The 55635-nt window shown below is 54.1% G+C and overlaps 4 protein-coding genes across 5 annotated transcripts; 2 read left to right on the top strand and 2 right to left on the bottom strand.

The window, feature by feature from the left end:
- The first annotated feature begins 1030 nt into the window (after positions 1–1030).
- On the top strand, positions 1031–8846 carry LOC144728521 (uncharacterized). Of its 2 annotated transcripts, none has more exons than XM_078608009.1 (5): positions 1031–1272; positions 1944–2043; positions 3921–4052; positions 4379–4411; positions 6553–8846. In XM_078608009.1, exons 1-5 carry the CDS (start codon positions 1246–1248, stop codon positions 6642–6644), a joined length of 384 nt encoding a protein of 127 aa, XP_078464135.1. In that variant the 5' UTR covers positions 1031–1245; the 3' UTR covers positions 6645–8846. The 2 variants fall into 2 exon arrangements, with proteins under 2 accessions (XP_078464135.1, XP_078464136.1); XM_078608010.1 differs by having other exon boundaries at positions 1034–1272; positions 3921–4040.
- Positions 8847–10105: 1259 nt separating this feature from the next.
- On the top strand, positions 10106–23434 carry LOC144728520 (coxsackievirus and adenovirus receptor homolog). The gene is made up of 7 exons (XM_078608008.1): positions 10106–10488; positions 17941–18107; positions 18289–18487; positions 19104–19253; positions 19685–19807; positions 20118–20265; positions 20740–23434. The coding sequence occupies exons 1-7, from the start codon at positions 10425–10427 to the stop codon at positions 21362–21364; spliced, it is 1476 nt and encodes a 491-aa protein (XP_078464134.1). The 5' UTR covers positions 10106–10424; the 3' UTR covers positions 21365–23434.
- Positions 23435–25467: 2033 nt separating this feature from the next.
- Positions 25468–41110, bottom strand: TBRG1 (transforming growth factor beta regulator 1). Its single transcript, XM_078607980.1, is given in 17 exon segments — positions 25468–26577; positions 28252–28391; positions 29495–29605; positions 30108–30205; positions 30737–30883; positions 31764–31906; positions 33298–33563; positions 34703–34773; positions 35255–35713; positions 37027–37089; positions 37510–37546; positions 37705–37787; positions 38539–38596; positions 38769–38860; positions 38862–38954; positions 39503–39688; positions 40945–41110. Coding segments are annotated over 16 exon segments (2046 nt in total). The 5' UTR covers positions 39596–39688; positions 40945–41110; the 3' UTR covers positions 25468–26485.
- Positions 41111–43300: 2190 nt separating this feature from the next.
- Positions 43301–50226, bottom strand: RPUSD4 (RNA pseudouridine synthase D4). Its single transcript, XM_078608007.1, has 6 exons — positions 49716–50226; positions 48305–48567; positions 47709–47834; positions 45603–46056; positions 44981–45227; positions 43301–44685 (listed from the first exon to the last, which is right to left on the bottom strand). The coding sequence occupies exons 1-6, from the start codon at positions 49783–49785 to the stop codon at positions 44478–44480; spliced, it is 1368 nt and encodes a 455-aa protein (XP_078464133.1). The 5' UTR covers positions 49786–50226; the 3' UTR covers positions 43301–44477.
- Between the last annotated feature and the right edge of the window lie 5409 nt (positions 50227–55635).

Here is a 55635-nt window from a genome sequence, read left to right as displayed (position 1 = left end):
ATGATGATGCAACTCAAGTATTGGGCTCAAGTAAACCATCCGGTGCGCAGGAAGGTCAAGGGGGCCGCAGATTGGGCGACCGAAAGTGATTTGTAATCTCCATCCGGCCAATACGCAGATATCAGTCCCCGCTCGACATGCCGACTGATGACGACCAATGTGAACGTCGGTTATACATGTTATATACTCTGTATTTATCTTTACTACAACATATTGTATGGATGTAATTTTAACTTGAAAATGCGTGGAGCGGTGGTACAGTGGTTAGTGCACTGCGCTCTGACCCGACTCCCGGCCACGGCCAGCACAGATTGAGATCAGAACCTGCTCATGCCCCCCCCCACTTCACCGATCCCGACTGACCAGCGTGAAGTATGGTGAAAAAAAACCCATGACCGGCACGGCGTGGAAAGGCCTTCATCCAGCAGCGAACATTATTAGTTATGATAATTAATGGAGCAATGCGGCCAATAGAATGACGAGTTTAATCAGCGCGTCCTGCCTGCTGTAACGCGTGGCTCAGAACACGCGTGGTCCTTCACGGGACATGTGGCGCATAAAAAACCCGCAAAGTGCGCAAAGAAGCGTGGACAGACCCAGGCCGGGATTGCCCGTCGAGAGCGACGCAAGGCGGGAGGGGCACGTGGTGTGGATGAGAGGGGCACGTCGTGGGGATGAGAGGGGCACGTGGTGTGGATGAGAGGGGCACGTCGTGGGGATGAGAGCGCACACGCCGCGGTGTCGAGCGACGCACGGGTTCAGGGCCACAGGGGGGTGGCCGCCCATGGTCACGGGCGGTGGCGGATGGAGGAAGTCGACCGCAGGCCGAGAGGCCGCCTTCACCCACGAGGCGGCCCACGAGGTGGCGCCTGCCGCGCCATGGATGTGTTTGTGGTGGTGCCAGGGGCGGCCACGGCCACCACCACGGGGCCTCGTGACGACCTCGCGCCGCGTGGGGTCGCCCCGCCCTCGCCCCGCCCCCATGACGTCACCGCCAACCGCCCCCGCCCTTCTGCCCACCCGCCCCGCCCCCCCATGACGTCACCGCCAACCGCAATGCTCTCGCGCCGTCAGCTCAGCTGATCGCTCAGCTGACTGACCGGAGCCGCCTTTGTCTTCCCGGCCTGGACTGCCCCCTTCCCCTGCCGCCCCTCCTCTACTCCTTCTGCCCCCCCGCCCCCCCCGGGAGGCCGAGGGAGCGCCCCGTGCCCCCCGCGCAGCGAGAGAGGCGGCCCCGGCGGCTCCATGAACGCGACTCCCCCGACCCCGCAGGTACGGGGCCCCCCACTCACTCTCACTTCCGCGTCCCAGACACGGGGGGGGCGGGGTTGGTGGCATGGGTCACGCGTACACAGCAGCCACATCCGCGTACATCTCCCCGTGTCTCCCCGTCCCCGTGTCTCCCCGTCCCCGTGTCTCCCCGTCCCCGTGTCTCCCCGTCCCCGTGTCTCCCCGTCCCCGTGTCTCCCCGTCCCCGTGTCTCCCCGTCCCCGTGTCTCCCCGTCCCCGTGTCTCCCCGTCCCCGTGTCTCCCCGTCCCCGTGTCTCCCCGTCCCCGTGTCTCCCCGTCCCCGTGTCTCCCTGACGGCAGAGGGGAGTACGAGGGGGGGGGGGGTGTGGCGGAGTCGGTTATATGACAGTTCTGGACCTTCCCCGGGTCGACTCAGCCTTAAATTAGTACCCGGCCCGGTCTATAAACAGCACTGGGCGTACACTGTGCAGTGTGGAGACATCGTCACTGGGAAGACGTCGTCACTGGGGAGACAAATGCGTATCTCCGTGTCTGTGTACGCATTTGAGCGCAACACATGTGCCCATGTATAGTACTCGCATGTGTAGTACCCATGTATAGCACACGCATGTGTACGCATGTGCACATGCGTGTCCTCTACATGACACGTGTTCACGGCTCTGTTGTTTCCCGTGTGTCCCCGTGGGCCCCAGGTCTCCACTTTGAGGGGCCCAACCGTGAGCTCCGGCCCCGACGCTTCTGAGAGCAGCACCCAGCTGGGGACCATCACCGTAGTCCCCTCAAAGGTCACAGGTACGGGGGGGAGGGGGCTGTGTAATCCATTGTTGTACTGAACTTCTATGCTCCCGCGCCTCTGCTCCCCGCCTTCACCAACCCGCACCGAGCCAGCGTGGTGAAGTATGGTCAAACAACCCCGACGACCCGCACAGGCGTGGGGAGAGCCCCATCCAGCAGTGGAGTGACAAAGGGGCGGTGTGGGAGCATCTGACGCTGTGTGTGGAACGGTAGTGCAGGGCTAGCAGTGGCTAGCAATGCACTCCTGCGCCACAAACCCGGTGATCCGAGTTCGATTCCCACTCACGGTCTACATGGGTGATGAGTATCTGAACCTGTCCTAGGTCTCAATTAGGTCGACTCAGTCAGAAATAAGTACCTGGGGTGAGTGTGGAAACATCACCGTGTAGAGAAAGGCGGCCGGGGTGGTTTTCCGACCACACCACTCCCTCGTGCGTCGTGCTGGCCTTAACAGGTGGTCGCTAACAGCATTTACTGTGTGCGCCATCAGTGATGATGACTCCCTGCCTTGATTCAAGAGCTTCCTCTTCTCTGCCTAGGGCTGACTTCCTGTGTCTGCCCAGAGTCTTGAAATGCAGACTTGATCCCCATTTATTTCCTCAGACTCACACAGAGACCCACACACTCACATAGAGACCCACACACTCACATAGAGACCCACAGACTCACACAGAGACCCACACACTAACATAGAGACCCACACACTCACATAGAGACCCACAGACTCACACAGAGACCCACACACTCACACAGAGACCCACACACTCACATAGAGACCCACAGACTGACATAGAGACCCACAGACTCACACAGAGACCCACACACTCACATAGAGACCCACAGACTGACATAGAGACCCACAGACTCACACAGAGACCCACACACTCACATAGAGACCCACACACTCACATAGAGACCCACAGACTCATACAGAGACCCACACACTCACACAGAGACCCACACACTCACATAGAGACCCACAGACTGACATAGAGACCCACAGACTGACATAGAGACCCACAGACTCACACAGAGACCCACACACTCACATAGAGACCCACAGACTGACACAGAGACCCACAGACTGACATAGAGACCCACAGACTCACACAGAGACCCACACACTCACATAGAGACCCACAGACTGACATAGAGACCCACAGACTGACATAGAGACCCACAGACTCACACAGAGACCCACACACTCACATAGAGACCCACAGACTGACATAGAGACCCACAGACTCACACAGAGACCCACACACTCACATAGAGACCCACAGACTGACATAGAGACCCACAGACTCACACAGAGACCCACACACTCACATAGAGACCCACAGACTGACATAGAGACCCACAGACTCACACAGAGACCCACACACTCACATAGAGACCCACACACTCACATAGAGACCCACAGACTCACACAGAGACCCACAGACTCACACAGAGACCCACACACTCACATAGAGATCCACAGACTCACACAGAGACCCACAGACTCACACAGAGACCCACACACTCACATAGAGACACAGACTGACATAGAGACCCACAGACTCACACACAGACCCACAGACTCACACAGAGACCTCTGGCTGTCATTGAAAATGTTTCTGTTTTACATTGAAAATGGTTCTGTACAGAGATGCTTAGACTGTATACGCCTCCTTCCGACTGGCACAACGAGCCCTGCTGAACCAGCCCGGTGTGGGTCAGGAGGCACCTGGAAGTTTGTCCGCTGCAGAAGCCGTGCTGCTGACACCGCACGACCAATGGGAATGAACCTGCCCGTGCGCGTACCCACGCGCGTGCCCGTGTATGTACCTGTGTATGTACCTGTGTATGCACCTGTGTATGCACCTGTGCAGGCATACAGACGTACGAGGTAGCGGTGGGGGTGGTGATCGCGGTGCTGCTCGCGGCCGTCCTGCTCGTCACGGCGCTTCGAGTCTGGCAGCAGCGAGTCCGGTGGAACGCGGCACACGACGGTACCTACCAAAGTAGGCACACTCCACGGCATCATACCACTCGCACGCTTCCACGCACCCCCATCGTACCACTCACACCCCGGCATCGTACCACGAAGACAAAGACACCGCACATCATGACACACACTCACACTCTACATCATAGCACACACACCCCCCTCGTGCTCTGTCTGCTATTGGTGTTAGTGCTATGGCAGGTGTTAGTGTTATTGCCGTGTGGTGTTAGTGTTCGTGCCGTGTGCTGCTAGTGTTAGTATCGTGTACGGTGTTAGTGTTCGTGTGATGTAAGTGCGCGTGTCCCACGTGTATGCGTGTCCTCACCTGTTCGTGTCTTGCAGCCTCGTTCGTGTTGCTGGAGAACAGTGAGGACGGTGAGTGAGGGTGGGAGACCCGGACCGCACACACACGCGCACACACCACACACACACACCATGCACACACACACCGTGCACACACACTGTTGCACACACACGCGCACACACCACACACACACACCGTGCACACACCACACACACACACCGTGCACACACACCGTGCACACACCACACACACACACCACACACACGCACAGTGCACACACCACACACACACACTGTTGCACACACACCGTGCACACACCATACACACACCATACACACACACCGTGCACACACACCGTGCACACACACCGTGCACACACACCGTGCACACACACTGTTGCACACACACTGTTGCACACACACTGTTGCACACACACTGTTGCACACACACTGTTGCACACACACCGCACACACTCCGCACCCTCCGTACACTCAAACTTTGTATTCAAAGTTTGGCTTTTCACGCTCTCCTCCTGTTCTGCACGGGGTTTCTTCTGGCTTCTACGGTTTCCTCCTCCCATAGCTCAACGCTGCAATGTAACCGTTATTGGCCAAACCGCTTCCCATTGCTCAAAAATCACCTGCAGATTATTCAACTGGGATCACACACACAGCAGCAGCAGCAACATCGCTCCTCCAGGGAACATTTGGCAGGACCCTCCTGAGAAAAAGGGTCTTGAGACTCGGTGAGAATTTCCTGGCTAAACGAGAGTACGAAGAAGGGAGTTTATGCACGAGCGCGGTCCGTAAGGAGGGGTCACGGTTGCGAGTGGCCATGAATGAGCCCTTGGTGTGGCGTTGTGCTGCGATCAGCTATCTGCACCGATCCAGCACTCCTGTTGCAATGACCAGCATGGTGAAGTATGGTCAAAACAACCCTCCCCCATGACCGACAACACGGTGTGGGGAGCCCTCCATCCGATTTGTTATCGTTCCCCCGCACCTACGACTAACATGGTTGGCTACGTACGGTGCGAAAGAAGTTCAACATACATATGTAGTGACGCTCGGACAACTTGAACTGTAGAGGTTTACTTATTTATTATTTAAGAAGACGCTCCATACAGGTAACTTGACTTGGACAGGGATAACGCACAAAACGCTTGGGCCAGGGATAACACACACATGACTTGGGCCAGGGATGGCACGCAAGTAGCGGCGACGACGCGAAGACAGCGGCGGCGTGAAGACAGTCGACCCCGATCCCACAGCAGGCCCGAACCTCGCCTCTCACCTCCTTTTATTGCCGGCGTGGCCCTCACTCCGCCCTCGGCCACGCCCCCTTTCTAGAATTCTCTCGCATTTTCCCGAACTTCCCAGATGGTTCCCTTCCCTACTTACCCCTCGTGACCACTAGGCCACACACTGTCCCTGCACCCGCACTGTCCCTACACATACAAAGAGGGCTGTACGTGAATCCGCCCTCGACACATCCGTCAACAAGCCGCGGCCTGAACGGCAGAAAGTATCCAATCGGCCGCGTTATGACGGCGCATGCGCCAACCGTCTTGCTTCGCAGCTTCCGCGTGCAGAGTCATCACCCGCTGTGATTGACATCACCCGCTGTGATTGACATCACCCGCTGTGATTGACATCACCCGCTGTGATTGACATCACCCGCTGTGATTGACATCACCCGCTGTGATTGTCATCACCCGCTGTGATTGACATCACCCGCTGTGATTGTCATCACCCGCTGTGATTGACATCACCCGCTGTGATTGACATCACCCGCTGTGATTGACATCACCCGCTGTGATTGACATCACCCGCTGTGATTGACATCACCCGCTGTGATTGACATCACCCGCTGTGATTGACATCACCCGCTGTGATTGTCATCACCCGCTGTGATTGACATCACCCGCTGTGATTGTCATCACCCGCTGTGATTGACATCACCCGCTGTGATTGACATCACCCGCTGTGATTGACATCACCCGCTGTGATTGACATCACCTGCTACGGTGACGTCGTCGCTAGCTAATTGCTGCCTAATCGACTAATGGCAGCTTTTCTTACGTAATATTTTTAGAGCGCCTTTACTCAAGGCGCTTGACATAGCTTATTAAGCGGTAACGTAAGAGAATGATTTAGATGGCAGGGGCGTGCATGGGCTGAGGAATGAGCTGCTGTCCATCGACTCGTTTCAGTCAATTACCGCTGGAACGACGCGGAGGTCGGAGCGGAGGAGAGGCGGAGCACGGGGGGCGGAGCCTCGGAGCCGGCCAGGCGGAGCCTGTGAGCGGAGTGGGCGGGGCATTCTTCAAAGTGGGCGTCGCCTCGGGTGAAGGGGGCGGGGTTTATGTGAAGTGGGCAGAGCCTGTGAGTGTAGTGGGCGGGGCATTTTTCAAAGTGGGCGTCGCCCTCGGACGAAGGGGCGGGGTTTATGTGAAGTGGGCGGAGCCATGAGCGGAGTGGGCGGGGCCACGTTTACACTGAGTCACCTTGGCACTTCGTGCAATTCCTGGCTGTGGCCGCCCAGGAATGTATTTTACCAAAACGTACTAAAGTGTTCCCTCTGGTGGTAAGTGGACGTTAAAGGCCTTGCCAAGTCTTCATTCGAGTTGCCAATTTTCTCTTTCAGTGTTATAGCCAAATGTCAAGTGAGAAAACAGTGATGACTTTCACCAATTGACTCGATGCCACGAGGTGCCCTTTAGATTGCAAGGTGCATCTCAGTGGTCCTGCACCTGGCTAAATAAAGGACGTCCGTCGCAAGAGGGAATGGATCCCAATTGTCTCTCAACGGGTTAAATAAGGAAAATAATTGGCCTCGTCGTGGAAAATATGAATAACAAAATAGAGAAGTAGGCAATGTCTCCCTCGCGCATCTGTACCCCCACATACATTTTTAAAAGTATTTATCCTCGAATTAAGACCCAATAACATCTCGCAGTTCAGCAGCATTGATTCAAGCGAGCCTGACTGATGAGGCACTGAGTGTTGAAGCCGGTCCGGAGTTTGTTCGAGCCAAGTCAATGCTGCTGACCTTAAGTGCTCCCAGAAGGCCGTGCGACCGAGGGCTTGTGTAAGAAATACTCGTTATGTTTAATGTGGAGGGACCGATATGTGAAGGAGATGTATTGTATGCTTATCTATTTGGTTAAAGAAAGGTCGTAAATCACAAGAGGCAATGCTCTGCAACGCGCCCTCACCTGGTAAAGCACATGGCAGCACTGTGCCGCTGTGGTCTCCGATCTGCCAATCGCCTTGGTGAGAGACCTTGCCCGTGACAACCGCGCCGCGTGCTGATTGGGGATTGTAGTTCGCGCCATACTTGTTATCGGCAGCAGAACGTGCCATGTGCCAGTCACGTGACTTGACGCGCAGCTCGTCATTGGCTGTTTTTTGTGTAGTGGGGGGAGGGGGTGAGGGGGCTATGGGGAATTAATGGGGGATGGGAGGAGGGGCGCTGGGTTGGGTCCAGACTGGGGGAGGGGTACGGAGGGCTTTTGTCGGGATGCATGAGGGGTGAGGGGAGGGGCTGTGGGGGAGGGGCTCTGGGTTGGGCACAGTCGTCTCCTCGCAGCCCCCCCCCCGCTGCGCTTTAGCTCCGTGCACGGTTTGCGCGTAGGCACGACCACGGCCTCCTCGTTCGCGATTGGCTGCCGTGCGCCCTTGCCACGTGGCTTCCCACGTGCGTGCTCTGCACTATGCGAGTCTCTTCGTTTGCAACGATGACCCGGTGAGGGTGTTCGTGATGATTTTATTTAACGAGGTATCAATACGAACGTGAGAGACGGAGGAGGTGTTCTGATGTCGGGTTAATAGAGCGACTGCTGTGAATTCTGATCAAACAAAAATGCGATGCACAACCAAACAACAACCACAACAACAACCACAACAACAACCTGCATCTTGGCCATATATTACGTAACCAGCGCAATAATGAACGACCCAATACCCCGCAACAGCTAATATCAAAATGTATTACAAACACTTACAACTGAACAATATTAAATTAAAACAAGACCAACGCATATCACTAAAATGTATAAACAGTTACCAAAGAAATTACCCAAATCACAATCGAACAGCAAGAACAATCAACTAAATACGTGGCACATGTATGTTGTGTGTTGAACTTCTTTCGCACCACACGTAGCCAACCGTGGTAATCGGAAGTGCGGGGGAAGGACGACAAACATTACCCCACGTGGTGTAATTTAAACATAATTATATGGGGGGCAGGGGGTGCTGACAAACACAATAACAACATTAACGATCACAACAAATACCACAACAATCAACATTAACCATAATCGATAAACAATCACACACACAGCGACAGCGGTGATTACAACCCGTGTGGTGGGCACGACGACACCGCCACGCGTTGCCTGCTGCTCAGTCCGCTGCGGCTGCTGCTGCAGCAGTAGTCGTCATTGTGTTGGTGTGTGTTCGTTTTGATTTACGCGCTGCGCAATAAAATCATCAAATAATACCACGCGTCTCTCTTTACGTGTAACCGTCCCCGTCATACGAACGTGGAATTTCCAACGCCAGCTGAGATGACCCGCCGTTGGCCGTAAGGCGGCAACAGCGACATTTGCCCCGTGGTTGTCACGGTGCAGGGATGGGCCATGCCGCAATGGCGCCAGGATTCTACCTCCGGGCGCGGCAGCTGAAACGATGGTCCAAGTTTCCTAAACGCTCCCCCACCCCCACCCCCGAAACCGCCTCTGTGCGCCGCACAGTAAGAATGGCTGCAGCCTGAACCGGCAAGGGTGGCGGTAGCGTCGATCCCCGGCTCGGGCCCCTCTCTGTGGACTGTGAAGGTTTATCTGTCGGCCCCTGCTCTGGATGGGTTCCTTCGGGTCCTCCGGTTTCATCCTCCCATAGCTACCCCCCCCCACACGCGCCACAGAGGACCCGGTATTGGCTAGACATCTCAATGCCGACATCGCCTGCAAATCACTCGATTGGGATCACACATATAGCAGCAGCACCATGACTTATCTGCTGCGAAACCATGGCAGTACCCTCCTGAAAAGTGTCTTGAGACTCATGCTATATTGGCTAAAACAAGCGGAGTAATCATATTAACCTCATTTTAGTGGACTGCGATTTGAACCCGGCCACCTGTGTTCGATCACCCGGTCACGGCTAACATCACTGGTGAGTCATATCTGAACAGCTCCTGGGCCTTCCCACGTCTTCACCGGCGTGGTGAAGTATGGTCAAAACACGAGGCATCGGGAGGCATTCAGCCATCAATAATACGCGCCACGTGACTGCACCCAGGACAATTGAACCGTGGCAGGAAGTGATGCGGTCCGGGGGGAGGGGGGCGGGGGGCTCAAGGGGGTGCCCCGTCCTTCTAACTCTTAAGCCCCGCCTCTCCAAGGCGACTTGCCACCGATTCCTGGCATTCCCGGTATTGTCCACTCGCTAATCTTGGGGAAATCTGTAAGTCGTCCCGAAGACGTGAAAAGCCGCCCCGGATTCTGTGTCAGTTGCGTAATAATAATAATAATAATGGCGGCTATACACCACTGAAGACGATGCGTTTAGATGCAGCTGTTCCCCTCTTCAGCTACTGTGAGAGATATTCTCACGAAACGCCCTCGAATCGTAGATCTCAAAGGTGGCAACTTTAACTTCAACTCCCTCAAAACGCGCCCCTCCCTCCTCCTCCCTCAAGCCCCGCCCCTCCCCCACCCCCGCCCCTCTCCCCGCCCCTCCCCCCGCCCATATGTTTGGCTTCGCTGAGTGCGCGAGTCACATGCGCTGTTGCCGTGGCCGTCTTCGCCTGCAGCGTCGTCCCGAGCTTCACATCCAGCGACGTCGCCGGCAGGTTCCCGCGACCACCGTCACCAGCAATATCGTCGTCGTCGTCGTCGATTCCCCGAGGAAAGCATCAGCATCGTTATCAAATCCCACCGAACACCATCAACTCAGAGGCTGCATCATCATCAGTTCCACGTGAACTCCATCATCACATCCCCGCCGCCACCACCACCCCGACCATCATTATTGGAGACCCCGTGGTCCGTGGAGAGGAGTGGGCGAGTCGGGGATCATGGACGTGCCAGCTGCCCGCGTCTCCCTCCCCGTCCTCGTGCTCCTCCTCTCCCTCCTGTCGGGTGAGTGCCGCCGTCTCCGTGGAGGGGGTCTCCCCCGGGGTCCCGCTCCACCACTGCCTCCCTGGCGAGGGGCGGGGAAGCGGCAGGGATGAGGGTCTGTAGGGGAGAGTGGGAGATGTGGGGGTATGGATGGCGCTTGGAGTGATGGTGGCGTTATGGGGGTGATCTCTGCAGCCCGATGGAGGCAAAGCGAGCAAGGGGTTCGCCCCACGGACCCCACCTGTTGACCCCCTCCGACCCCTACGTTGGACCCCTCGCCTGAGCTCACCTTCCCTGCAGTCAAAGCCTAGAACCAGGTCCCCCGCACTGACACGACACTTTGTTGAGCTTTTATTTGTGGCCAAGTCGCCTCTGGAAAATAAGTTCATAGCTAGCTCGATGGGCCTTACCTTATTATTAGATAAAACATAGTTCAGTTTTATTTGTGTGTAGAAAAATAAAAATAAAGTGAATAAAAAATAAAAAACCAAAAAACACTAATTATTTCAGTGATTTGTTTACATCTAACCTATACATCTTGACTTAAAGCTTTCGTGACTGCAGAAATTCATATTCTTTGGGTCTTTCGGTAAAGTCACGTAGATAGGTTCAACATTTTTGTTATTTTCTTTGAACCTATCTACGTGACTTTACCGAAAGACTTAAAGAATACCTTTCCTATACTTTGCACTTGTGTCGTGTTTTTGTATTGTTCGTTGTAGAAACGTTCTGACCCCGTGCCCCAACTGGAAATGTGTGAAAATGAGCTTTATAGCTCATCGGATTCCTCGAGTATAAATATTCTCATTGTGTTGACCAACTATCCACGGTGCTGCAAGCTCTAAGCAGGGAGGGAGAGTTGCAACTTATAAACGTTCTAGCGAGATGCCAAAAGATGCAGTAGTGACACGAGAGACCGACAGGACAGAGATATGAGAGAGATGATCATCAACTCGCGTTCTATATTACTCTGGCTCTATGTTGTGCTCTGACTCCAGTTGATTTTTGAATCCGAGATCTCCGTGAGCTTAGTGGGCCCTGACGATTTAGCTTCCAGCCGTGCGCTGCCACTTCCATTCATCACGGTGCGTGAGCGTCCCACTCCACCTCCACCTCGTCCCACTCCTCCTCGTCCCACTACTAGCCCCCCCCCCTCCTCCTCGTCCTGTCTGGGGGTTGAATCCCATGCTCAGCGAGGCTCTCGAAGCCGAGATCGGTTCCCTCTCTCGCCACTGCGGTGTCCCGCAGCTGCGGCGCAGCCAACCCGGAGGCGAAAGGTTGCGAGTTCAACTCCTGTTTGTTTGGGGGCCGTTCACTGTCAGCCCATCCTCACTCCCCCTGTGGCCGATAAAATAGATACTACATTGTGGGGGAAGATCAGAAGTGGGCGTCCTCTATATATAATTCCCACCCTGCCGGCCATATGAATGTGGAGTTCACAGTACTGGCTGAATGAGCATGGTTGTGACCAGGAGATGAGAGCCCGATGCCTCAATGCTGATGTGTGCGGGAGGCTGCAGCTGATGAGTTGGGGGACTGCTCATCTCTCTCTCGGCCTCTCTCGTTCCAGCAGTGCATCCACAGGCGACTCCCTCGGCCAGAATTTCGGCTTTCCGAGCCAAAGAGTTGCCACGCAACATTTGTTTTATGCAGCAAAGCACACGGATGGGGTTTGCCTTCCCGGAGTGTCGGCAGCGCCGAGGCATTGTTAAACCCATGTCCGTGTGGCACGTTGCCTTGGGGAAGGGCCACTGCAGACGCATAACTTGTTAATGTATACGGCTGTCAAATCATCTTGATCTCCTCCACATTGTAATCATCGCTATCATTATTATACTGTATCCCCATAATCATTATCATCATCTCTAACTCCTCCTCGGTCATCAGCTGTAGCTGCTGTAGCTGCTGCAGCTGATGTCTTCCCACGCTATTTCTTACCGGTTTCGTCTTCCCTGAGTCTCATCAGCAGTGCCGGTGTCTGTGTTAAGCGGACGCAGCTGTGCCCTATGGATTTAGTCTCGGTAGACCGCGGTAGAAGGGACCGTATACACACCACGTGGTGTGCATAACCCGTGGTGTGCATGTCACGTGGTGTGCATGTCACGTGGTGTGCATGTCACGTGGTGTGCATGTCACGTGGTGTGTGTGTATACCCCGCGGCGTGATGATGAGTCGTGTGCACAACAACTCCCAGCGAGGTGCCCACGACGATATCGCGCTGTGTGTGAAGATGCAAGTTCAACAACAATAACAGCTGCTGTGTTCTACAGCCCGGCAACCCACGACGCTCATCGAGGGGAGGTTGTTACCACACGTCGTCGTCGTCGTCGTCTCAGTCTTAGAAGGGCTCATGCATGGAGCGGTCTGTAGTAAACATCAACACGGGGAGACAAAGGCGGCCGGGCAGGCGTGGGGTTGGCCTCACACCTACCCCGTCATAGGTGCTGCTCGCTAACAGCACTTGCCCCAAGGGTCTGCCAAATGCTACACGGGCGGTCTTTGTCCATACTTCCCCGCGTTGGTCACTGCGGGTTTAGTGGAGGGGGTAGTTGGTTGCTGGGTGGTCACCATGACACCACCGCCGTGGCAGCTACCCCCGTTTCTCATCTATAAATATTCTATATGCAGTCTATAAATAGACTGCGTATATGACGTGTTTGTATAGAATGTATCGATGATATTACATTCCTCGGTCGCGGTGATTAGCAATGTGCGTCGGTGAGTGCGAGCCGAGGTGTGGAGGCGACGGGCGTGGCGAGGGAGTTTCACCTCCACACTCGGCAATGACTCAGCCACCACCACCATCAACATCAGCAGCATGGAGCCGTCAACATCTCAACATCTCAACATCATCAACATCATCAACATCGTCGTCGTCGCGATGAGACGATGGGCTGAGTGCCCTCACTCCCCGCCAATCGTCCTTTCAAAACGACGTAATTTACCCCGCCAATTATTCGTTTTGCCGCCAAAATATGATCGGTATCTAATAAAGAAACGCACCTCAACTCGACTTGAAAAATCATGGAATAGAGAAGGGAATTCCCATCTCCACGCACACACAAATCCCATAACAATGTTTTAATGAGGAAAATGTTTTGTTCACAGTGGGTTATTTGTACCTCAAAGGTCATCGTCAACAGCGCCATGCCCAACAACTCGGCTTAATGGACATTGTGCTGCGTATTCTTTGGTTCTTTCGGTAGTCACGTAGATAGTAAAAAGAATAATAATAAATTGAAGAACAATTTTTTAAATATTTTTTTCGATTTTCGTGACTAATAAAAAAAATACAAATAAAGTGAAAAACTTTCTTTCTTTTTATTTTTTCTATCTACGTGACTTTACCGAAAGAACCAAAGAATGTGAATTTCTGCAGTCACGAAAGTGTAAAGTGCTGCGTGTTCGTTTTGTTGGACGAGCGAGAATCCCCGTGTCGAGCAGGGAGGGCGTCTCGTCTCTGTCGCGTTATGCATCAGCGTCACAGGCACCCGGGACTCGCTGGCAAATAACGCGGCTCCGTGATTTACAATAACTCCCTTGCCACGGCCATGATCACCACCACCAGCTATTACAAGTCTCTCATCATGACTACATCATTCATTATCACCACCATCATCACCACCTTCACGATCATCATCACCACATCATTCATAATCACCACCACATCATTCATTATCACCACATAATTCATAATCACCACCACAATCCCTTATACCTCCACCATCACTTCCATCACCGCCATTATCATCATCAATCACAGCCACAATCAGCAACATCATCACAACCATCATCCCCACTCATGGCATCATCATCGGCATCATTTATCCGAAGTTAATACAATTAAAACTCGGTACATTCGCCAAAAAGACTGACTGAGAAATAACATAAAATAGGCGACGTTTCGGGCAACGACCCTTGATAGCGCAGAGAGGCCAGATATATCAAGCGAGGTTAGTCTCCGGCTAAATCTCTGGCCTACGAGATATCTGCCGCTTGCATTTCCCTTTAAAGCCACGCAGCGTGGTTGACGAATGCGCGCAGTTGCTAGACCACCACTGCCACCGCACCACCGCGGGTCTTCTGATCAATCATTAAAGTGCAAACCGCGTGCAGCCTGCCGGAGTTGCGCTCAAGATGGACTGACTCCGCCACGGGAATGTGGAATTGTTTCTCCACCCCTTGCTCGGTACCCCCCCCCCCTCGGCCCCCGTTGCCCCTCCCTACCCCCGAGCAGCCCCCCCCCCGCTCCACTAAACCGGTTCCCCAGGATGCCGGCCCCAGACCGGTCCGTGCTGAAGCCCGCGCCGCATGGAGACCCGCGTCGTCGTCTTGCTGCTGCTGTTGTTGTTGTCATTCTTGAGCTGGAATTCTCTCTCTCTCTCTCCTTTGGAATCTCCGGCCTCTCACCACGCTTGTGTGGTTATCCCCCCCACCCCCCCGTTGCTATGCTGGTATGTGGTTACCACAGTGACCGTACGACTGTGTGGTTACCCCCCCCCCCCCAGCCAGTTGCCATGCAGCATTGGGGAGACAAAGGCGGCCGGGCGTACCGTACTGGCTTTAATGGATGCTGACCGACATCCCTTACTGTAACAGCAAGCGGGTGCTGTAGCAGGGATGCTGGTCTCTGTGTGCTGAGCGTGTGAGTGGCTGGGTGGGTGTTGTGTGCTGAGCGTGTGAGTTGCTGGGTGGGTGTGTTATTAGCCCGGGGGTCATGTTCCTTATAATCTTTACACCCAGGCCAAACACCACACCCTCACCACCCCCTCACCTCCACCTAATCATCACCACCTCACCTCACCACCCCCTCACCATCACCATCACCCTCACCACCTCCTCACCCTCACCGCCTCACTACCCCCAGCCCTTTGGAACCGCGCTCATTCCGTCTCTGCTCATTCTAGCGAGAGCTCATCCGCTTTAATATACACGAGTGAACACAGACACACACAGATACAGACACAGATATATACACATACACACAGAGATGTACACGGAGAAACATAACCAGATACACAGATAGAGAGATGCACGGACAGATACTCAATGGATACATACAGAGATGCACACACAGGCACGCACGCACGCACGCGAAGACGCACACACGGAGACGGACACACACACACACAACCACAGGTGCAAAGTCCCGCAGGTGCTCCGACTCGCGTTCGGGCCGCCCCAATTCTTTCGTCAGACCTCGTGCCAGGCGAGGTGCCGGACACCCCCCACCCCCTCGTGAGTCGTGCTTATAGGTGCTGGCTAACAGCACTTCCCCGTCAAGGCTACACGGGGGAGGATCTTTGTCTCTGTGGTTCTGGCGGTGATGGCTGTGCCGCTGCACGTGGCTGTCTGCTCCAGTGCTGTGCAGGCAGCAGCAGCAGCAGCGTTGGTTGGTGGGTCACACTCAGATGGGTTGTGAAACTCCCTTCCTGTGCACGTCGAAGAGGAGCCGTACCCTGGCTCCTCGCCACGAGAAGGCGCTACAGCAAATGGACTCCTCGCCATCTGTGTCCATCTGTACGGGGATGGGTTTTTTCCGGGTGCTCCGGTTTTGCCTGCATGTGAAATAACAAACACAAGTCATCGTTAATTGTCTGACAGCATCTTGCAAGTCAACACCCCAAGTAGCAGCATCAGCGGCAGGGCCCTCCTGAGAAAGAGTCAAGCGACTCGGTTTGGCTCTCCTGGATTATTTACTGAACATAAGTAAAGTGTGTCACGCATTTCGTGTGTCTTGATACTATGTGTGCTATGTTTGTGGTTTGTGTGTATTGTGTGTGCGCTATGCGTGCCTCCTATAGAGTAGTATATGTATGCTATGTGTATTTTACTTTGTGTTCGTTCTGTGTATAGATGTATATACTATGTGTAATGTGAGATTGTATACTCTGCTATGTGTGTCTTCTCTATATATGTATGTGCTATATGTGTGCTGTGTATTGGTGCTGCGTATTGGTATATATATGTGCTGTGTGTGTTGTGTGTGTTGCTACCCACGTGTATTGTTGTTCTTTGTGTGTGTGTGCTGTGTGTGTTGCTACCCACGTGTATTGTTGTTCTCTGTGTGTGTGTGTGCTGTGTGTGTTGCTACCCACGTGTATTGTTGTTCTCTGTGTGTGTGTGTGCTGTGTGTGTTGCTACCCACGTGTATTGTTGTTCTCTGTGTGTGTGTGTGCTGTGTGTGTGTGTGCTGTGTGTGTGCTGTGTGTGTTGCTACCCACGTGTATTGTTGTTCTTTGTGTGTGTGTGCTGTGTGTGTGTGTGCTGTGTGTGTTGCTACCCACGTGTATTGTTGTTCTCTGTGTGTGTGTGTGCTGTGTGTGTTGCTACCCACGTGTATTGTTGTTCTCTGTGTGTGTGTGTGTGCTGTGTGTGTGTGTGCTGTGTGTGTGTGTGTGTGCTGTGTGTGTGCTGTGTGTGTGTGTGTGCTGTGTGTGTGTGTGCTGTGTGTGTGTGTGCTGTGTGTTCTCCATGTGGGTCACGCCCGTGTCTCGCGTGCTCGTGCTGATGCTGAGAGTCGTGATGCCTCCGGTGGTTAAATTGTCGGCCAACTCAATATCTAAGGATGATTTTCCGCGTGGCAAACAGTAACATAAGCACCACCACCATAGAGATGACACCCACACAGAGATGACACCCACAGAGATGACACCTACAGAGAAATTGCACCGAAGACGTCACTTCATCTCGGAGCACGGACACAAGAATGTGTCGCGGGGAACTGGTGCGGTGGGTGGGGTGGGGGCGATGACAGGCGGGGCTTTATGAAACATCTCTTGGAAAAATGTGGAGAATTTGTGTGCTGGCCTAACTGGCTCTGCGTAAAGATATGTGTGTGTGTAAGCAGAACTATGTTCTGCGCACCCAGACGTAAACACGAATATTGTTTCAATGCATCGCCCTATTGGCTCACCACAGCCGTTATCATCTGGCAGCAGTTGTTTAAGTGAGCACTACCCTGGACCGGTTTCGACCGTCTGGGTCTCAGCAGCGTTAGGCCTGTTTAACAAATGCTGCTGGTGTTACTTCATCATCATCATCACTACAAGAATCATCATCATCATCGTAGTAGCCACCGGGTGGGTGATTCGGCAGGTGAATGTGCGAGCGGGCCATGTGTTACGGTCGCCACGTGTGAGTGGTGTGGACCCTGGGAGAGACTCGTTCTGACATTGGAACAACAATACAATCCCCCTCGATCACTCGAGTGACGATGTACGGACACACACACACACGTGTGCGTGCAGGTGTGTACGCAAAGTGGAGTGTGTGTGTGTATTTGTGCGCGTGTGGGCGGTGTATGTGTGTGCACTCGGCCTCAGGTGATAAAGGCTGCCGGGTGTGGTCCTCGCCACCCACACCCCCCCCTCCCTCGTGCGCCGTGCCGGCCTTCACAGGTGCTGCCCGCTCACAGCACTTGGCCCAGCAGTCAGTCACGGCTATACGGGGGACCTTTGTGTGCGCTCGCAGGCCGCTGCGTGTGCGTGACGGTGACGTCGGCAACGCCGCGTGTGGAGCGCGCGCTGGGCCAGGTGGCTACGCTCGACTGCAGCTTCACAGTGGACGCGGGCGACACGGGCGTCCTCGACGTGGAGTGGACCATCGACAACCCCGACACCAACCAGAGGGACAGCATGGTACCCCCGTGCCCCCCCACCCATTCGCCTCCCCCCTCGCACACGAAGCCCCTACCCCCTGACTCCCACGCAAACCTCTGCACGCATACCCCGAGGCCAACTAACCCACGTGTACCCTCTATCCCCTTCCTCTCTGTCTCCCCCCCCCCACACCGCCCACCCTCGGGAACCCCCTGGCCAGGTGATTTCCAGCCAGGGGGGCGAGGTGTTCACCCAGATGGCGTCGCTGCGCGGGCGTGTGTCGTTTGCGGGCAACGTGGCGCAGGGCAACGCGACGGTGCTCATCGCGTCGCTGCAAGCGGGCGACAGCGCCACCTACGAGTGCAAAGTGAAGAAGGCGCCGGGCATCGACCGGCAGCGCATCCAGCTCAGTGTGCTCGGTACGGCGGCCAAGGGGACCCACGGGGACCCACGGGGACCAAGGGGATCCTTGGAGGGGAAACGGCGGTGGTTGTACCCATCCGTGTGTGTGTGTGTGTTGGCACAGTCGGGGGCACAGGTGGTGCATCGGCCAGTCATCTCAGTCAATCCATGGCACCTGGGTCTGTCCCGTGACCTGCCAGCGGGCGTTCGACAGCCTGGCGCAGCGCCGTGATGATGTCGCCGCCACTTCGTGGCGAATGGCGATTGTTGCTGTTGTGTGTGTGTGTACATGTGGGGAGCGGTAGGGTCGGAGTTAGTGCACTGTGCTGCAAACTTGACGACCCAAGTTCGATTCCCGCTCATGGCCAACACCAGTGACGATTATCTGAACCGGTCCTGGGCCTTCTCTCCTAGGTCGACTCAGCCTCAAATGAGTACCTGATGCGATGTGTAAACATCGACACTGGGAAGACAAAGCCGGTCGGGCGTGGTGCTGGTCACCCACCCACCCCTTCGTGTCCCGTGCCGACCTTTATAGGTGCTACTCACTAACAGCACTTGCCCCAACAATCCGTTAAGGCTTTATGGGGGATCTTTGTCTTTGTGTGCTCATGTACCCGTGTGTGTGTGCAGCGCGGCCCACGGCACCGATGTGCACAACGGCGGGGGTCTCGGAGCTGGGGAAGGATGTGACGCTGTCCTGCGCCTCCTCCGCGGGTTCCTCGCCGCTCCTCTACGTGTGGGAGCGCCTCGGCGGGGCCCTGCCAGCCAAGGCCACGGCGGGTACGGGGACACGGGAGGGAAACACGCGGAGACACGGGGGCCACGGGTTGACATGGATTGACATGGGGTGACATGGGGAGACACGGGGAGATACTTGGGGACACGGGGAGATGCGGCGACATACGGGGAGATATGCAGGGACATTGGGAGATATGGGGAGACACGGGGAGATATGGGGAGACATGGGGAGATACGCGGAGACAAGGAGAGATATGGGGGGACACGTGGAGACACATGGTGAAACACAGGGACCATGGACGTAGGGACGTGGGGGCACAGCGAGACATGCAGGGGCACGGGGAGACACGCTGGTACAGAGAGGCACACGGGCATGGGATAGATGGAGATTACGATTGTTGATAATGATGATGATGTCGAGGTCGAGGATCTTGAGGATGATGTTGATGCTGTTGATCTCGATGTTGCTGTAGATGCCGTCCTGGGGACGCTGATGCTGCGGAACCTGACGCAGGATGACAGCGGCACGTACCGCTGCACCGCACAGAACCGCGTCGGCTCCGAGACGTGCGTCATGGCTGTGGCCATCACTAACAGTGAGTGCCGCCATCGCCACCAACACCACCATCGCCAGCAACACTACCAACACCATCACCAACACCATCACCACCATCACCACCATCGCCACCATCACCACCAACACCATCGCCACCATCACCACCAACACCATCACCACCATCGCCACCATCACCACCAACACCATCGCCACCATCACCACCAACACCAACACCATCACCAACAACATCACGCACACTGCATCCCTAACATCACCAATGCCGTAACCAACACCATCACCCATTCGTGACGCGGTGTGGTTCATGCGGTGGCCGTGTTGTGTCTGTGCAGGAACTCTCAGCGCCGGTGCCATCGCTGGCATCGTGCTTGGGGCGTTGGCGCTGCTGGCGCTGCTGCTGCTGCTTCTGCTCTGCTGCTGCTGCTGCTGCCGGCGGAGACGCAAGCGGCGCGAGGAGGAGGAGATCATGAACGAAATCCAGTGAGACGCGACACCGCGTCGGCATGGGGGGGGCACGCACGTGTGGGGAGCCCTCGGGTAGCGGGTAGCGGCCTGCGCTATGAACCCGGTGACCCGAGTTCGATTCCCGCTCACGGCTAAGAACAGGTGACGATTACCTGAACCATTCCTGGGCCCCTCCTCGGTCGACTCGGTCTCAAATGAGTACTTGGTGCGGTGTGGAATCATCGCCACTAGGGAGACCAAGGCGGTCGTGCGTGGTGTTGACCACCCACCCCCTCGTGTGCCGTGCCGGCCTTCATAGGTGCTCGCTAACAGCACTAGCCCCAACAGTCTTTGTGTATCTATATATGTTTCGCTTAATATATCCCGTAAGAAACGTCGCATCGAATAAATGTGATTGAATTCTACTCGCCTGGACGAACGGAATTGAACGGTGCAACTGCTTTTAGTAGCAATCTGCTAACGGTACAGTGGGGCTGTGTGTGTGCGCAGCGAGGACGTGGCGGCTCCGCGCTCCGCGTCCGGCAGCGTGCGCTCCTCCATGGTGTCGGCGATGCCGCCCGACCGCTTCACCGTCTACTCGTGCCACCCGCCGCGCTACAACCCGCTCTCCGCCGGCTCGATCCGCTCCGCCCTGGGCCTGCGTCCCTCCAGCCGCACCTCCAGCCGCTCCTCCGTCGCCGCCACCAAGTCCGCGCTCCACGCGGCCCGCGGCTCCGCCCAGAGCTCCGTGCGCTCCTCCTCCACCACCGGCGCCGCCACCCCCATCGCCGCCACCACCTCCAGGCGAGGAGGCCCCACCGTCTCGTTTGGGCCGGGCCCGGGCCACGCCGTCGCCGCGGGCGACGTCCGCCTCTCCACCATCCCCGAGTCGACGGGGAGCAACGGCAGAGCGGGGGGCGGCGGGGGCGCGGGGGGCTCCGTGCTGGGGTACCCCGGGTACCCCGGGTACTCCGGGGCCCAGCAGGGCACGGCGGGAAGAGGGGGCGGGGGGATCGTCCTGCGTCCGGGGGTTTCGCCGGAGCCCTCACGCGGGGGGTCCGGGGAGCCCCCTAATGGGTACGCGGCACCTGCCCGCAACGGCGCGGGGAGCAGTCGGGACTTTACCCTCGTGTGACGGGGGTCGGGAGGTGTCAAGTCACCGAGGGGTGTTGGAGAAGTTTGTGCCTGCGTGTGATTTTTTTAGATCCGTGTGTGCATGCGTACGTGTGCGCGTGTGTGGGGAGCCATGGCGCAGCGATAAGTGCGCTGCGATACGAACCCGGCAACCAGAATTTGATTCCCGCTCATGGCTAACACCAGTGGCGATTATCTGAACTGGTCGTAGGCGTCCCCTAGGTTGACTCGGCTTCAAATGGATACCTGGTGTCAATGTGTAAACATTGCCACTTGAAAAGACAAAGGTGGTTGGGCATGGTGCTGGCCACCCACCCTCTCGTGTGCCGTGCCGGCCTTCATCGGTGCACGCCAACAGCACTTGCCCCAAAAGTCTATTCAGGCTATACCGGGGGGGGGGGTCTTTGTCCTTGTGATTATAAAACACAAATATTTACCCAAAAAAATACATGGCATGGCCATGAGATGGAGAATCCATGCAGAACGTTTGCAGGGCGGTGCATGACGGTCAAACTGCGCTTTGTGATTCTCAGAGCTGGAACCTTGCCAAATTAAGTCCAGAACAAATTTTTATTTTATTTATTTTGTCCGCAATCATTTGTGGCCTGGCCGCTACACTGTTGGGATCAGAATCTATTTTCTCAGTGATGCCGGCTTAATGCATTGACCCTCCGAGCCACCTGGCCACTGCATCCAACGATGAATACATGGAGAGGGGAAGTTGCCATTCTGTGCAGGCAGCTACCCAGACATGCTTGTGATTGTTTTATTGTGTATGTGCAGAGTTGTGCACGAGTGCGAGTGTGTGAGCTTCTCGACGTGTGTATGAGTGTGTGCGTCCATGCTTGTGTGCGGGTGTGATGTTGAGCACGCACGCACGTGGGTGCACATGCAGTGTGTGCGTGCACCGATGCGTGCGGTCGTCGAGTGGTTAGCGCGCTGCACTAAAAACCCGACGACCGAGTTCGATTTCCGCTAACGGCCAACACCGGTGACGATTATCTGAACCGAACCTGGCCCTCCCCGAGGTTGACTTGGCCTAAAATAAGTACCCGGTGCGATGTGTAAACATCGCCCCGAGGGAGACAAAGGCAGCCGGGCGTGGTGGTGGCCAACGACCCCATCGTGTGCCGTGCTGGCCGTCATAGGTGCTCGCTGACAGCACTTGCTCCAACAGTCTGTTAAGGCTATAAAGGGGATCTTTGTCTTTGGAGTTACACGTGTGTGTGCGTCGGTGCCAATGCGTGTTTGTTACATTCCCAACCACTTCCGAACATTTGACGCGTTTCGAGTCCCCTGTGTTTGGAAAAGGGTATGTGGTGGTGGTGGGGATGAGGGTGGCTGTGGAGATTTTAATTCCACTTGTATATGTAACGCGTATGCAACGTAGAACATGTATAAGATGTACTCGCGGTTTTGTGTATAACTCGTAGCCTGGCTGTCGGCTCTGTTAACGGTACGGGGTTTCTGGTGCAAGGGGACCCCCTAAGCAGTGTCAGGGAACAAACCCCAACAACTCTAACCCCAACTCTAGCCCCAACTCTAACCTAGCCCTCTACCCATAAACCTTAGTGTCACCCAAACCCTTTGCTTCATCTGCATGATGTAATATGTTACTCTGAAGGTTTGGGGAATCTTACTGGGAATTGCGCTTATTATAATTGTTGACTTATGATTGTTGTAAACATGTTAAGTTTAATGATCGCTGGGGTCCTAGGGGGGGGGGTCTCGTTGTTTGGATCTAGTGTCGGGTCCCCTGTGCTACAGGAGGGGATGGGTGAAGTTTCGTTGTGCATCTGATCATCACCGGAGGAAGTTGTGTTTGTAATTCATGGACACACATTGTACATATATAGGGTGATTCATTCACAGGTACCCCACTTAGATTTGGTACACAGCCCTCATTCTGCATTGCAGTCATTGCTAGGTTCCTCTAAGGCCACCTTGCTGCACCTTAAAGTGGAACGTTTCACAATTATTTTTGCCTAAAAACTGGGCATGCTAACATTCTATGTTTTTGGACAGAGCCATACTTTTTTAATCTTTATTTTTCAATAAAAGGTTAATTCCTCTGCTGTGTTTAGGTGAACTGTTTATATATAAAATGGAAATTTGTGAATGTGTGTGTCTGTTCAAAATGTTTAGCATACTTTCCAAAATGCAACACACTTGAAATTTGGCATGTGGGTAGCTTCCAGACTGAAGACGGAGGTTTGTGTTGCCTCTGAAACGTCGTGATTTTTATTTTATTTTACTTTTATTAATTTTAATGTTTTTACCTACGTGACTTTACCGAAAAAACCTAAGAATATCTGTCTGGAATGTTCTGGAAAATAGGTAAATTTCAAAATATCACTGCTCTAGGCACAAAAGCAAAATTTGTGGGGATAATAGCCATTTTCTGTAGTTTTGAGGCATAAGCAATTAGGAAATAACACTTATTACCCAGGAACAAAAAAAATGAAGTGTTTTTCACCTGACAAAAAAAATCTATATTATAACCGAATGTAACCATGTTGTTTTATTTTATATCCGAGCTCACAACAAACCACTGGCACTGTGAGACAAGACCCCCCCCCTCCCACCCCGTGTCGCCTTTAACAGACTTGGGGCAAGTGCTGTTAGCGAGCACCTTACAAAGGCTGGCACGGCACACAAACGGGTGGGTGACCACCACCACACCCGTCCGCCTTCGTCTCCCCAGTGGCAATGTTTACACACTGCAGCAGGTACCCATTTGAGGCCAAGTCGACCTAAGGGTGGCCCAGGACCGATTCATAAAATCGTCACCGGTGTTGGCCAGGAGCAGAAATCAATGTGGTCTGATCTGAGTGTGGTGTGAGGTCGGGTGTTGGAGCCGCCCACGGCCCCATCTCGCAGTCTTTACCGCGCCATGACTGGACACGTGGCATCGCAAGCAGTGTTGACACGCACACAGGTGTGGTCTCTGTGTGTGCACCTCACTGTTCCCGTGAACACCAGGGTACTGTTCACTCCGTGATTCCTCCTCCCAAGTCGAGGGGGGCTGGGTCTACTTAGACGGGCTGGTGAATCCCCTACGCACTGTGCTCACCTACCCACCCCACTGCCGCCGACAGCAACTCGCTCCCCGCACCGCCGGTCACGCTTCTCTCGCCGCTTCTTGCCTTGCGCTGCTCCACTTTGGAATTCCCTGCCATCGTCTCTTTCTGAAGCTCTTGATCATTATAATAATCTTGCTCAATTCCAGAAACATGCGAACTTCACCGATTGCAACTTCGATAGTGCCGTTTGTTGCTGGCTGCATAGCGTTGTGCACACAAGTATGCTTACTTGCTAGGGTTTCCATGTGGCGATACTTTGACACATCGTACAATATAAGATCCACGATAACTGCATCCTCATTCCAATGTGACTACCACTATTTCCTTTAAAAATAAATATCCTGATTACATATTTTTGTAACATCGTGATAGGTGTTACCCATTAAATTAGTGCTTTCCAAATCAACTCCTGAAGTTAGTGCACGGCAGCTATGTGGTTAGTTTCATCGTTCATTCACTATTTTGTTGCAACTGGTAGCACGTGCGTTGTATGCTCACCAGATCAGTTGTAAAGTCGCAATGATTGTAATACTCGTGGCAGGATTACGTGAAGTGAACCTTAAAGTAATCTGTGGATACTTAAAGTACATCAAAGCACACAATACAATACTGAAATACAAACTAAAAAACTTGGAATGTAACTCGTATTGGACAAACATCCCATTGCTGAAAAATGAACTTCAAATGGGTTTAAATAGCAACGTCGCCCCCACTCAACAACATGGCAGGACCCTCCTCCCAAGGCATTCCTGGGTACATGAGCATAGTAATCATTACAGAGCTATGGGAAACATAGGCCTCAGGTCAACCGCCTGCCACGGTGGCCTCCGCTCGCTCGCCGCCCCCCAAGCCACGACCCTGTCCTGGCACCCCACTGCGCGCATGCACCAGCGTCTCGTCCTGCGCCACTATTCAGAGACGTATGAAGGCCGGGGTCCTCCGTTTCCTCTGGCGTACGAGGAACCCGAGCCTGGCTGCGCACCTCTCGGTCCCGACTGGAGATTTGACTTTGTGAAATGCGTACGTTCTAAATTGTTTTTATTGTAATGGTCATGTCATGAAGTTTGGTATCGTGAACGATCGTATCGCGACAGCACCGGTGCCCGCGCAACATCACTCGAGCCCTCGTCTGGAACTGAGATCGCAGCCACCGCTCCGCTCCCGGCAGCGGCGCCGTGTGCATGCGCCGGCTTCCCACGGTACGCAGCAATAAAAGACAATGCGGCGTGCACAGGGTGTCCGTCCCTCACCCCATTCACCAGCACGAGTCCAGAGCGCTGTCAGGACGGGGGTAATAGGGACTCGGTGTAGAACTTTCAAGATGGAAACCTGAGATGCTGAGGGTGTCGGGGGGGTGTACAGAGAGAGGGTCCTCTAGGTAGCAGGCGGAGAGGGAGCTGGTGAGTGGGTCTTCCCGGTGGGTCTCCCAGGTGAGACGGATGAAGACGTGTGTCCGGGCGAGGCATCTCCAGGTGCATCTCCAGGTGCACCTCCGAGTGAGACGAGCGAGTGGGTGCGTCTCCCCCAGGTGAGACGGCGAGTGGGTGCGTCTCCCCCAGGTGAGACAGCGAGTGGGTGCGTCTCCCCCAGGTGAGACAGCGAGTGGGTGCGTCTCCCCCAGGTGAGACGGCGAGTGGGTGCGTCTCCCCCAGGTGAGACAGCGAGTGGGTGCGTCTCCCCCAGGTGAGACGGCGAGTGGGTGCGTCTCCCCCAGGTGAGACAGCGAGTGGGTGCGTCTCCCCCAGGTGAGACGGCGAGTGGGTGCGTCTCCCCCAGGTGAGACGGCGAGTGGGTGCGTCTCCCCCAGGTGAGACAGCGAGTGGGTGCGTCTCCCCCAGGTGAGACGGCGAGTGGGTGCGTCTCCCCCAGGTGAGACGGCGAGTGGGTGCGTCTCCCCCAGGTGAGACGGCGAGTGGGTGCGTCTCCCGGGTGAGCGAGTCCTCTGACAAAAATGCGTCCCCAGTCTCAAGGTGAGGAGGAGGAGGGTCCAGACGAGGCGGGCGTTGATGTCACCCACTCACCATCGTCGTGGTGACCGCTCACTCGCTGGGCTTAGCCGGAGTGAAGACCCGAGGGGAGGAGGAGGGAGGGTGGCGCTGGGGGGAGGGGGGGGGCTGGCTCGAGGGAGTCACTGGGGGAGGGGTGACACGGCGGGGGGGGGGTGTGAATATTTACACTTCCCGTGTGCAGGGATGTGTGGTGGCTGGGTCCAACTGTGTGCGAGTGTGTTGTGGTGCCAGAGGATTTGGAAAAGTGCATCTTTGAATTTGGTGAGTGGTAGGTGGGAAGCGGCAGTAGTGGTTAGCACACTGCATTACGAACCCGATGATCGGAGTTGCATGTGTGTGTACTTATTTACACGTGTGAATATTGAACTTGAGAGTTAAATCAACATAACAATTTGCCAAAAGAGGAACATTTTCAATCGGTGCACCGTGCACGTTACCCACTATGACACATGGATTTGAGACCCAGACACTACTCAAAGAACTTGAAACAAACACTGAACAGTGCTCAATGGACCACAGATAAATGCATGTTTGGAATTAAATTTCCTGAGGAACATGGATTGGAGAACAATTTACACAAATCAGGAATTACAGTGACAAGGAAAGGGAGTGTCGGGCAGGGCATGGATTGCACGCAAGAGGATGACGAAGGTGGGAGGTGCAGCAATGAGATCGGCTCATGTGCAGCAGCGGGAAGAAAGAACATAGCTGATAATGATGATGGTGATATGTGTGTACGTGTGTATGCACCGCATGTATACAGGAGCGGATGCATACACCGTACTCAGAACTTGACATCGATTCCCGTTCATGGCCAACACCAGCGTCGAATATCTTAACCGGTCAACTCGTCCATAAATAAGAGCCTGATTTGGTGTGTAAAACATCAGCACTGGGGAGACCAAGGCTGCTGGACATGGTGTTGGCCACCCACCGCATCGTGTGCCATGGGAGCCTTCGGAGGTGCTTGCTTACAGCATGTGTGAGCGAGATCAGCGAGCGCATGCGAGTGAGATGGGTGATTCAGCGAGTTCACGTGTGTGAGTGGGTTTGAGTGCGAGTGCGTGTATGCGAGAGTATGAATGGGCGAGTGTGTGTGTGTGTGTGAGCCGGGCGAGTGTGAGTGCGTGTGCGTGAGTGAGATGGGTGAGTCAGTGAGTTCACATGTATGAGTGGGTTTGAGTGTGAGTGAGCCGGGCGAGTGTGAGTGCGTGTGCGCGAGTGAGATGGCTTACTACACAGCAGGGCCGTGCTGTGTCCCGCCGTGGCCAGCAGCGAGCGCAGGCTGCTGATGGAGTCCTCTGCGCTCACGTGAAGCCGCATGCTCGCACCCACTGAGCAGCAGCAGCAGCAGCAGGTGGTGCCGGGGGAATGGACGGGGATAGGCCGACATCAGAGATCTCGGTCCAGGGCAGTGCTCCTCAACCTTATTGATGAGTGCTCCCCCACCCCGTGCCCAATCAAGACCACTTCTCCCCGGGCTGGCCGGGCCACTCGTGTGTATGTGTGTGTGCGTGCGTGTGTGTGTGTGTGCGTGTGTGTGTGTGCGTGTGTGCGTGTGTGTGTGCGTGTGCGTGTGTGCGCGCATCACCGCTTCGATTACTCGATTGGATCGTTACCCGATCAGTGGACTAATTTTAGCGGTAATTAGTAGAGCACAGCCCAGCCCTCATATGGCTCGCTGGAGCGAGAAGAGTCCAGAGAGCAGAATTAACACGACTGCAGATGAGTGGGGGGGGTGGGTGTGTTTGTGCGTTTGTCGTGGTGGTGTCGGGGGTTCATGCGTGGGCGCTCACCAGGAGTGGTGATCTCCCCCTCCTCCCTCTCCTGTGGGGGGGGGACCCCCAAGGTCCGCATGCCCCCCGCCGGGCGGCTGCTTCCAGAGCTCCGAGCCCCCGGGCTCGCCCGACACACCTCGAACCGCACCCACTTATAGCTGCGTTGACACGCCATGAAGACAAAGACCCCCGTACAACCTTAACACACTGTTGGGGCAAGTGCTGTTAGTGAGCAGCCGAGGGCTGGCACTGCAGACGCGTGTGTGGGTGGCCAGCACCATGCCCAACTGTCCTTGTCTCCCAAAGTGCTGATGTTTACACACCGCACCAGACTATATTGACCTCGGGCAGGGGTCGGCAATACAAATATCAACAAGATAAATTTTTTTCGAATTCAGAAACAACTCCATATTTCAAGAGCCGCAATGCACCGTGTGAAAACGAGAAGATGGTCTCGTCACGAAGCGCCGCATGCGTCTCCGGAGCAGCAGGTTGCCGACGCCTGACCTCGGGGAAGCAACGTCGGACACAAAATGCGGTGGAACTCTGGTCGCTGGGTTCGCTGTGCTAACTACTGCGCCACCACTCCACCCCACATCACAGCATTCCATTTGATACAAATCATAATGTGAACAAAGGCTACCAGAACCAGCTCTGAATGAATTCAGGATATAATGGCTAGAGCGGCAATATATATATACCCAGCTGTTGTTTAACGTGTTAACAATTCACTCAACTGGGATTCCAGGTGGTAATCATGGCCCCTACCGGCAGACTAATGGCCGTTTGCAAGTCAGGTGCTGAGTCACCTTGTGGCATACAGGGATAGCTGCCACTAGGGGGATGCCCGTTTAAAAATGTGTTGCAATGAAATGTAAAGTGTTCTGAAAAGCCTCGACGTAAATGTGGACGGCTCCACCAAAAACAAATCATGACCATTATGATGAACCTAGGCACCGTATCAACTTTCTCTCACTTGTTCTGTCACCATTACCGATTGCAAAGTTTCTCCATCACTGACTTGATCCACGTGAGTCTCGGCACATCTCTAGCAGGGCACACGTTTACCGCGGCACGCAGATCCGCATTTCACGTTGCACCACCACCACCGGGGGAGAAAAGATATATGACCGTACCTCACCGCACCGGTCAGTCAAGCAACGCTAAGTGGGCTTGCGCAGGACGCGCTGCGGAAAGACTCGGAAGTGGCCGAGACGAGGAATGGAGCGGCGAGCGAGGGGGCGGGATCGATCCCTCTGACCTGCTGCACTTGCGTGCGCCGGGGCAGCTCTGGATGAGGTGCTGCACGGACGGGTGAGAGAAGCCAAAGAACTCCGGCCCGGAGGAGCTCACGGCCGGAACGGACTTCCCTCTGTCCCAGGGAGCACGGGTGAAGGACGGCAGGTGTGAGATGGCAGGAGAGGGCAGGGGCTCCGTGCCGCGTGACCAGGGGGCAGCATGTGCGTGAGCGGGCATTCGTATGTGCGAGTGAATGCATAAATGAGCGTGTGAGTGTTCATGAGTGTGTAAGCGAGTGTGTGTGAGTGGGGAGTGTAGTGGTTAGCACAATACGAGGTCGATTCCCGCTCACAGCCAACCCGAGTGATGATTATCTGAGCCCGTCCTGGGCCTCCCCTAGGTTGACTAAGCCTCAAATGTGTACCCCGTGCAGTGTGCAAACATCGCCACTGGGAAGACAAAGGTGGCCAGGAGTGTTGCTGGCCACCCACCCCTCGTGTGCCGTGCCGACCTTCATAGGTTCTACTCACAAACAGCACTTGCCCCAACAGTCTGTTCAGGATATTTGGGGAATCTTCGTTGCGTGTGTGTTCACTGACGCACACAAGTGTGGTCAGCGTGCGTGTGATCGTCACCGTGCGGCGAGTGTGGCTCTCATCAGGTTCGCGTAGCACGCCGACGCCGACGACGCCACGATCGGGTTTTGGGGGTCGTCCTCCGGCACTATCTCGAACTAACGCCGGCCCGGCGATGGGGGGGGCGGTAGCAGGGGGGGGCACGACCCACACACGTCAGCATGCACGTGCATCCCACACAACAACCACAGTAACCGCAGCAACCAGAATAACCAGTCACAATATCCTTGTTCGTCAAGGCTCCGCAGGGCGCTTTACAAAGTCGCCACCTCTGGGTCACCGGGAGAGAAGACGAAGCTAACAACGCGAGCTAACAATGGCTCACCAGGAGGTGATGGTACAGGAGGTAGCGTCATCTCTGTTTCCATTGCATGGGGATTGAGTGTTCCCTCTTTCACAAGAGTCTGTGGGTTTTCTCCGGATACTGCGGTTTCCTCCCACACGGACAACAGTTGGCCAAAGATTTTTGGGCCACAACATATTTCGTGGCGCCGGGTTCTGGCTGCCTTCACGCTTCTCTGTCGTTTCCTGCACCTCTGAATATAAGAAAGCTGTGCGGCGCGGAGTTATAAAACCTTAAATGTTAACATTTTTGCCTCTCTCCCTTTAGAAGCCGGCGTGCACCTCACCTGGGGCCCGAAGCCCCCGTCCTTGATCTGGCAGGTGTAGAGGCAGGTGAGCTCACAGTGGCGCAGGCTGCCCGCCGTCCGCGTGCTGCAGAAGCCCACGGGGTAGATGTGGCTCTCGTCGTGGAAGCCCGGCCGGTCTGTGACGATCTACAAGCACGACGGAGACGCAGGTCCACTACCACGACAATCCAACCCGCCGGCAATGTAACAACACTACGCAAGCTATCGCTGCACTCAACACTCTGCTGGTATTATACGAGGCTAAGAACGCGAGCTAACGCTGCACTAGACCAACACTATGCTGGTTTAACACTACGCTAATAACATTCGCCAATAATACAATAATACTCTGCTGACACGACAATAACACTATATATATATAAAAAAAAAACACATTACACGAACAACATTCGCCAAAACAGCACTACAGTAACACTACAGCCAGGTCAACAATGGCTGCCCAAAAAACCCATCACAATAAATTTGGTTCTCCACTTCATTCGTGTACATTCCATCTGTGTGATTTCAAGTAATGAGTGTCACATGACGAACATGACTGCGTGGCAGGGCTGGTGGAATAGTGCTGCCCGCTACTGTCTTGAACGGAGTTTGCTTGAAGAAGAGGAAGCTCTGGAGTATTCGCTGCTGCCTGCCGTTCTTTTAACACTCAGCTCTGCGGGACTTCTGATTGGACTATGCGAGCATAATCAGGGCACAATTGTGGACAAAGTTACGTAAATAAAGTCAACGTCACTTGTTGAATTGTTCCAATCCGAGTGCATGCAGCTGGAAACAGTTCTACTGTCGGTTGCGTTGCGTAAGTTTCCGACGTGCTTGAGGGTTGTGCCGCGTTTAACTCGGCACGATGTCCGACGGTGCGCTACACGTGCTGGGAGCTTCTTCGGCTTTGCAGCTCGAAGCACGTGGCACAAAACGTCGGACACCCGTGCCGAGCAACATGCGGCACAGCCAGAAAACAAAGCAATGTAGGCGTAAGTGAGCCACGTGGCCTTGCGGGCAGCCGCACCTCTCCGAGGCTGTAGATGGTCAGGTCTCCGAGCGCGATGGGGAAGATTGGCCGGCCCATTTGGTCGAGCGGGATCGGCTGCACGAGGCGGCGCGTGGGGCCCTCGCCGCCCTTCCTCCGCTTCGAGGCCTTCCCCTTCGAGCCTGAATCACGGCCGCCGCAATGAGAGAGACGCAGAGGGGAGACACGGTTACCACCCGTCCTGGTTTTCCAAGCATTGTTCTATTTTTGAGGCAGCTGGAGTATGTCAGTATTCCCAGGACATTCAAAGCTCCAGTTGTTTGTAAGTTGCACAATAATAATGATCCACCGCCCAACACAATGAATTCACATGTAGCTCTCCACTCTTCAGGTCTCGTGGGATTCTCTTCTACCCATGACAAGTCACGTTTGTTTTGAACTCAAGAGTTGGCAAGGCTTCGCCTCGGCCACCACGCAAACCTCCGCTCCACCGGCCTCCGTGCCGCCCTCCCGGAGGCCTTCAGGCCCCGTGCAGCCAGCAGATTGCATCAAACCCCCCCCCCCGCCCCAGGGTCAGGCACAAAAAATAATTCACAAAATAAGCAAGCCACGTCTCCTTCGTATATATCAATCTCTCTACATATGCATGGTAAACTTCTTTCGCATTGTACGTAGCCAACCATGCTAATCAGAGGTGCGGAATAAAAACATTCTGAAACAACCTATAAGCCACACTCCCTCCTCGGAGTGCATCATTTCAGCAGCAATGGTTCAACACAAGCACAATTCTGCACCGTTTCGACGTTCAGTGCCTCCCCAGCAGTCAGGCTCACTTAAACCAATGCTGATGTTTATAGGGAAGCCCACTCTCTCCTAGATATAGGTCTTAGTTTGAGGCAAGACTCTATGATACATAACACGAAATAATGACAATGCTAATAATGATCAAGCATTCTCAAGGTCCGTTACCAGACAGCTCGCTCGCTGAAAATTACACGATGACAGGTGTAGGCTGTGATTTCTTACTATGGGGCAAATAGGACTTGCAATTACCTCTGGTGGTTAACCACACATTAACAAACACACCTCACTCACTTGTCCCTGTAACATGTCCTTGCAGTGGCAACCAGGACTGAGTGCAGCGTGAACTTTACAAACACTGCGTTGCCAGGTCTGAAAATATTCCTGTCCAGCACTCGATAAGACGCTCGCAGCGTTGGATCAACATCGCTTGTGGGCCCTTTAGAAAAGGGGTAGGTCTCTTGTGGCCACGGGCCGTGTAAAACAAGGCCGCGGGCCGTATCCAGCCATCTCCTCGGCACGAGGTGTTTCGGGGTGGATCGGTGGTGCAGTGGATTTCTGACCGTTCTGCGAAACCTGGCGACCTAATTTCGATTCCTGGTCACATCTGACATCAGTGCAAAGTGATATCTCAACTGGTCGTGTGTCAATCACCCCACTTCGCAGACACACCCCGACCAGTGTGGTGAAGTATCATCACACAACCCCAATGACACACGTGGCTTGGGAGGCAGAGGATTAATCTTGGATGAAGAGCCGAGTGGACGCTCACCCTTCTCGTCATCCTCCCTGCTCCTCTCCTTCGTCCGCTCCTTCTTCACCCGCTTGGGTTTCTTCGCGGGGGGGTCATCCAGCGCCGGGGCGACGGCTGCCGTCGTAGCGACACTTGGGGGAAGCCCGGCGGTCGTGGGGGGCGAGTGAGCAGATTGGGGGGCTGCCCCGAGGCCCCCCACTGTGACCCCAGTGGGGGAGGCCGAGGCTGCGGGGTCGGTGCCCTCATACAGAGCCTGGTACTGCAGGAAGCGCTTCAGCAGCACCCTAAACTCACAAAGACAAAGATGCCCCAGGTAGCCGTGGGTTAAAGTGCTGTTAGCGAGCAACTATTAAGGCTGACATGGAAAATACCGGGTGGGTGGCCAGCACCATGCCTGGCGGCCTTTGTCTCCAAATTCTGTTTGACACATCGAATGAGGTTTTCCACACTGAACCTTATTTAAGGCTGGTTCAGATATTAGTCACTGATGTTGGCCATGAGCTGCAATTTAACAGTACACCACCACTCCCACCGCACCACCACTCCCACTGCACCACCACTCCCACTGTGTTTTGTTTGCTTCGCTTGACTAAATGTACTTTTAACATGACACCATGTGCATTAATAATACATTATTCACCCTTACACTCACACATCTCTTCATTTATTCTGAGCGTAAGAATCAATTTCAGTCGATGAACAATTGTGACTAGCTGCAGTAGAGCGGTGGCAGAGTGAGCGGCTTGCAGTAGGAAGGTAGCAAGTTCAATTCCTGCTTGGGGATTTGACTGGGCTCATCATCTCTCCAGGATCGATAAGAGCACCACCTTGTGGGGAAATCAACAGTGACTTTTGTATGGAAAGACTCGCCCCCACCATAGGAATGTGTAATTTCCACCACTGGCTCAGGGCTGTAAACGGAAGACCAGCACAACTGCCTCAATGCTCAAATGATCTGATAATCATGATTTGAAAACTTAAGTATCCTTCCCGACAATGCCACACCACCTGCAACACCCGTTTACAGTTCTGCAAAACTGAACAGTAATGTGCGAGGTTGACCCGCATGCAAAGTCTACGTGTGGGGAAAAGGCAGCGCTGTCTGGTAGGGAGCAATAATTGCTGATTTGTGTATTCCCAATTGAGTAATTGGCGGCTAAGATTTGAAAATTTGGACCAGGACGCCGCCACACAATGGCCGACTCATTTACAATGGTGTCCCAGGAACGTCGACGTTTCGTAAATGGTGGATAAACACCACGGTAACTACCAGGGTGGCCTGCTGGATTTGAACAGTGAACCTCTGCAACGTGCGGTGAACGCGTTGCGGCTGAAACTCGCTCATGCAACTGCTGCCCACGTGTGTGCCTGGGCCGATCAGCTGGCGCCGAGTGATGTGTGCGTGTGTGGGCACGAGCGGCACCTCCTCTGCTCCTTGGCTCCAGCGAGGCATCCCTCCACCCGCGCCAGTTCGTCACACAGTGCCGCGTTCTCCTACACAAGCGCACAAAGATCGCCCCATGTAGTGCCCACAAGCCATTGGCGCCAGTACTGTCAATGAGCGCCTACGAAGGCCGGCACAGTAGACGTGGTGGTGTTGTGGCCAGCACCACGCTCAGCTGCCTTTGTCTTCCAATGCTGATGTTTACACCCTGCACCAGATTTTCCGAGATTGGACCGAGGACTAGTTTAGATATTAGTCACTGGTGACGGTCGGAAATTGAACTTGGGTTGCGGGGTTAGCAGCATACCGTGCAAACCACTACACTACCACCTTCCCACACAAGCATGCACACAAACATACACACCGCTCCTCCCCACGAGCCCGGACACACAACATGAGTTTACCTTACTCCCACCCCACCCACGTGAATTAAACATACCCGACGTGCCTGTAAAGCGAGTTAAGATACAGGTCGAACACCGATCTGGTGCCCGGCGCCGGCATTCGTTTATCCCGGGCCAAGCAACTCACGAAGATGGTGGTGCGCACGAGGCGGCGTAGGCGCTGGTACTTGATGCGGTAGCGCTCGCTCACGGCGTTCCGTCGCGCCAGCCGGCGCGCCTTGCTGCGCCGAGACGCCGCCGCGCCGGCCCCCAGCCCCGCGCCCCCTCCGCTCCCTCCCCCCGGCGGAGCCCGCGCGCCGCCCAGGGGGGGCGGCCCGCCCAGGCCTCGGCCGGGAGACAGCGCCACGCGAGGAGAGGACGACGAGACCGCCACTGCGCCGGCGCCGCCGGTCACGCACGCCGACGCGGAGGCCGATGGGGACGGCGCCCCGCGGGGGTTGGGTGCCGGCGAGGCTTGGGCCAGGCGGGCCGGCGCCGTGGAGGGGGACGAGGCGCGGTGCGAGGGAAGGGCGAAGGCCCTGCCGGCGCTCGTGGCGGCGGTGGCGGAGTAGCAGTGCAGGAGCTGCTGCTGCCGCTCGGCTTGCGTCTGGGGCGGTTGCACATTCACGCCGGGGTACGGTACGACGCAGGCAACGGCCTTCTTCATAGGCCAGAGAGGCAGAGTGGAGAAGGTGTTGGAGACTCCCTACCATGGCTGCCTGATTGACATTTGAGAATGTTTCCTGATGTTTTTAAATTGGACATAAAATGCAATGTGCCAGCAATATTTAATAATTGCACTTTCTTATAAATTAGTTCATTTTGTCATACACGTTTGATTATAGAACGGTTTGTCTGTGACTCTATAGATTATATTAGGTCATCCAGCCCTCCTCATGCACTCTCTCTGGCCTGTTACCTGAAACATCACCGATTGGAAACTTTTCCTTTCAAGGCCAGTGTTATTGACGGCTGTGTTGAGTTGTTAATTGTGCGTGTGCACCACTGCCAATGCATTATCACCACCAAATATTTTGTATCAATAATAAATTATGATCGATGGTCAAAATGTAACTCTATGTTCTTGGTATACCGACTATAATCACCCATGAATGTCTGTCCTTAACGCTCGTGACGTCACTCCACATCGACCAGCCCCCCTCATTAATATTATTGAGCAGGTGACGTCCTCCACATGGACACCCCCCCCCACCCCTCCTCATTCACAATCATGAGCGAGTGACGTCACTCAATATGGAGTACTCCCCCCCTCACTAATAATCATGCGCAAGTGACGTCACTCCACGTCGACCAGCCCCCCTCATTAATAATAATGAGCGGGTGACGTCACTCCACATGGGGGGCCGAGGCGCCTCCTCCCCCCTCCTCGGCGTCAACTGACAGCCCTCACTACAAAGGCAGAACCCTCACGTCACGCGATCTCTGCAACGCTGTTGAGACATTTAAAATGAAATAGGTCTGTGTCACCGTGCCCTTACAAATTGCACGCGCATTAATGCAGTGAATATCACGTCGCGCTCTGCTTTTCGCTTGCAAGTTTCAGATTTCCTGCAATACACCCGTCCTTGGACGGGCAAAAGGCTAGTGAATTATCGTCCATGTTGACTGCTTTTCTCACTTTCAGAAAACATAACAGCATACGATTAAAACAAATCTGAAAAGTTTGCATATGTTTTTGATGTAATGAGAAGTGCCTGTACGGTGTACCATCGTATTCGGGTCTATTTCCACCACTGATGATGATAAGTTATAATATAAATGAGTAATTACTTAATTGGGATTAAACACCGTGGCAATCATTTCCCGCTACTGTGAAAACTTGGCAAAACCTTCCTGAAACAGCTAAAAAGGTGTAACGATAACAAGATAGCAGTGCTGGTTTTATGCAGCAGTTCTCACCAGTAGCGCAAAGACCCCGTTCCTGTTCTCGATCCGCTTGAACCTTCGACTTCCCTTCTGTGTCTGGAATTTGATGACATGCGAAGACAGGGGGTGCTCACCAAGCATTGCGGGCAGCGGGAAACAAAGGCTCCTTGTCCACAAGCACATCTGAGCCACACTAGCGCCGGGCCCTCAGTGAACGGGGTTGGTGTTTTTCCCCAATTTTCCAAACTGAGCCAGAAACAATGGAAACTCTGGCCTCATCGTGCGGTTTGGGAGCCAAGCTGGGCCAGGCGCGGGGTCAACGACGCATTCATTGCATGTGACGTCAAGCAGGACACTGTGAGGACGCAGCGTCACCACCACGTCATCTAAATGCGACGCGACTAGTTCAATGCACGCGACGTTATCGGCACGGGTCGGGCTCTGCAGTGGAAAAGAGGTAAAAGATGTCCGACGGCAATGATCACCACTTCCAAAACCACCATGCGTGTTCCTCACCTCTCTATACATCACTGCCTCCAGGCTTGACTTTGAGCTGTAGCAATGAGGGTGAAACAAAGACAGTCGAATTAACGAGCATATGTTTGTATTTTAGACGGCCAGACAGACAGACACATTTGTGTGGCCGTGCCGTGTTGGCTGAACCAGCGCTGCTATGTGTGGCTGTGCTGTGATGCATCGGTGTGGTGAGACCTGGACTGCACAAGGCCGGCCTCCAGCACGCGCTGCTTGATTTCCTTGATGTGCAGAGGCTTCCCAGCCTCTTCCAGCACCAGCTGTACAAACAAAGACAAAGATCCACCGTATAGCCTTAAAAGACTGTTGGGGCAAGTGCTGTTTGCATGTAGAACCTATGAAGGCTAAAACGGTTCACGAGGGGGTGGGTGGCCAGCACCATGCCCGACCGCCTTTGTCTCCCCAGTGGCGATGTTTACACATCACACCACGTACTCATTTGAGGCTGAGTCGATATAGGGGAAACCCAGGACAGTTCAAACATTCGTCACTGGAGTTGGCCTTGAGTGGGAATCGAATCTGTGTCGCCAAGTTCTTTGCACAGTGCACACACACACATAAACACACAAGTGTAAAGTGTGTTGAACAAACACACTTTACACGAACATCAAAAGTAAGTCTATGTTAAGATTAACAAAACAGATAAGCATTACTGACACAACCCATCACCCGCATGACCTTCTGGGTGTGCATTTTTAAAACAGCATTGGCTCAAGAACAGCAAACTCTGGAGTGGTTTTGACAGTTTTTCTGATTAGATACTGTATGTCGATACCAGAATATGAAAAAGACGAATTGTCTGCATATTTAGTTGCTCATATTCACCACAATGATGCTAAACAGTGACTTTGAATTGTGAGGATTAGTTCAGCCAGGTGATGGTTGCCACGTGGCATCAGATTGTGGCTTCCGTGCCTGTGTTGTGTTGCTGGGTTCCCAGCAGCTGGACTGAGGTGGGTGGAATGGAGGCCGACCGTGAGGTGTCACGGACGAGGTCTGCTGCTCGCTCACCTGTGCCGCATCTAGCCACGTCATGTTGGTCTTCTCGGGCGGATCATTTGGAGGGTCCCTGCCATCATCGTACCACACAAAGGGCGGTCTGATTAGCCAGGTTATGTGCTGCCTTACGGGTTGAGTGTAGCGGACCGAGACAGGTGTGGCCAGGCGCCTGTGAGCCAAGCCGGGTGTCTGTGAGCCAAGCTGGGTGTCTGTAGGGCAGCTTGTGACCCCCTCTCACATACCCGTCGGCGTGCTCGTGTGAGGCAGCCATGCCGGCCACACTGTCAAGGCTGGGGAAGAGGGAGAGGCCCCCTGGGAGGTCGGCGTCCCCCCCCGGCTCCAGCACGGCGAGCAGGGGGGGGGGCGGCACCTGCCACCTCGGCCAGCGGGGACAGCGGGCTGCTGGGAGAGTGGCTGCCCATGGAAGCCTGCACACAAGAGACCAGGGGCCAGGGTACGTATTGACTGACAACATCGTAGCAATGTCTTACATTTGGTTCAAGACAAGATTTTTTCATGACTCCAAGTAAATGAGCGACTACAATGGGCGTCGGAAAGTTACGATACATTTTAAGAGCGGTCCTGATGGCTCACAATTCGACCGTAACCAATAACATTTCATAATCAATTACATTAATGATCAATAAAGTCAATCGCATTAACGTTATTGACATTTACAACATTAACACACTGGCTCAAGTGCACCGAATAATGACTTAATGGTTATCACGTTGCATGGGTGTCATCTTCCTGGAAGGTGATTGGCTGGTGCAGTGGGACTGAAGATGTGACATATGGTGCAGCACAATGGGTATCCCCTTGGCTGGACTGCAGCAGGGCACTGGAAGGATTGAGGTGAGAATGGCGCAAGGCGCTGTGAATTTCAGAGATGATGATCACGATAAATTGAAGTCCCCATTCTCATGCACAGTGGCCATGTAGACGCATGCACGGGTGTGAGGAAGGCAGCCCTCACCATCTGCATCATGGAGGCTCGTGTCTGCTCCTTGCCGTGAATCATGGGCGACTTGCGCACCGGCTCCGTCTCAAACTCCAGCGAGCTGTGCATCGTCCTCTCGGCTCCACCACCTCCACCGCCCGTCAACGGGGTTCCCGGGGTCCCTCAGGGTCCCCTCGGAGCCAGGAGCGAGGTACTTGGAACCTGAGAACACAAGAATGGACGGTGACAAGGCCGAGCGGGAGCGTGTTTGCCGCCCGTCGCCGAGGTTTGCGGTTCGAGGCCAGAGGCCACCTTGGTTAATGCGGCAGGTGTCGTAATCACAATACCACGCGTCGTCTGCTCTGCAGTGGCTGTTAAAGATAACGTGACATTTATTCAAGTGGGCCATGTGTCAATGTACGTGTCAATTCACCTGTGTCCCCTACTGGCCGGCTGCGTAACGTAGCACCTTCACGACAGCCTTGCGCTACGAGGTTGGCGCAAATACAAAATTACCCAATGACCATTTGAGGGAAAGAGGGGTCACAAGAGTCATTCACATGACACAATGCTTCCTGGGAACCTTTGGCCAGTTACACGTGACCATACTTTACCACGGTGGTCATTGCAACAACATCACAGACGTGGAAGCATAGAAGTACTGTACAGTACACACGTGCTTTGCTGGACTGCCCTCTACTGACCACCACCTAGCCCCGCAGGCCCCATCACTCACTACCTGTCTGTAGATTGATCGCCCTTCAAGCCCTGTCCAGATGTGCAGCCAATTCCTTTAAACGTGACATGTGTGCGGAAACTGGGGCCCAAGAGAAACACCCACCACGCACAACAACAAGGGGGAAACACTCAGAGCTCCACACAGACAGATTCAAGAATCCATTCCTATACTGTCCTCTGCTAATTGCCTCTGAGAAGGCAGAGAGGCAATCAGGAGACCATAGAGAGGGGGTTAAAGGGCAGGGGTTGGGATAGGGGAGCAGAGAGCCCGGTACTGTATTAGAGACCGGGGTAGCAGGAGAGAGTAGTCGTATTTGTGTATACTGAGAGAGGGGATTGGGAACCCAGAGAAAGGGGATAAGGAACACATGTCTTGGGAGAGAGGGGCCAATGCCACGAGGTTAGGGTGAGGCAAGTCCCTGACCGGGGTCCTAGGAGAGAGGGGACCCCGAGTCGGGGTAGGTAGTAGAGCAACATGGATCCTGATTCTAGAGAGGGGATAGGGAAGCAGAGACATGGATCCTGATTCTAGAGAGGGGATAGGGAAGCAGAGACTCTGCTGGGGGTGGTGGCTCCCAGTCGGGAGGGAACCGATGACCTCGGGACGAGGGAGGAGGGAAGGGGACCAGGGACCCCGATCCCCTCCCGAGTCGCCAAGGCCCGAGCCCCGCATCCGTCTCTCTGCCTCGCTCGCTCTCTCGCTCTCTGCTTGCAGACGGGGGAGGGTCGCCTTGATGTACCATCGATTGTTTAGGCGTCGAGCGTCAAACTTGATCGGGCCAACTTTACTCCATTAACGACTCGGACGACTCCAACCACCACCACCAGCACCACCACCAGCACCACCACCAGCACCTCCACCACCACCACCAGCACCTCCACCACCACCAGCAGCACCACCAGCAGCACCTCCACCACCACCACAACCAGCAGCTGCTGCAGCACCACCACCACCACCAGCACCACCAGCAGCACCACCACCACAACAACAACCACCAGCACCACCACCACCACAACAACAACCACCAGCAGCACCACCACCAGCAGCACCACCACCACAACAACAACCACCAGCAGCACCACCAGCACCACCACCAGCACCACCAGCACCACCACCACCAGCAGCACCACCACCACAACAACCACCAGCAGCACCACCAGCAGCACCACCAGCAGCAGCAGCAGCACCACCAGCAGCACCACCAGCAGCACCACCACAACAACCACCACCACCACCACAACAACCACCACCACCAGAACAACCACCACCACCACCACCACAACAACCACCACAACAACCACCACCACCACCACCACAACAACCACCAGCACAACAACTACCAGCACCACCACCAGCACCACCACAACAACCACCACCAGCACCACCAGCAGCTGCAGCAGCTACGGCGAGGAAGGGACGCGGCCGGCGCGGTGAGTGACGCGTCACCGCTACGTCACCGCTACGGCGCCTCGGCGGCTCTCGCGGCGACTTATTTAATTATTAAAGTGGCGTTTTACTTTCCAGCGCAGCGACTCCGTAGAGTTCACGCAGTGAACATTTGCTCACTCCCCCCTCCTCCTCATCCCTCGGTGTTGGCAATTAAAGTGCGAAAAAAGCTAAAGGGGGGAATATTATCCAGTGGGCCTTACCTAGTAAGATAAAGTAAACTGTGTAGCAGTATTTGTGTAGACTGCATTCTTAAGTTAAACACGTGGCCGGCTTTCTGGACCAATATCATCACCCATAAGAGGTTTTTATTGGGGTGAGATTGCGTAAATATAAACGTGTCGTTAATCCCGCCACCACCCGATACAGCCAATTGGTAAGGTTTGTCACGTAAACAGAACATGTCAATTCGTTACTAGTACAGCATCTTTACGTGATGTTTACCTTGCGTGTGTTTGTAGTGTATGTAGTGTTTGCAGTGTTGTTGTTGTTGTGTATGTAGTGTTGTTGTTGTTGTGTATGTAGTGTTTGAAGTGTTGTTGTTGTGTCTGTAGTGTTGTTGTTGTGTATGTAGTGTTTGTAGTGTTGTTGTTTATGTAGTGTTGTTGTTGTGTATGTAGTGTTTGAAGTGTTGTTGTGTATGTAGTGTTTGAAGTGTTGTTGTTGTGTCTGTAGTGTTGTTGTTGTGTATGTAGTGTTGTTGTCTGTAGTGTTGTTGTTGTGTATGTAGTGTTTGTAGTGTTGTTGTTTATGTAGTGTTGTTGTTGTGTATGTAGTGTTTGAAGTGTTGTTGTTGTGTATGTAGTGTTGTTGTTGTTGTGTATGTAGTGTTTGTAGTGTTGTTGTTTATGTAGTGTTGTTGTTGTGTATGTAGTGTTTGAAGTGTTGTTGTTGTGTCTGTAGTGTTGTTGTTGTTGTGTATGTAGTGTTTGTAGTGTTGTTGTTTATGTAGTGTTGTTGTGTATGTAGTGTTTGAAGTGTTGTTGTGTATGTAGTGTTTGAAGTGTTGTTGTTGTGTCTGTAGTGTTGTTGTTGTGTATGTAGTGTTGTTGTCTGTAGTGTTGTTGTTGTGTATGTAGTGTTTGTAGTGTTGTTGTTTATGTAGTGTTGTTGTTGTGTATGTAGTGTTTGAAGTGTTGTTGTTGTGTATGTAGTGTTGTTGTTGTTGTGTTTGTAGTGTTGTTGTCTGTAGTGTTGTTGTTGTGACGTTCTAACCCGCCCCCACTGGAAATCTGTGAAAGAGCTTCAAAGCCCATCGGATTCCTCCCGGAGAGATGTCACTGATTGCAGTCGGCCTTGGGTCAGGTTGAGGGATCAACTTATAGTTGATCCATTTACAGATACAAATATTCAGATGTGGAAAACGCAATTTCAGTGCAGAGCCTTGACACGCCTACGAATAATGTTCATCCAGCAGTGGATAGATTATGGCTGACGACTGATAGTCACCACACGCGGTGCCATCGCTCCAACCAAAAGAAAACTCAACACATTTGTCAATACCAGTGTGGCCTTAAAAGGAAAGTATCAGGTGACGTTTCGGGCAATGGGCCTTTTGCACACCACATGAATGTATTTTTCCAATCGTGGAGGGACCTGAATCAACTTCAGTTCCCACAGACTCCATCAAACAACTCCAAACACAGCCGTTCACGAGCTTCAAGTATAAAGTTTTATTTTTTGCATAGTAAACACGACGACGCCATGAACAGAACGCACAAGTCTATTCTTCGCAATATAATTACAAATGTGCTACGGGCAGCATGTCATGGGGCGGAATATCCGCTTGGAATTTTCACAGTGAGCAGTGCGTCACCCAGTTCAAGAGAATGGGTTAAAAAACATTTGCTCGGCATACTTTCAAGATCCCCTTAAGACCCTGGTATCCACACACGAGGAGGCACCCTTTTTTCACACTCTGCTCCTGGGAAATGATTGTTAAATGAGAGATTTATTTTACAATTTCCATAGCAGAAATTCAGCCAATATGTTTCTCAAATGGGACTGTATAAATCATTGGTTAATGGGGCTGATAATATCAACTTGCTACACCTGAGAAATCGGTTTCATTCCAGGCAGCTGAAATCGTGGATTTGAACCCAGGCTCTTGGGTTTGCTGGCTCAGTGCTGACCTCTGACCCATCCGGCCACCGCAACCATAATGACGACTGTTTGTTTAGCTGCTGGCTGGCTCTTGTGGAGGACTCGTCCTCATTACACCAGTCAACTGAGAAGAATGTAACATTCCGCACCCTACTACCGATGCCACGCCCTGGCCCCCAAGTCACCCGACCACCTGGCAAGAGATCACAACTTGACCATGCAGGCAGGACGATGTTTTAGTCACGGTGGCCGAGCGCAGGCCCAAAGGTCGAAAACTCCACGCGTCCCACAACTGATAGCACAATTTGAAGGTATAATAGATAAGGTTTAATACGTTTATTTAACTGGGCAAGATTGTAAGAACTTGGGAAAAGAGCCTATGGGAGGGTGAATTGCTGTGTGGGTGAGCGGGTTGGTGTGTTATTATTACCTGCTATGTGGTGAACACAGTGTGTGTAAAACTAAATACAACCTTTTAGTCCTCAGCATGGGTGGAGGAATCACTGAGTGGAGTATACGACAATAGGATGAGGCTAGTAGCAATAGCAGAGAGACTGCAGTAAGAGTGAAAATAGAGTGAACCAGTAGGTGCTGGATCATCCACCATCCTGACTGCTTTACTCTGTAATTCTGTACGGAGCGCTAGGAACTGGATGCACCACCCCAAGCCGACATCAGTATCTCCACTTGTGCTGAGGGCACTGTGGGGGGGGGGGGGGGGCCCTACTGGGAGGTCTCCTCCTGTTCCTCCGCCTCAGGGAGCTGGATGCCCAGCTTCTTGAGGCTCTGCATGAAGAGCTTCGGGGGGCGGCACTGAACCACGAGGGGATCTCTGCCGTGGCCAAGGCCCGGCAGCACCAGGCGGCACGCGTGGAGGTGCAGGGGCACGCGGCGCGCGGCTCCTGCCGCCGGCCGCTCCTGCCCACTCCTCCTGCGACACGCGGAGAGGAGACGGAGGGAGATGCGCGGTGAGGAAGGGGTCAGTAAGAAGATATCCAATTGCTGAATTTGGTGGCACGAATTGTTCTTCAACTTACCAGTGGGCTGAAAAGATAATCGGAATATTAAACGCTTGGACAAGCGGCACTTGAATTTGCTTGCCTATGTTGGGTGATGGAGGGTTTCAGGATAAAAACAAACGACTTGATTCTGGAGTCAATTCGCAGCCCCTGAATGGTGACCGCGAATCGAATCTGTGTGGTGGTGAATCAAGAGGTGATCCTCACGCGAGTCCGAGCTTGCGCAGAAGTGCTGGCGACAGCCGCTGCGGCACGAGTCCCTGGCCCTGGCGCCTTGGCGAGTACTTGTGGTCTCCGAGTGCCGGGGTGCCGAGCCCGAGCGCCAGGTGCACGCGTAGCTGGTGCTTGTGTCCCGTGAGAGGTCTCAGCTCCACCAGCGCACTGCGGCCTCCCGCGCCCTCCGCCAACACGCGGTACTGCGTCACGGCCGTCCGGGCTCCCCGTGGCAGTCGCCCTGAGAGACGCACACAAACACACACGGGTACGGGTACGGGTACAGGCCGAGAGATGCACGCGCGTACACATATACACATGGGTACAGGGGGTGAAATACATAAAGACACACATGGGTACAGGTGGCGAGATCTGTAAATCTTCTCAAGAAATTAAATGCCCCGGTTTCTGTAAGTTGTGTAATAAAATACCACTGAACACAAAGCATTTACATGTAGTTATCCCTTCTTCTGGTAGTGTTAAATTTATATGTACATGTGTCCTGGTTTTTTGTACCTCAGCGGGGCCAGCCCTACATAATATGACTAGTTTCCGAACGTTCCCCACCCGTGTCTCTATGTAACGAATGACAAAAAGAGAGAAGACGAGTACTCACTTCTCACGAGGGCATTGCTGGCGTCGACGTAGTGGAACCTCGGCATGACGGCCATGCGGTAGGTGACTCCGTCGGGCCCCTCGTGCTTGCGCTCGCCCACGGGCAGGTCTACGACGCCCCGGGCGGGCTGCGGCACCCCCACCGTTACGGCCCAGTAGGTGCGCTCGGCGCGCCGCTCCCTGAGCAGCGAGGCCACGGCGTCGGCTGCCTCGGCGTTCCGGGCCAACACCAGCGCTCCCGTCGTGTCGCGGTCCAGCCGGTGGCACAGGTAGAGTTTTGATGCGGTGGCGTCGTCGCCGGCCGTGGTGTTTTTGCGGCGGTGACGGTGGCGAGAGGGGTGACCATCTAACAGCTGCTCCAGCACGGGCAGCACGGCCGCCACGTTGTTGCCGCCCACCCCGGGACCTCCGTGCACGGGGATGCCGTACGGTTTGTTGACAACGATCAGCTCCCGCTGAGGGGTGGCGGCGTGAGAGGTTCATCGTTAAAGGTAACCGGCCGGTCAACGGCGATTCAATGAACAGATTTGAAAACAAATAATTGCATCATTGCATTTTCATTCACTTGCAGAGGGGAATATAGACACAACAATGAAAGATTATTAGGAACAGAATGATAACAAAGCAGAGCACGTGGCACAACAATCAGGGTATGGGCAGGACACATTGCTGGAAAGAATGATGGCCGAAGAATAAAGACAATGGCGACCAAGGAATGGGAATGGATATGAGAGGACGTTCACCAAGCAGATGGAGCAATGAAACTAGGTCATGTGCAGGTGCTAGGCAGATCATTAGATTTGAGGAAAATGTGGGAGTCCTTCATGCTGCAGTGAACTCATCATGACTGATGTTACAAATGCATCGCTACATAAAAGTAATGCAACCCAGTAATTATAACATTTGATGGTGTAACTACACGTAATATAAAGCCAAGAACATTAGCAAATAAATAATTAGTTCAAATATGTTATCGACCTGAGCACTGGGATAGCAACTGGTCTCGGAAGTAAATTGTACAATCCTGAATTGCACAATGGTGAAATATAACAGAAAAACTCGAAAATAATTAATGACCATTAAATAATTTATGCCCATTTCAACTTCTCGGTTATATGAACAGACGACGGGCAAGTAACTTAAGTGCTAAACCGTGTTCTCTCGTCACGGTGCACTCTGGCCCCTAGCCAACACGCCCCCGACACACATCTAATGGTGGAGCACTCTGGCCAAAATACTAACCAACACACCTCAGACCATCCTATGTATCTACTTGTCGCAGCTGCACATCTCTGAGAGCACTCTCAGGTTCACGAACAGACAGCAAAGTCCTTCAGGTGCCCTGCATCAACATCACAACTGTCGAGTGTGCCTTTGCTAAATGGTACCGAGGTTAAAAGGACGGTCTGCCAGACCATCGCTGCATCGACGAGCTTGGATCAATTACAGATCAAACTAATTAGTTGCAGCTTTAAAATTAGCTATGAACAATTAGCCGTGTGCATTGAATGAATACACAGATTAATAATTCATACTTATTTTGGGCATTTCAGCTTGTGTTGAATACAGGCTCAAAGGCCCAAAACATAAAGTGGCAAGCAACGAACAGAAGGTGTAATTGATGGATAATTATAATTAATTATTACGTTTCTTGAAATGAGCAAGGTTGTAAGAACTTGGGAGAGAGACGATGGAAGGGAATTCCGATGTGGTGCAGTGCGAGGAAAGAAGCAGACAGAGAAGTGTTTTGTCGTCCAGTATGGTGGCTGAACAGCGTCTATGAGAGAAACAGTCTGTCTGGTAGACAGTCCTCAATATGGGTGAAGGAACCAACGAAGGAAGTTAATGGGAACAGTAACTATGGTAGTAGCAACAGCGGAGTGATAAGGAGATGACAGACCACCGGTGAGCGAGTGTATGTTTATTTGTACAGTAGATTTGGTTTGTTATTGTGTTTATAGATCAGTGGTTTTTTGGTTCAAATGTAAAAAAAATAGCATATGTATTGAGATGTAATGACACACGAAGCACAGTAAAAATATAAAAAGTCATTTCGATAATGATGAAAGAGGTGGTGAAGAAGCAGATGCCATCCACCCTCACCCACCTGCTGGTGGATCACATTCTTGAGCAGTGCTTTTGCCAGCACCGTGGGATGTACGTGCTGCAGTAAGGTCGTCTGCTTCTTCAAGTGCTGCGCCTGCCTCTTCACGGGGTCATCGGGGTCTGCAGCCTGCTCAGCAATGAGGAGGGTGGGAGGAAATAGCAGGGAAAGCACACATTGACATGATGTGCATCCGCTCAAGGCGAGGCTGTCGGGTAGTCTTCTTGTTAGTGATCTACCAACAATCTGCTGTTGTTAGAGTTGGAGTTAGGAGGACAGTGGTGTAGCTCGAGTATGCAGGCAGTGCAACTGCACTGGGCCCACGGACCACAGTGATGCAATCAGCTCGTGTGCAGGTGCCAGATGAATTGCTACATGAAAGGGTGGTGGCTTTGGGAGGCCTTCATTCAACAGTGGATTGATCGAGGGTGATAATGACTGTACAAGTCATATTAGTGTCTATCCAATAGTTCATTAAGTCAATTTATCGACGAAAACATTGTGATGGACGGTTGTTTTGCAGCCGGTTATTCATTCCTCTTTAATTATAACCCTTTAGCTAATCTATCATAGAAAGACACAAACAGTGAAATGGAAACCTGATGCTTGGTGCGACTCCGGCTGCCACGAGCTGGCTTTGCATCTCCCCGAGACCTCATCTTCTCCAGGAGTTCCGCTGCCGTGAGCCTCCCCTCTCCACCTCCCCCCTCTGCGCGTTGCCGAGTGCCGCCCGCTGCTCCTGCCGAATCCTGGGCGTGCGGGGCCTGCGGGGCCTGGCGTGTCCTGTAGCGGGAGGTCGCCGCTTGCGACGCGAACGGGGCCCACGGGCCCAGGGCAGGAGCAGCCCTCCTCACTGGGCATGCTGATGGAGGGTGAAAGGAGACATCACATTTAAACAAGCAGATAAAATGCCTCCTTCGTGTACCTGTTCCTCCATATGTGTGTGCATCCAGAAGGCCACGAGCCTCATGGGATGTTTACACCTGATGAAGGAAGCTTGTGTTGCCTCCGAAACGTCGTGATTTAATTTAGTTGTTTTCATTTATTTTATTGATTGTTTTACCTACGTGACTTTACCGAAGAACCAAAGAGTATGAATCCTTGCAGTCACGAAAGCTTCAAATCTAGAACTGATGGGATGTGTTAATTTTTCTTTTTACGTAACAGGTTCCGATGTGTGAGGCATGTGTTATTGTCTGTTCATTTTGCTTCTTATATTCTCCAGGACGATGCAAATTACCATCTTGCGTTACATTTATAAATGGTAAAGACCATTATTATCGAATATGACAGCCACAGGGTGGAGATGGAGCGATGGGAGTGGTTCACGTGCATGAGGTGAAGCAGCAAAACTTGACCCTTAGAGCCCACGAAAGGCATGGGTGCAGAGATCCGAACTCTGGAGATCCTGATCACGGGTGGAGGATAACCTTTGAACTTACTGAGGGCCAACATCGTACTTTTAAATAGCAACTGTGGCAGACCACAGCATAAACACAGTACGGAAACATGTAAGTGATGCACAGAATAGTGCACGCCGGAAAAGTAACACATTCCTGCGGAGGGAGCTGGTAGGAACGTTGGGTTGCTCGGTCAATGGCCAGGGTCAACGGCGGCGTGGTGTATTCCGCAAATATTCCCGACTGTGAGGGCGGGCACAAGCCGGCGTGAGTAGGTGAAACGTTGAGTTTTATAAGGGCACCACGAGGTGACCAATGACACGTGCGTGCGTGTACAGGCACGCACGCACGTGTAGAATTTACAAATGACACGGTGTGAGTATGCAAACCGTGAATCACACCCAGCCAAACAACACACTCACGCGCAGAGCCGTCGCCCGAAACGTCGCCCATTACTGTATACACACAGTACAGTATATGCCATGATACAGCCGCGGTGTCATTGGTGAATGCGTTGAGGGTGTTGTTGCCGTTGTGCCGCTGCAAATGAAGGCAGCTTCATCCACCACGATGGGTGACCTCGGCCACTGCGCGGGGCCTTGGCACTCACCGAACCCCGGGCCGACGCTGCTCGCCACAAGGCCGCAGGTCCAGCAGCCCGCCCAGCGGAGCAGAGCCATGGCGAGGGTGGGAGACGCGGGGGTTGGGGTCGTGCCGAGGGTGGGAGACGCGGGGGTTGGGGTCGAACTCAGGCGGCAGGAGCCGTGCCGAGGGTGGGAGACGAGGCCACCGGACGCGGCCTGTGCAGCCCTCGGCCTTTCCTGGCCACCTGCGCCGGGGAGAACGCGACCCTGGCCGGTAGGGGGCGCTACCCCGCGCGGGTCCGGTGACTACGGAAATGTCTTGTTGAGTATTGCTGTGATTTTTATTAAAATATTTCACCTCATTCGATGGGACTGTAAGCGCGGTACCTTGCTAGGTCGCTGTCGACCGTGCGACAGCTGCGGAGACTGGCAGAAGGAAGGAAGTGATGGCGACATGTGGTGCGTGTCCTGTTCGGCGTGGTGCGGTGCGTCTGTGTGCTTGAGCGAAGGCAATGACACCCAGCACGTGTGTCACGCCACATCAGGAGCCTCCCCACCACCCAGCCGTGGCCACGGGGGGGCGCTGGTGCAGCGCCACGGGGAGTTGGAGGCGGTCGAGTGGCGAGTTGTCCCGCGGGCGTCCCTCGTAGGTGACCACGTGGGGTCGTCGTGCCTTTAGGGGTTTCAGTTTCTCTGTGGGGCCAATAAACAGTGAATGATGCGATAACCACTGGACATGAGTGTGATTATTGAGTAATCCACTCTCACTGGCCATGTAAATAATAATGGCGTGGACACGACGAGCTGACAGTCCATCGCCGAGGCGTCTGTCCGTGTCCCCCAGTGCAGTGAAGGCCGCGGCGCGTGCACGCGTCGCAGCGAGCCCCTGATTGGTGGAGGTGCGTGTGACCCTGTGCTACGTCACAGGCGATGCTCTGCGCTTTTGGATCCGCGTGCTGGGTGACGTGAAGATGGCGCGCGTGGCATCAGCAGAGCCGACTCAAGGGGACGGCGAATCTCTTTGCAGTTTTTTCCTGGATTTTTCTGTTTGCGCATAGTCACTTTAAGATGTTTTCTTGTTCATCTTTTTGTTTTGTTGCGGTTGCACCCGATTCAAGAGCCGAATGGCTCACAGGTCTATACCAAATATACTGAAACTGAATCGGAGCGACCACCCCGGGCTGACCGGTCGCGTGTTTGCTACCTCTTCAGTATATCTGCGTGTCGCGAGGGACATCTCCATTCATTTGGCTTTGTTTTGCAAATCTCCATGGTCTCGGCACAAGCGACGGAGGCGGAGACACGGTGTACATGGTACAGGTACTGTCCGTCTTGGTGTGGGCAGTGTGCGGTCACTCAATCGAGTAGGAACCTGGCGGTCACTCGCTGCGATTGGTTGATGGCCACGGATTTATTTTCGTAGAATTATAAAATGAGCAATCTGATTGATCCAAGGGGTGACAGACGGACGCTGGAAGGGCAGTGACAGTGGAACGTGTCCTTATTGAAGCGTCAAACTCGGGTGGGACTCGGCTCGCCACTTTCCCCACTGGAGCCCATCCGAACTGTGCCATCTATGGTTATTATCCTACAGCGAGCGAACCACGGCACCACTGCTCCACTATAATTACTCGAGTATGACAGGGCTTATCTTTCCGGCTCAGCTAAGTTTGTGGTTATTGTAAAAATAAAACAAGTGATTTTAATGACTTCTAAATGTTGCGAGGCAGCGGCGGGCGGGCGAGGTGTTGGTCGGTAAGAAGCCGTAACGAGCGAGAGAGGAACGCCGGGCGATGACGGAGGGCAGGGAATGTGGAATTGACGTGGCGAGCTGGGGTCGAGGAGACGGCACGGGAATGAAGCCCGCGAGATACACGCGGAGCATTGTCTCGGCGCCTACACAGAGCAGAAACAAAGCCGCAAATCGCTCAGCAGAGCGACATTCAAGCAATTGAAGCTTTCGTGACTGCAAGGATTCATACTCTTAGTTCTTTCGGTAAAGTCACGTAGGTAAAAATGAAAGAACTAAGAGTAACATTCAAGCAGATTGAAGTCTCTATAGTATATATATACGGTATGTAGACGGTATATATTTACTGTATTTTGGTGGTACAATGCGAATCCAATTCAAATTCAAATCCTCTGGCATTGCGCGTTGCGGGTTGTTTGCCCCACGTGCTTGGAAATTTCTCTTCAGGGAATGGGCTGAAACGTCGGACGTCGTCCGGACCACCATAGCACCCCCTCCCCCCGTTGATTGAGTTGTGGTTCGCGTCGTGGTGTCCGGTGGCTTCCTTTCCCGCTGCGTCCAGAAGCAACTGGACCAGGCGCCAGGATCGCGGGGCCATTATCACCACCATCATCATGACCACCATCACCACCACCGCCATCATCGTCATCATCTTTATAATCGCCCCTCCGGGTGTTATTCTACTGCACTGCCCCCCACCCGTTACCCCCCTCCCCCCACCCATTAACTCCCCTCCCCCCACCCGTTACCCCCCTCCCCCCACCCGTTACCCCCCTCCCCCCCACCCGTTAACTCCCCTCCCCCACCCGTTAACCCCCCTCCCCCCACCCGTTAACCCCCCCTCCCCCACCCGTTAACCCCCCTCCCCCCACCCGTTACCCCCCTCCCCCCACCCATTAACTCCCCTCCCCCCACCCGTTACCCCCCTCCCCCCCACCCGTTAACCCCCCTCCCCCCACCCGTTAACCCCCTCCCCTCACCCGTTACCCCCCCTCCCCCCACCCGTTACCCCCCCTCCCCCCACCCGTTAACCCCCTCCCTCCACCCGTTACCCCCCCCTCCCCCCACCCGTTAACCCCCTCCCTCCACCCGTTAACCCCCTCCCCCCACCCGTTAACCCCCCTCCCCCCACCCGTTAACCTCCCTCTCCCCACCCGTTACCCCCCTCCCCCCACCCGTTAACCCCCCTCCCCCCACCCGTTAACCCCCTCCCCCCACCCGTTAACCCCCCTCCCCCCACCCGTTACCCCCTCCCTCCACCCGTTACCCCCCCCTCCCCTCACCCGTTACCCCCCTCCCTCCACCCGTTAACCCCCCTCCCCCCACCCGTTAACCCCCCTCCCCCCACCCGTTAACCCCCCTCCCCCCACCCGTTAACCCCCCTCCCCCCACCCGTTAACCCCCTCCCCCCACCCGTTAACCCCCCTCCCTCCACCCGTTAACCCCCCCTCCCCCCACCCGTTAACCCCCCTCCCCCCACCCGTTAACCCCCTCCCTCCACCCGTTAACCCCCCTCCCTCCACCCGTTAACCCCCCTCCCTCCACCCGTTAACCCCCCTCCCCCCCACCCGTTAACCTCCCTCTCCCCACCCGTTACCCCCCTCCCTCCACCATACACATCCACCCCATCACACACAACTATGCCACCACCATCGTCCCATCACACACACGCCCTCGCCATCAATTGTTGGGTTGGATGAATGGTTTTTAATTGTGTGAGTGGGTGGCTGAGCGCGTAGATGAGCGAGTGCATGAGTGACTGGGTAGGCGGGCACATAATGAGTGGGCGATCGAGTGGATGTGTGAGGAACTGAGCGTGCGAGCGAGTTGGTGATTGAGTTGGTGATTGAGTGGGCGTGTGGTCGAGTGAATGAGTGACTAATGGGTCAGCGAGTGAATTGGCGATTGTGTGAGTGAAGGAATCGTTCTGTGAATAAATGAGTGGATGCTCGAGGAAGTGCGTGAATTGTTGGCTGGCTAATGGAGTTGGTTGACTGGGTGAGTGAGTGAGCGAGCGAGCGAATGGGTGCATGACTGGGTAAGTGTGTTAATGATTCAATAGATATATGAATAGATGAATGAATAGGTGAGTGCATCAATCTCCCTTGTCAGCTCGGCACCTATCCCCAAGCAGCTCCGCCGAGGCCAACCATAACGTGGAAAGATTGAATTACGAATGACAGATACATTTCTTCATCTACTGCCGATCATCTTCATCACATACAGCTCGAATCTCAATCCACCGCTGGATGAGGGCCTCCCACGCTGGTTAGTGCGGGTTTTGGTAAAGGTCGGGAAGGGGCGTAGAAGAGACGGTACAACAAATGACGTTTGCTGCACAGACCGCGGCTTGCCATCGTGGCCCCGCAGTAGCCGATAGCACCTATTACGCACGGCTGTCGCCCGTCCCAGCACAATGACAAGCTCGATCCTGCTTAGATTCTGAGATCGGGGGCCTTCCGGGAGCCCTGGTCACAGGATCGCTCGCCAATGATGCCCTAAATGACACCGCTCGATATTGGACCTCAAAAATATCCCCCTCCCCATTGTTGGGATCGGTTTCGGACCCCTGTAGGGGGAGGGGCGGCCCCGGGGTGAGCCTCGATCCCCCCCACCACCCCCCCACTTGAATTCCCCCCCCCCTTCTCCGCTGCAGGTAGACGTTGAACAGCGGCAGTGAAGGTGCGCGGAGGGAGATAAGGACGGCAGAAATTGTGAGAAATCGAGAGAAATTACATCGCGTACAATTTTGACAGCTCTGAGATTCAAATCATTCGCTATGTGTGAGTTGGGGGAGGGATCAGTGGGCGGGGGGGAGGGGCCTGGGTGGGGGGGCCTCGCCTCACCGATGGGTCAAAACTGTGGTCTGTTTGGGGAGCGGTGGCGCAGTGGTTAGCGCGATTCCGTTGCACACATCAAGGTAGCGGCTGGACAGTTGCTACGGGATCGAGAGGCTGGACACTCCTCCTGCACGCTGGCAGTGTGGGGGGAGAGAGAGAGAGATGTTACCACGGCCAGAATACCACACCTGGGACACGGCGGTCGATATTTTGCTGATTTCCTTTTCAGAAGAGTGCAGCATCATTTCTTTAAGCGATCGTTGGCGCCATGAACGATCGCGGCAGGACTCGCACGGAGGACGATGCCTCACAGACGGGCACAGTCCCGCAGGGCCGTCCACAGGGGCGGTGCAGGCCCCGGGCCAAACCCCTCCGCGTGGCCTCGCTGACGCCTTCAAACTAAGCGGACGCTGTTACGCCTGACACCGTCGAAGCGCGGGATCCCCCAAAGTGCGGGGCTCGGGGCAGTCGCCCCGATTTTCCCTACCCGAGGGACGGCTTTGACAGCCTGCCAGGGTGGTAGAGGGAAAACACTCCGTGGATATGACCAAATTAAGTAATTCGCGAATTAATTTATTTCACAGTTTTCCACATTTGAACCGTGGCGCTGGTTCGCACGCAGCCTCGTGGGTTTTGAATGACGGCGCACGCTCTTTAATGTCCCCGGTGAAGAGGACGGCGCGTAGTGGTTACAGTAAACCGGTTAAAACCCGTAAACGGTTGCCAGAATCGATTGCCGATTCAGAAATTTAGGAACCCGTAACCGACTCCAAGTAGAGTTTTAGTCATACGTGGACTGACTAGCAGGCGCACGGACGTACAAACCGCACGGCGGCAGGCGTAATGGTCAATAACACTCGACGTAAATGAGTAAACAATGTTTATGGTGAAGGCGCAGCCCCCCAATTGCTCGTTCACCGCCACTGCTGCTGAAAGGGTCTCTGCTACACAGCGCTCCAGAGAGGTATTTTCGGGCAATTGTTTTCCGCACCCGAAACAACACTTCCGGGATACCTCTCGCTGTGGGCTCTGGATACAATCCACGCGCCATCGACTGCAGCCTATGAGCGACTGGGGAACCCTTGGTGAGAAACGAAGGCAGAAATGTCCCCAACCCTCGTTAGTTTTCCGCCTGCGCGCACTTTGCTCCCTAATGAGTTGTTCACGGTTCACTCCCTAATGAGTTGGAATCAGGGGCCACCTCCCGACCACTCGCTTTAAGCGCGCGGGGTGGAAGCCGTTCAAACAAAATTAACTGGGGGGCTAACGTCACACCACCTCCCTTCCCCCCCCCCCCTCGTGCCAACTCTTTAATTGTGCCGTCGCAAACAGAGAGCCCCCCACTCGCCACCCCCC

The sequence above is a fragment of the Lampetra planeri genome, chromosome 29 (genome assembly GCF_965212315.1).
Source record: "Lampetra planeri chromosome 29, kcLamPlan1.2.h2, whole genome shotgun sequence".
NCBI classification, from domain to species: Eukaryota; Metazoa; Chordata; class Hyperoartia; order Petromyzontiformes; family Petromyzontidae; genus Lampetra; species Lampetra planeri.
The sequence above is the reverse complement of the archived record's forward strand: the minus strand, read 5'-3'. Positions and strand labels throughout refer to the sequence as shown.

Coding starts and splice junctions, on each gene's coding strand:
- LOC144728521 (XM_078608009.1), top strand. CDS start 1,246: ATGAACGCGACTCCCCCGACCCCGCAG. Junction 2,044..3,920: donor AGTCCCCTCAAAGGTCACAG/GTACGGGGGGGA, acceptor GCACCTGTGCAG/GCATACAGACGTACGAGGTA. Junction 4,412..6,552: donor GCTGGAGAACAGTGAGGACG/GTGAGTGAGGGT, acceptor GACTCGTTTCAG/TCAATTACCGCTGGAACGAC.
- LOC144728520 (XM_078608008.1), top strand. CDS start 10,425: ATGGACGTGCCAGCTGCCCGCGTCTCCCTCCCCGTCCTCGTGCTCCTC. Junction 18,108..18,288: donor CCAACCAGAGGGACAGCATG/GTACCCCCGTGC, acceptor CCCCCTGGCCAG/GTGATTTCCAGCCAGGGGGG. Junction 19,808..20,117: donor GGCTGTGGCCATCACTAACA/GTGAGTGCCGCC, acceptor GTGTCTGTGCAG/GAACTCTCAGCGCCGGTGCC.
- RPUSD4 (XM_078608007.1), bottom strand. CDS start 49,785: ATGGCTCTGCTCCGCTGGGCGGGCTGCTGGACCTGCGGCCTTGTGGCG. Junction 46,057..47,708: donor AGAATGTGATCCACCAGCAG/GTGGGTGAGGGT, acceptor GCCACCCCTCAG/CGGGAGCTGATCGTTGTCAA. Junction 45,228..45,602: donor CAGCAATGCCCTCGTGAGAA/GTGAGTACTCGT, acceptor TGCGTCTCTCAG/GGCGACTGCCACGGGGAGCC.